This window comes from Thunnus maccoyii, chromosome 4, assembly GCF_910596095.1.
Source record: "Thunnus maccoyii chromosome 4, fThuMac1.1, whole genome shotgun sequence".
NCBI classification, from domain to species: domain Eukaryota; kingdom Metazoa; phylum Chordata; class Actinopteri; order Scombriformes; family Scombridae; genus Thunnus; species Thunnus maccoyii.
The window spans coordinates 26,262,169-26,324,260 of NC_056536.1; the positions used below are offsets into that span (position 1 = coordinate 26,262,169).

Consider the following 62,092-nt stretch of genomic DNA (forward strand, 5'->3'; position numbering starts at 1 on the left):
TACAATACAAAACACTGACCTCATTAAAAACTATTGTCACCAAAAGGATTCTGGGCTTGTAGCGGCTCTTTTCAACTGCATGACTAATTGCTGGAGTGAATTTTAATGAGAGACAGTTTGGCCATGAAATGAATAAGTTATCTTATGAAAGGGAGTAAAGTTTGTGTATGGTGATACATGTGTTTGCCATGATGAAATACTCAACAGCTACCTCAAATACAGGCCTACAGGTTTACGAGCTAAGAAGCAGTTAACCCTAATGCTCTGCTTGGGGTCCTAGAGACCTCGGGATCCTCTTTGACAGTTCAAAGTTAGCTTGATATTCATGATATTTCCTAATTTTATAAAAAAAATTGCTTGAGACATGATTGTGAACTGATGCATGTTTCAGAAGTCTTCTAAAGAAAATTTCTGTTGTAAAACATTAAATACAGAGGATTTTCATATCTCTATATTGGTGTTGACTGTACTTTTTAAGCAGCATTGCAACAGTGGTCACAAGTTAATCTAGCAGGGGTATTTTAAACCCCAAAAGTAATATGCAGTTGTCTTTGCTTTGAAATAGGCGTATGTGTTCGGGTGTATGAGTAGTCCTCAAAGCCACATGGCTCAGTGGTGTAGCACAATCATGGATGTATAAAGAGATCTGGATACAGTGTCGGAGGCGGGGCCCCATTCATTTCTATGAAAGTTGCTCAGTGGTGCACGAAGCCAAAAAAGTTCAACTTCTTCCGCATTGCTTCCACATCTGTGCGGCCCATAAAGCAAGCGCACTAGTGACTTTCGCTGGCCATGTCGGCTACTTCCAGTTTAGCCCTCCGGCTAACTTGAATAGGGATGAAACAACTCAATTGTGCGACTCTTCTGATAGTGAGACAAGTCATTACGCGGGGGTGTGACACTCAAAAAAATGTATCTGTTTATTTACAGACGTCTCGTTCACAATGTAAGTCTATGGGAAAAAGTCTTTTTGGGCCAGTGTGCGTCACATGACGTTGTAATTACATGGTTTGGCCGCTATGTCAAATTTGATTCAAAGCCCGGCGCTCTTCCTGTATCCAGTTCTCCTTATACATCCATGAGCACAGTGCACCGAAAGTTCTCCTTTAGGTTTAACACCTGGTATAGAAACCTGGGTGGGGAGTTTTTATTTTGAATAAAATACATCAAAATATGGTTAAGAATATTCCAAATTCCACAAACTATCAATAAGCTAAACTAATCAGATGGATAGCTAGTCTATGATATTGTGAGTAATATAAAATCACAATCAGGCATTTGCAAGGTCAGTTACGTTGCCTCTCCGTGACTGATCTGCTGTCGCCATGAGAAACGACATTTACAAACAAAGGTAACCAGTTAAGAGAAACACCAGTTGATTTGTAACACTGGTATGAACAGAAGGATTGATTACAGTGAAGAAAACCTCCTCAGTGTACATATGGGCACCTGACTGTTGTTTTAAGACAGACTTGAAAAGTTGTGAACCTATCCTTTAATATGACAGCACAGGCCAGTCAAATAAACAATTATGCTAAATGCTAGCAAAACAAATGCACGTTTTAAACAAGTTATTTGGCCCCTTGAATACGGTCCAATGTGTAGAATTTAGTGGCATCTAGCGGAACAGACATGGCAGAAATAGAATATAATATTCATAAGTATGTTTAAATTAAAGTATAATCACCTGAAAATAAGAATTGCTGTGTTTTCGTTACCTTAGAATGAGCCCTTTCTATCGACAATGCTAGCGGGTCCTCTTTCGCGGAGCCCGCCATGTTGACCCGCCATGTTTCTATAGTAGCCCAGAACGGACAAACTAAACATTGACTCTAGATGGCGCCCTTTCGCGTTTTTCGCGAGTTTCGCGGCCACCGTAGGTTCTCCTACACAAATGAAAGGGGAGGGAGGTGTATTCAGTTGGTTGCAATCTGCGACCTCACCGCTAGATGCCACTAAATCCTTCACACTGGTGCTTTAAATAGGCCAGAGAGGGCGTTCTGCACGTTTGATTGACAGCGCGGAAGACCAATGAAAACCTGCCGTCAAAGATACTACGCAATCGGCTAAACTGGCAACAAGGAAGTAAAGAATCACAGAACAACCCAAATTGGTAGTGAAATGTTTCGGTTGTGGTACGGCACTCTTTCCGCCCGTAGAAACCAGTCTTTTACAGTCTGTGGTAGAAACGTGTCCAAAATGTCCTCTCAGTGTAGCGCGGGGGACGTTAAAAGCAGCGACAACAGGTCGGTTCACTCGGACAGCATCGAGGAGGTTCATAACATCCCGATGAACATCATCGTCAGACCGATTCCTTCGGTTCTGGACGAGCAGAAAGTTCAGAGTCTGATGAACACGATAAAGGTAGTTATTGTTTGATTTGTTACTGACATGTTTTGTTTTGAAGCGATGACATTATGAGACTATAATCCCTGAACTACAACACTGCTGTGAATTAGCTAGTTTACTTACTCATTGTAAAAATCACTCTTTCATATTTAGGTTATTGTATTTTATAATCTACCCAGTGGTGGGAAGTAACTAAGTACATTTACGCAACCACTACGACTTCTTCGGTACAATTTTGAGGTACTTGTATTTAACTTGAGTATTTCCATTTGATGCTACTTTAATCTTCCACTCTACTACATTTCAGAGGGATATATTGTACTTTCTACTCCACTACATTTATTTGACAGCTTTAGTTACTTTTCAGATGAAGATTTGACACAATGGATAATATAACAAGCGTTTAAAATACACATGGTTAAAGATGAAATCAGTAGTTTGACTGAAGCATCATTGTGTAAGCAGCATGTTGCTGATGTAACTGCTGGAGGTGGAGCTAGTTTAATGTCATATATAATAATATATCAGTCAGAGAGACCAAACCACTACTTTTACTGCAATACTTTAAATACATTTTATTGATAATACTTATGTACTTTAATCTAAGTAGGATTTTTCATGCAGGACTTTTACTTGTAATGGAGTATTTTTATATTACTGTATTGGTACTTTTTCTTAAGGATCTGAATACTTCTTCCACCACTGATTCTTCCATCTAGTCCTTTTATACAGCATCTCCAAAAGATGATATAGTTGATAGCCTGTGTTGACCAGTAACTTTATTTCGAGAAACTGACTGAGTGGTGGAAGAAGTACTGAGATCTGTTATTTAGGGCTGCAAATAACTACTAACTAACTAATTATTTTCATTATCAATCAATCGATTATTTTCTCGATCAATTGATTAGTTGTTTGGTCAATAAAATGTCATAAAGTTGGTGAAAAATGTCAATCACTATTTCCCAAAGCCCAAAGTGATGTCCTCAAATATGTCTTCTTTTGTCCCAACCAACAGACACCAACTCAAAGATATTCAGTTTACTGTAATCGGAGAATAAATAAACCAGAAAATATTCACTTTTGAGAAGCTGGAATCAGAGAATTTGGATTTTTCTTGAAAAATTACTCCAAACAATTAATAAATTATCAAGATAGTTGGCAATGAATTCAGTAGTAGGCAGCTAATCGATAAATTGCTTAATTGTTGCAGCTTTACTGTTATTTGAATGATATGCAATAGCGTAGCACAAAAATCTGGGGCCTGCTGGGAATCAGTAAAATGCTGCAAATGACTGCTTGAAATGACTTTTAATAGCCACTTTATGAGCTCACCTTGTCTGACATCCTCAGTCACATGAGAATATGGTGATGTTGGACCTGCAGCTGATTCGCTCTCAGTGCTACTTCAGTTATCAGCAGGCGGCATTACATACCAATTTTAAACCATTCTGAAAACACTGCTCACAAGTTGAGTTTTTGACATTTTCTTTCACATTTTCTTTCTTTTCTCTTTTGGTTCCTTGATAGCCTATTACTTTTTTTTTTTTTTTTTTTTAAATGGCATAATAGCTTCAAAGTTTACCTGAACTCCTTTCATTAGCATCAGCGCAGCTAATAATGTAAAATTTCAATTTTGAAGTTAAAAACTAATGTTTAATTCCAGGGGTTTTTTTGGGGTCTTCCCCATGTTGGGCGACTGAGTAAATACTCCCACTTTTCAGTGTAAAAATACTCCATTGCAAGCAAGTCCCACATTCAAAATGTACTTAAAGTATCAAAAGTGAAAGTACTCGTTCTACAGGGCAAATGTCCCTTGTGAGTAATGTTTTATTATACATGATGTTATTGAATTGTTTATAATGAGACACCGATGTGTAAGTAGCATTTTACTGTTGTAGCTGGTCGAGGTGGAGCTAGTTTATAAAGTTGTAGTCTAGTAATAATCTAGGAATTAATATATAATACTACGTCTGAAAGAAATAATTCTGCACAAGTACTTTATGCAGATCTTACAATGTTCATTACTCACTCATACTGTAACATACTGTCACAGTATCTTCTGACTTTAGTGTATCATAGGTCTTTTTTTAGAGTTTCTGCAGTACTTGCATAATTTCTGCTCCACATCTGTTTTATAAACTAACACTGACAGTTTTGTCTCTTCTTCCAGGAGTCAGCAGACATCAGCGTTGTTCCTCCCATTGATGTGCTCTGGATCAAAGGTAGAGAAGGGGGAAATTACTACTACTCTTTTGGAGGTTGTCATAGGTTTGCTGCATATCAGAGGTTAAAGATGCCGACTATACCAGCCAAGATCTTCAAATCAAACGTCTCGGACCTCAGCACTTACTTGGGGGCTTCGACACCTGATCTGCGGTGATAGTAGGGTTTAAGAGAGACTTGTTGCTGCCACACGCCTGCGTTTGCGTCTCCTCTTTGTGTTTGGACTGACGACTCTGCTCTGTTGCAGCTGCCGACTGCAGTGCAAAGGGCTAACCAGCAGGGGGAAACGTAACTCTTCAGTTTAAACACATGACGTTTTTCCATTTGAAACCACTGAAGTTTAATTTACAGGGTGTGAGTTTGTAAATGTGTGTTTTTATAGGTTACACATTTTTACAAGTAAGTGTCTTTTATTTACTAGCTTTTCCCTTCAGAAACCACTTATAATTATGCATAAAATGTAATTTAAATGTTCAGTTTCCTGCAGTTCTTTTCTTATACATAAAACAGGATTAGACTCATAAATGCTTGAGCTAGCTTGGGTGCTTAACCTGATCTATTACTATTTATCTAAGGACATTTTTAAGCACTCTTAACCCTATTGGCAGACATCTTAAACTGTTTTAAGATGCACTTGCATATTGTCTACTCTGTGTTTGTCCGGTTATGTGTTGTGTATGCACTGACACTTTAACACAAATAAAGTTCCTAACAGATAAATAAGGTTATTTTGAATTGAATTTTGAATTCTGGGGTCATTATCCTGCTGCGGTATGAATCCTTCATCACAAAGATGCAAACCAGAGGGTAAAGCATGTCTCTGAAGAATGAAGTGGTACTTCTCACCATCATGTTTCACTGTGGGGTTTGATACTCAGCGGTATCATTCTCTCTCCTGTTGGTCTTCTTACATACGTCCTTCTGTTAATGTCATAAATCTCAAACTTGTATTGTGAAATGCTGTTATTTCTTAGCCCACCTCATGCGTTTGGCCTTGTTTCCCCTCCTGAGAAGAGGTTTAGAGACTGCTACTCGTCCTCTGAGACGACAACAAGACAAACTTCCTTTGACAGTACTTTTGCTGAGTCGTGCGTTCTTTATTTAGCAAATTCTGTATCTGTGATGAAGTTGCTTTTCCATCTCTCAGGCAACTAAGCTTGATGTATTGATCTTCTCATGGTGTGATCACTTTTGGTCTGCCTGATCGTGCTTTGGATACAACTTATCCATTTTCTGCAAAGCGTTGTAGAGTTCCACGCACTGCCCCCTTAGAAACCTTTAGTCTAGACATGATTTAACGCTGAGAAAGCCCCTCTTTGCTTGAATAACAATTTGACTTCTAACACTTTCACTTAGTTCTGATGCCACAATCACAATGCTACTTAGTGAGCAACGATCTGCTGGAAACTTGAGTCGCAGCCATATTTATAACATGTGAACGCTGGCTGCAAGTTGAGTAACTGTAAACGAGCCTCTGATGAATCGATCAAATCCACCTGAGTGTCATCTGCACGCTTCAATAGAAGAGACACAACTCAAGGAAATCTGAGCTTTTGTGCAAAGGAGTTAAGTCGGTCAACGCCACAAATTTGCTTAAATTTGATTGCTGACCTAGAAACAGTGCAGAGTCTTAAATCTTTCTTCTTCACTTTATGTGTCATAACATATTGTGTTTTAAAGTATTCCTGAATCCTCAAACTTTCTTATTATTTGCAGGTTTACATGAAAATATTCAAGATTTTTAACGTGTTATATTTAGCTAAGTGAAACTACACAACGTGGGTGGTTTCGGAATTACATTGAATGATATATTTTTCCTTTCCATCTTTTGAGCTCCTCCTACAGAGTTCGCAGGAAGGTTTGAATACAAGGTGACTCACATTCATGTTGTTTTGTTGGTTCATATCAAAAAGATCCTGCATGTCCTTTAAGTAGAATTAACACACAATAGTGTTAATTTTAGAAATCAAATGGAACAGAGCTGCTTCGCATTGCAGCAGCGGAATATGAGGAGGAACTACGGAAAATCTTTACATTTACCAAAAGGAAAATAGGCCTGTAACAGTAGGGCTGCACCAAATACTGCAACAAAGAACAGTATTTTGTCTTTTAACAAATATGAACTCTGAGTACTTCAGTTCACCACTTTGTTCACGCACAGTCAACTTTGATTGTGACGTCTCAGACGGCACAAGAAGATGAGCTAATGGAAACGAAAGGAGCCTATAGACCAGATGGTTTATAGAAAGAGTTAGGTGTTAGAAGAACATCAGGTTGACAATGTCTTGTGTCAAAATGTAAGAGGTTGTTGAGTCTCGCTGAGTCCGCCCCTTCCTCCCATCATCAGTTTTTCTTACTCATCTCTGAAAAGCATCTGTTTACTTACCATCCGGATTGTTTTTTTGCCGATGAAAGAGGAATGATAAGAAGCACAGTCATAACTTCTTACGAAAACACTCCTTAACCAAAGCCTTTCCACTCAGATATAAATCATATTACACATTGTTGTCAAAACAACCTGTTTAATGACGTCAAACTTCAGTCCGTGATGCACTTATTTATAGTGTAAATACATAGAAAGTAGCTATTTGCTCTCCTTAAATGATATGTTCACAATTTTTCAAATCTGTCCTAAAACAACAGTCAGGAGCCCAAATGAACATTGCTGTAAACATTCCTCCTGTTCATGCTGACCATTAGAAGATCCCTTCATAATGCACTTACAATGTAAGTGTTGGGATTAGAAAAATCCACCTTCTGTATAAAAATGTATTTCAAAGTTCATTTGAAGCTCCAGCTGTACAAATTAGTTAAATCAAGTCAATCTCTTTTAAAGTTTCTGTGTTTTTAGTGCCAAATTTCCTCTTTTTGTTACTATACTTCCACTGCAGCTGAACAGGAAAACACTGTCGAGACACAGAGGGATGTTTTTTTTACTAAAAAGTCTGTAACTATGAAAGATATCTTCTATCAATCTATCTTTATTTGGCAAACTCAGACAAACCTTTAAATACATTTTTGCACGGAAGGAGGCTTGCGGATTTTGCCCCCCATCATTTACGTTGTAAGTGCGTTATGAAAGGATCTTCTAACGGTCATTATGAACAGGAGGAATGATTACAGCAAGGAAAACATGTTTCAATGTTCATTCAAGGCTCCTGACTGTTGTTTTAAGAGACTTTGTGAGCCCGTCCTTCTTGTTGAATAATCTTAAGTAAATGCGTAACTGTAACACTGTGTTGTTGGCAGTGACCTTGAGACTGGCCCTGCTTACTAAATCAAGTCAGACAAAAGTTTCCATGCCTCTGTCTGAGAGGAAGGAACTGTACGTTTCCAGAATAATGCAGGTAAACTATACATCTCCAGGTCACTGCGCAGAGACGAGGCCTGTCCTACATCAGCGCCCTCACAATGAGAGCTCAGAGATGCTTCTTGGTCTCCCTTTGTGACCATCAAGGAAATGAAGGGAGACCCGGCGCAGCTTTTACCGACCGGCCCTAAAGGACTCTAAATTTCCCCTCCAAATCGTCGCGTGTGAGAAGATTTCCTGTGGCTCGCTCACTGTGTGGAAGTAACCATATCCTCAAAGGGTTTTTGACACGCAACACCGGTATGAAGAAATATAGTGCACCTGTTGCTTCGGGGAGCCGTTTCCATGGGTGGTTCTGTACACTTTATCTTTGAGGATTTAAGCAGATCAAGGGGATTTTGGGGCTAAGAAGAGGAAGTGTTTGTGGTCATTTTCAAAAATGGATTGTTTCCATGTCGATTCTCTATACTTTTTTTTTTTTTTCCCCCATTTTCTTTTCCATTACTCAGGGATTAACACGTTAGCTTACTGAGGCCACTTCATGTGTACAAACTGTTAAACGTGCAGCTCCCCTCCTAAAACAACAGTCCAAAAACAGATCATATTACATAAATAAATACCCGAGTCTGTTTTTATATAATGGCTGAAACGAAAGAACGACATGACTAATGATGGAAGAATACGCAACCAAGCTGACTGATATTGAAATAGATTGTTTTATGTGAAAAGAGTGAAGATTAAAAAGGTGTGAAATTACCACAAAAGGTTTTGCTCCTTTCGTCATTTTGCTAGATAGTGGTTAGATAGTTTGTGCATGATTGAGAAAACAAATTATATATAATTTTTTTATATTTGGACGTATTGGGTCCCTCTTCAAGTGCAAAATTGTTAAAGAAATTATAATAGTGTGATATTAAAATGGACAAATAGAGTCCATTTAAAGGTCAGTGTTTGAGGTTTCTTAAGACAAACATGAGAATTGAAACTTCCTCTCACAGTTTTATTATTATTATTATTTCAGTAACCATGAACTGAAGCTAAGAGACATGGCCGACCTTCAATGGACTTTTAAATGACTTTAAAGCATTGAGCAGGGATAAGACTGGTATATGCACCTCTTTCATCTGAAACATTAAACTATTTGTTTCAACAAACTAGTTTTATTAAATGACTGCTGAGGTTGTTTCAAACAAGGAATGAAACATAATTTATGTCAGTTAATCGCTGATAAAACTGAAATTCTAGCAAATGGCCTTTAGTGATGGTGGTGTAAGTAGCACATTTATGTACAAAAGCTAATCAGATCATCAACAGATTGATCAGTCTCTTAATCTGATTTGGATTGTTTGTGTTTCTTGGTCTTGTACGTGTCTGAAACATGTAATACTGTCCAAACTAGTCATTTTTTTCATTAACCAGTGTGAAATAAAGGGGATGTATTAAAATAGTCTGCTAGTTGTTTAAAATCTGTTTAAACCTTTACACGCCTACTTTACAATTCTAGTTTAATTATGGCAAAACTCACTCAGGTGTGTAATTGTCTTAAAGTAATGTGATTAATGTTCAGTCTCCTCATCACTGCTGGATCTATGATGTGAACCAGTAGCAAAAAATAAAACTAAAAGACCTTTACAAAGTTGATTCTGGCTCTCCTGCAGAGTCAGTATATACGTTTGAAATAAAGCTGAAAAATGATCTCTGGTTTGCTAGCTCACCCATTTGTTCCACTTGGGGAGGCATTACAACCAAATCCTCTTGAAAGAGTTTAGGTTTAGTTGTTTGAGTCGCTGATGATTTCTCACAGCTTCCTATCCGGAATTCCAGCCGACTGCTGGTGGCTGCAGGCGTGTAATTTGTGCCAGATTTGCAATGTCGTATCCACCCTGTGACCCCCACCGCTGCACAGAGACACATTGTGCATGAACCTCCATCTCTATGTAGCTTGATGAAAATATACATGTTATATATATATAACAGCAATAGGCTATATTTCACACAGGTTTCAAACCTGTAAAGTGACTTTGTTGGCTTAAACACGTCTCTAGTTTCCTCAGAACGGTGAAATTTGCAAAAGGGGTGAGTGATGCACCTACTTGTTAACACATGAACTTACAAGCGCTGCTCCTCTGCGTCTTAATGAGGCCCCAGCACCTTAAAAAACAAGTCTGTCACTAACAAGTCCTATTTATGTCCCAACACGGATCTGGAAAAAACTGACAAATTTATCACATAAAAGCTGATTAACATACAGCACCTGAGCCACGTTAGCACAGATGAGATATATGTGATGTGCTGTTATTGTGACTACGTCTGTTTTTTCTATTTATTTTTTCTTTAAACTTTAACTCAACGCAACTTTATACTCAAACCTGCAATACCTGCTTTTTTTTTTTTTTTTGGCCACTCGGCATCAGTGGAATCAAGCTGTGAACACAAAACTGACATTATTAACACTATTTAAGTTGATATTTTTATTTTCAGTTTTTCTTTTTTTTAAATTTCGAACATGCTGAAAGAAAAAACGAAATAAAAATATATAAGTAAGAAAACAAAACAAAACAAACAAAATCACCAGCAAACATATACATAAAAATCCCTGTAAACAATTCAAATAAGGCCTTCCATGTTCAAAAAGGAAGAAGTTAAATACTTTTTTAGTCTTAAAAAATAGTTTTATGATTAATATGAAAACTCAACTATCTGCCACCAGAGTCCATGATACTCATCTCTATCAAATCAAACAAAAACCAAAATTCTAACAAAACAAGGAAACAGTCAGAATAATTACAAACACTCAAACAACACAAGAAAAACAAAACAAACAAACAAATCTATCAGATTTCAATATATTATTTTTAAAGTCTTTTAAATTAGATTAGTTTTCCACATGTGTTCATTTCTTCACTGCAGTTGTTCTATACATTAACTTTGCTTGTGACACAATGATATTTTGCATTTTTCCTTACTAAATATGGGGAACTTATTAACACTGTTGCCTGTTTACATCCAGCTGAGCATTGATTTAACGTGTGTCCACCTGCTGAATGTAAGTCCAGCATTCATTCTCCTTTAACTCTTGTTTGGTCTCCACTTAGCTACTAAATGCTTCACTTTCTTCACCAGCTAGTTGCTGATGTTGTCTTTCTGTGACATTTGGTGCTCGGCAGGTCGTGTACAATGTTTTAGAGCTTTTTGGCTGACAACAGCTGCTTGCTATGAGTTACACTGAAACAGTTAAGTTAACTCACGGCAGGATTTTTCATTTTTTAATTTCCTAAAACAGCTGAGCGGTGTAGTTTTTTATCAAACGCTGCTCAAACAGAACTACCTTAGTATTTGTGGGAAATTTCAGCCACCGATTTGCAGCTCAGAGTATTTTTGGAGTTGGTCGGTTTGACCAAAAATAAACTTCAGTGGCCTTGTTCATTATCATAAAGAAACCCAGTGCAATGACGTGGCTCATTAATGTGTTTTTAATGGATTTTGGGAAACAATGGAGCTCTACGGCACAGAGGAATAAGCTATATAGGCCTTTGGATGCACAGACAATAACAGTTGGAGCAATTCATTGTTGTTTTTCCAGCTTTTCGTGGGTTTTGTTGACAGTAAGAAAAATATAGAAATATCACCAGACTTCTCCTTTAAGTAGGCATGAACCAACTCTCTATTTCCAGTGTTGGTGACTCAATGAAGACAACACCCATCAGTTGATCCGCTCCTCTAGCAGGGTTAAAGAAAAGTGAACGAGGAGCAGAGTGGCTGTTGTGTAAGTAAATAGGTTTTCTCTGATTGACTGAGCATGTAAATGCAAATTTTAGTGCACTAGGAAAACTAGATCATACCTCAAACAAAGCCAATTAACCATGTGAGCTAGAACTTATTGCTATTATGCCATATTTATATTTTTACAATGTTTTTTTTTTTCTAATGGTGTAATTTCTAGTAAGAGACATGAGAACATTTCATCTCTCAAAAATTCTCTCAGAAGTTTCCTCTGATACTTTTATTCACTAACAGTTCAGCTGGATTTTATTTGTAAAATGTGAGAGCACAGACATGGAAAACCTTCCCCTTTCTGCTCTGCGGCTCAGACAGATCTGCTGTTCTCAGAGATCTCTGAAGCACAACACAGAGGACTCAGTGGGTGGCAAACCCAACATGCTTTCGCCTCATCACTATGGATAAATGGATCCACTTCTTCCGGACGAGCTCAAGAGCATTTCACAATTCCATGAAATGAGAGAGTTGTTCCAAGAAAGCTTCATCTTCAGCGTTTGGTCTCGAGTCAACATGTTAACACACACACACACATACAGTATATATATATGTTTAAACTCTCGTACGGCTTCAAGCGTATGTCGGCTCACGCCTCACAAAGACACGCAATAAATTCAGAGTGACACTTCATGAGTCGTGGTTAATGTAGTTAACCGCACAGTAAAGCAACAGAAAGTGTCTGAGACTTGCAACATAATTTCTTGGCTCAGCGTTGCATTTGTTGACCTTTTAATGTGTTTTTTACCGGATCGTCAGATATCACAACAAATTAAAAATCAGTTTGTGTATCTCATGCAGCTCGCAATATTTTTTTTTAATTAGCTCATACGAAGTGAAGTCTCTGGAGAGACGGCGTTATTTCTGCAGATTTCTGAGTTTGGTTTGTGTCCTCTGTGAGCCCCAGTGCTCCTTCAGCAGACAGTTTGGTTGTCTGATGTGTGACTGTTGATGCAGCTGAGGCGCATTGAAGTGGTTGAACGTGTTGTCGGCTGTGGCCGGAGGAGCAGACATGGGTGTCTACTGATGTGGCTCGGAGGGACTAAATCATCCATTTGCCACCAGCTTTGTTTTTTTGAACTCAGGGCAGCAAACAAATAAATACTTTCCATTCCAGGATCATCTGCTCACTGTTTATTTACTCACACTTAACTTTCTCCTGCTGCCTGACCTGTGCTCCTCAGTGTGAGGCAGAGGCAGCTTTAATAACGGGGACATAATTAGCTCTGGATTGTGTATTAACTCTTCAACAGATTAGTCTGAGCCTGCTTGTGTCTGTGCAACAGTGATACAAGTGGAGCTTCCCTAAAAAAGATATTCAAATTAAAGAACTTCTTACATTTGACTCGCCGATTTCCATTGGAAATCTGAGACAAACAGAATTTACATACACAAGTTCTCCAAACACCTGCACCATTCTGTTTAGATGTTGAGCGAGCTGCTTTTAGTTTTATGGAGATATTAAGTCTATTTTGGGTCTTGACTGTGCCGGTGTGGTTTACCAGCTAACAAAAACAAACCTCAGCGGGTGGCAGCATCATAAACATGTCAGATTAACACAAGAAAACAAACTGTAAAATAGCAGAAAAGCAACCTGCACTCCCTTTGTGCCATTAAAAAAAAACTTTATAACCTACATTTGAATTTTGCAAGTTTATAATAATGTACTGGCCCACAAACATGAATTTTATAACCGATGAGAGTTCCCTGCATCCTTTACACACAGGTACTTACTGCTATAATATGTCTTGCAATACTACAGTCTATAAAATCTATAATTGCATTGAAATTGTGGTAAATAACAACTAAATTGCAAAAAAAAACCATACCAATGCTTTAACATTTCTGTGTGTTTGTGTGAGTTTCAGTGATAAAAAGCATCACTATCACTTTATCTTTTAATGTTTTATTGTAATATTCTTGTAAAATGATTTGTGATGTTGTTACAACAATCTGGCATTTTGTATATTTGCATTGAGAGGCTACTGTAACACTGTGCTGCTTGCAGCTCCTCCCATCCAGCTATAAGAGCCCAGCTGACCAGGTAGTCAGGGTCCATCCCTAAAATAGGCCAAAGCAAACTGATGAAAAGTCGGTCAGCTTTATTTGACACGTATTTTCTCCTCAGGTGGTTATATGCAGCTTTCCTGCTATATTGAGATGTAGCGTCCGTCCTTGAGTTGGTTTTCGGGCTGATCTTCCAGAGGATTTGGAGCTGGGACTGCTAAGTTTTAATGATGACTTTTGCCATGCTGCGGCCTGTGGCGACGCATTTGATCTATTCAGACTTCAATATCACATCCGAGGACGATGAAAACCGCAGTGAAAGCGACGACAGCTCGGAGCAATCTTACTGTAGCGCCGAAAAACGAAGAAGGATTTCAGGCAACCTGGAAAGAGACACCACGTCGGTGATAAAACAGAGGAGCGCGGCTAACGCCAGGGAGAGAGGTAGGACCCAAAGTGTCAACACCGCATTCACAGCTCTCCGGACTCTCATACCCACCGAACCGGTGGACAGAAAGCTCTCCAAGATTGAAACTCTTCGCCTGGCGTCCAGCTACATTTCCCATCTGGCCAACGTGCTTCTTCTCGGAGACGGCGGCGCGGATGGTCAGCCATGCCTCGGCGCGGTCCATGCGCAAGGAGAGAGCGGGGCGAAGCAGCCTCGGACCATCTGCACCTTCTGTCTGAGCAACCAGAGAAAAGGGGTAAATGCTGTTTTATATCTCCATAATCAAACAGGCTTTAATTCCAGTCCAGTTTAAATACAACTGATGCGTTAAATGTGCGGAAAATATCACAGAACATGAAACAAGCTCTTGAGCTCTGAGCCCAGACACGATTTGTTGATCTTGATCAAGTTTTATAAGAAAGCTGTGTTTGCTGCAGCATCTGTTTATCTACTAATCATGGCCATTTTTATGTAACTTTAATATTTTTTTACTGGAGTAGTGTGCGTAAAAGCGCTTTTACGCACAGCATCTTGACACTGGCAGTAAATTACTCACACAAACACACATAGATGGTTCATTTTTACTGTAAGACTTTCACTGTGGTGCAAATATAATGTGATATACAACATATTTTTAAGCTTAATCTTGCATTTGCAAATTAATTGGACAGGAAATGTTGCTGTTATTAATTGGTTGTTGATTAGAAGAAAATAAAAAGTTTATTGCCGTAGAAAAAATAATAAAAAGACGTCTTGGGTAGATACATTAAATCTTGTTCAATCTGTGTATGACTGAAGCATTTCTTTCTTTCCAGATAAAGGATGGAAAAGACTGTTTAAAAATGCGAGGGCTGGGTCCGCTGCGAATGAGACGCTGACTGAAGACCAGTGAATGATTAGCAACCTGAAAATCCTCAAAGACTTTCTCAGGGAAGAGTCAAAGCTGGTGTTACATAGACAGACAGACACAAACACACACACACACATGCACATGATGTACATGCTGGATCAAACGATGGAACCAAACAGACTATTTATACGTGACTGAGAAATTTAAGCATAAGTCTTTCAAAGATGCAGCGCATTTGTTTGAAACTTATGAGTGTTTGTCCTTTTTTTTTTTTTTTTTAAATAAAATATATTTTATCAAAATATTTCTTGATTCCTAATTTTGATGATTAGGTGTATCTCAACAAGAAACACAGCTGTGACATAAAAAAAAAGCTTTCACACAAAAACAATGTTAGTTTGTTGTATTTGTATACAGTGTATGAGGATAAAATGAAGAAAAAATTGAAAATGTTTATGCATCTTTCTGGGACCAACAATCTTTTGAGACCTCCTCTGTCTCTAGTTGGGTGGTGTTTGAGAAACATATTATTATATAAGAAATAGTTCATTTGCAGTTTGGAAAATGACTGCTCTCAACTCAAATTTTTAGCTATAATTTATTTTTATTACTATATTTAGCATATTTTTTGGCAATACTAGATGCTCAAGGAACATACTGTATTTGTTTTAGCTGTATCTTTGGCTCCATTTAAAACCATATATCTTCTTAAGCTCCAACTCTAAGATAAAAAGTCTGAGATAACACACACACACACACAGTCCATTGTTTCCAGTAGTGTTGCCAAAATGTTGTTTATGAAGCCGACGGAGTCACAGCAAAGGTTTCAAGGTTTCTGGTGTCATTGCCCGGCATATTTTTTCCAAATGCTTTGAAGTCTGTTATCGATTAGTCACGGCAAATAGTAGCCCACACTCTGCTCGGAGCCCCCGACACAGCTGTTGGTATGTCAGAGGGATAAATCACTGCTGTGGGCCCAATGGACAGGGAGAGATGGGACCAGAGGTCAGAGGTCAGAGTGGAGCCCAGAAGTGAAACCCTGTTGACGTGTAATCATGGCAAATGATGCAAATATAATCGTGTTGTTGACCTAGAAGATGCTTTTCTATCTGTGATTTCATTTCTTATTAGTTCACATGTCAGCAGAGGTTGATGAATCACCCTGAATCTGACAGATCATTACTCTTATTTTTGACTCCAGGAGTTGATCAGTTTTCCCTCGTAGATGTCACGTTCTCTTGCAACATGCTCTCCGTTGCACAGAGCCAATCGAGGCCACTTGCACTTGGAAATATTTCATAACTGCTGAGAAATCAGGCTGCGAAGCAAAAGAAGTCCAGTCCCTGTGGGCTTCTTCTCTGTCTCCTCCAATCTGAAAAAGTCACTCGAGTGATCGGTCTAACAGGCGGATTGCAGCTCAGACACACAGACAGCTGAGCCCAAGTTCCTGTCTGGCATCGCTTTGAATCAGACTACAAACTCAGTCCTCAGAATGACAGAGGAAAGCTCCCCGGTGACACAGGAGGCTGTATGGAAAGTGAATTTTAAGGCAGTTAAAGGTGCATGCTGGGGGTCCAAGCTCCCCTCTTCCCCCTCCATCCCCTTCCCCCACCTGCCCTGTCAGGCTAATTGGAATTTGCTGTGCGAAGTCCTCCATGCTCGGGGTCCAGCAGGCCTCCTCAAATGGCTCCCAGAGGCTCCCACCGGCAGGAAGATGTCACGGAGGCACAGGAAGGGAAAACAACGCAGCCGACCTGTCGGAGGAACTCTCTGTGCGGCGGGCTTTGGGTCAGCGCCAGTCTTGACATCATCCGGCGCTGGGACCCAGATGTACAGCTCTCTGGTGGAAGTTGTCAGAGCGAGTGAACCAAATAGTGAGTTTTCAAGAAATTCGGAAAGGAGACTTTTTTTTTTCCCTCCAAGATGACAGGTAACAAATTGATGGCAGAATAAACCGGGGAGAAAAGCAAAGGCAGCAAATAAGGTCAGTGTGGATCTGTTTAACATGTCTGACAGGCGAGGATGTGGACCCACCTGGGGACCCCTGCAAAGGTTTGTACTTTACTTTGGTGAGTTTTTCTCTTCCTCGGACACTCGCATCTCTTAATCCCAAAAGAGATTTTGAGCAGGAGGAAATTCAGTGAGGATTAAATGAAGCTAGACAGCAGTTCCAACCCCTTCTGCCAGTTTTTTGACCTGAAAGGAAAAATGACCTAGATAGTTGTTGTTTTTTTTGAGAAAGTTAGAAACAGAAAACAAGAAAAAAAACATGTTTCTTCTCTTTATTATCTTATATTTCTGCTATATGAAGTTTTTTCTTTGAGGGGCAAAACCTTGTAACTTTATGTAAATAAATATAGCTGAACAGAGACAGAGGAAAAGAGATGTTCTGTCCCACCTTCTTCTCTGAGACTCAAGGCTTAAAATAAACCAAAATAAATAAACTTAATGACAATTTTCAGAAGATATGGGTGCAGGATTTGGATGCAAGATGGCTGCAGTATTGCAGCGTACGCCTAAAACAATATCATTAGTGTAAAAATGTGTCTTTTTTTATTTTGCCCATTGAGCAGCTCAATGTTATATCGTACATGACAGATTGCAGTTTGTGGTTCTTGTTTCCACTTTTGGGGGAGATTTATTCATGTATACTGACACAATGTAACATCTTAAGCTGCTCATGTTGAATGACAACAAATACTTTTTACATGATCAAGCGTACAGGAGAGGAAACAATCACATTCAGGAAGCACAATTGAAAACATCTTTACAGATTAGACACAAATCACAGCTCTGACAGCACTGACTGCTCAAACAACCTCCCAAAAGAAGAAGAAGAAAAAAAAAAAAGGTGAAATAGATGATCCAGAAACGGGAAGGATGTAACACATTTTTTTCAACTTCATCTGGGAGCGCAGTCCTGATTCCCAGGTGGGTGCTTACCTTCAGCATTTTGTAGTCTTGCCAGAGAGCTCTTGTTAGAAACAAACCTGCACATGGTAATATTTTAATAGCTTTTGCTTGAAGCAGAGGCTGTTTCAACATGTTTCAAACACTCACTGGCTGGTGAGATGGCCCCTTGCTCAACCTGGATGTCAAGGATATTAATGGTTCTGAGTCACTTTGTGGCTCGGGACTCAGATACCTCGCTTCCGATTTTTACTGAACATGATTTTTCCAGAGGGGGAGGAGGAGGAGGAGGAGGAGGAGGAGGAAGTCTGCCTGACCGTCAGCTGAGCTTCTGTGGGGGGGGAAAAGTCTGTCTGAGGAGCTGGTTGTGTCTCCTGAAACATACAAGAACAATTGTTTTCATGTGCCAGAGCGTTTGGCAAGGCCTTCAGACAGAGGGAGGATGATGGAGGGCTGTGCAGTGAATAGGGCCGGTGGGTGTGGGGAGTTGGTAGAAGGAAATCCCAGAGAAGAAATTACTGAACAATTACAGACCATCAGCTCTGTTCTGCTGCAGGCTCAGACAATCAACCCCGCAGCATTCAGCAGCCTGTCAAAGGTGAGAATCCAGCAATACAGACTTAAAGGGGCTTTTGCTTCCTTAAGTAAACAATTGAACAGTCAGTGTGATGCAGCTCTGCAGCCTCAAGCCGCTCACAAAGACAGGATGATTTCAGCGTTACCTTGATCAAAGAGAAGAAAAAAAATACACTGAGTTACTATAAAAGTGCTGCATATGTTTATTATTATGAAATGTATGTGTTAGATATAGGTCAATGAAACCCGCAATAAATGACTTTTGGGTCACTTTGAGGCAGCGGAAACAAGCTGTAAAGACAACGTTGACATATCATCAACTTATGAAGTTGATATGGTAAACTTGTTAGTTCATTATCATCCAGGAGATACAGCGCGATGTTATCATTTATATTTGCGTGTTTCTGGCCACCTGATGAATATTATATATTATAAATAGGCTAACAATAATCAGTACAGACATTCATGGTCCGCAGAGGATGAATCCTTCTGACTTTGTTGATCCCCTGAGGTCTCCTCTAGCACCACCGCGAGGTTGATATTTGTGGCTTTGAGTAAAATGTCTCGACAACTATCAGATGGATTGTTATGTTCTGTTTATCTGAATGAACTGTAATAATGATGATAATGACAATAATGATCTCCTGATTTTTCATCTAGTACCATTATCAGGTCAAAATTTTATTTTGTCCAACGTTATGGACACATTATGACAAAAAAACCTGCAAAACTAACAATATTCTCATTAGCCTCAGCTGTAGCAAATGTTAGCAAGCCAACAACAATACACATCCCTGCAGATGTCAAAATCACATCATGAAGAGATGTTTTTTTTATTAAATTAGATGGTGATTACATGGTAAAAAATCACCTGCTAAACATCAGCATGTTAGAATGCTGACATTAGTGTTTAGCTCAAAGCACAGCTGTGCAGTGTACAACCTCATAGATCCGCTAGTGTGGCTGTAGACTCTAGTCATCTTAGAGCTTTTTGCAGAAAACAGCTGCCTGCCTGTTAAAACCAAAACAATGAGCTGAAAGTTGCTGAGAAGGTAGCACTGAGGTGAACTGCAGAATTGGGTGATTCATCTGTGGCTTCTTCACTATGATAGTTGGCATGAAAATACTGAGGCTCCTCACTGAGATCCCAGCTGTATAGCAGTATATAGGCTGCAGCTTTCTTGTGCTTTATTTCTGACATCTCACCACAGACCTGGCACAACATACGCACACACACAGACACACAGACACACAGACACAGGCACAGACACAGACACAGACACAGACACACATCACTTGTTCCCCAGCTGTATTACCATACAGGGGCTTTCTCATGCTTTCACACATCTCACAGAACACCTGGCACAGCGTGCACAGTTCACACAGACTCACACACACGCACACAAACACACACCTTACTGGAGATGACACTTGTTGTGTGACTGATCAAAATAAAATGCTGTTTTTTCTCTTTTTTGCATAGGAAAGTATATGCGGTAAATTTTGACCCATGACAGATGTTACAATAATCACTCGTTTTAATGTAGAAGAAAATATAAACAAGGTATTACGGGAATTATTTTGTCTATCAGATCATCTCATGGTCTTATTTGCCTGTTTTGTTCATCATAAGAAGTAAATGTCATTATCAGTTAAATGTGGTCTAAGGTACATAAAATATCAAAGTTAGTATATATATATTATGGTTATGGATGAATGATAAGTAACTTAGCATATAAAACATTTTACTGGATGATAATTCGTGTTTTTTTTCAGTGCAAACACTAACAGTGTAAACCCTTTTCTAACACAATAGGTGGGTTGATTATTGATGCTCGCTACATACTGTAACCTTTTTATTAAATGATTTTTCATTTAATGTTTTCCAGAGTTTCTTTTACCTTTGCCATTCTGCCCTAAAGAGCTACTAACTAACTAACTAACTAACTAACTAACTAACTAACTAACTAACTTGCTGTCTTGGTACAAGAAACTGAGCCTTGATGTGCACACTGAGGCAATATGCAAGAATTAACAGAAAAGACTGTAATTCCTGCAGAGGTTAAATGTGTTTAATGTTGACAGGAGGGTGATGGGGTCATTTTACAGATCAATCATACTGTAGAATCAGTCCTGACCTACTTTGTTAGTTTGGGAATTTAAAAGAATCAAGTGGCGACTAAAATATTTTTATGGAGTTTTACATCCTTCCTTCTGGTCAGAGATACAGGTTTAAAATTTGATGCATCAGCTTTTTATTTCTAATCCAACACAAACTGTCTCTTGGTTCCCTTTGTCTTAAGTTTTTTTTTTCTTTTATCTCATGAGCATTTCATTGTGTGTACAATACCGGCACTTTTAATGTCTTCAGTTGTCTTTGTTGTGTTCATGATTTATGTTTTCATGCTGCCTTGCTGCAAAAAGAACTTCCTCTTGTGGGACAATAAAGATTTGAACTGGACTGAAGTAAGATTGGATTTGTTTTCATTTTAGTTGAGAGTTTAATTGCCATTTTAAGGGATCTTCCCCCTGACAAAATAGACAAAATAATCTTAGAGTATCATCTTTTGGCCTCTGCAGCCTTAAAATGTTGGTACTGGTATGGTACATCAAAGAGCTATATATCTGTCAAGCCCCAGTAAACATGCACAGTCTTCATGGGAAAGTCTCAGTGCACAGGACCTGTGGGAGAGACGGCGGAACCATTGGGACGTTTCATTTCAGAAAACAGAGCAAACAGTCAGAGGATTTCCTCAATCAGAGGCTAAAGAGTGTGCAGTGAACAACCTCGCTGACAGAAACATGGAGGCCAACACTAGCAGCTGGGCGTGCTAACAACCTCTGGGATTTACTGTGGCGTGCAACACCCTTTAACCACAGCTACAGCCAGAATCAAACACATACAAACACACATCACACGTGCACTCACTCACATTTACACCGACAATTAAACCTTTAGAGAATCACAACTTTGATAAGTCGCACAAGCTTCAGCAGTTTTTGTCACTGACCTTTATTTTTTCTGCGTGTAACACATAGTTTGAAAAATTCCCCAGAGCTTGATTAAGATGGTTTACTAAAAGTTGCACTGGAAAACCAGAACATCTGCGCTGACCAACAACCGAGAGATATTTCAAAAGTCTAAAAAATGTGGAGTATCATGCTTTTGTATTTATTGCTCATACTGAGATTACTCCTTGTCATAAATCTCAAACAAGCTCACAGCTGCAGTTACTTGCTTGCAGTGGGAAGTGGCCAAAAAATCCTCATTTCCACTGATGTTCTGTTGTAACATCAGTAAATTTCTGCGTCCCTGCGCCCGTTGTGCCAGCTGCTGCTGAATGAGGTATTGTTTAATGCAGATGGTGGAATCCAAAGACCTCACTCTTCTTCCCTTCTCCAGAAAGCCAGCCCGCTATTAATAACCATATATCGACCTCCTTTGTCAACAAGAGCGACACATACAAATAATATGGTTGAAGGGGGACAATGGGGAGTTCCCTGGGATGAAAACAACAGGATGAGCCAGCCTCGTGTGTGTGTGTGTGTGTGGGTGTGTGTGTGTGTGTGTGTGTGTGTGTGTGTGTGTGTGTGTGTGTGTGTGTGTGGGTGTGTGTGTGTGTGTGTGTGTGTGTGTGTGTGTGTGTTTTATGTGAGCCTCCTGAACTTGAGACAGTCAATCTCATAGATATCTGGGAGGAACAGCCTACTGAGCAACAGCAGAATTTATCTTAGCATCTCTAGCTCTCTTCAAAGCAGCGACAATGGATATTTTTCATAATAGCAATGTATCTAATGACAATGTGTCAAAGGTGTGGCTTGTAGTGATGAACCTACAGAGAATTATCACCCAATTGCAGCTTTATAACAAGTTTCAGCTCATTGTTTAGCTGTCCGGCTTCAGCTTTACTGTTTTGGTTCACCGTCAGCGCTCTCAAAACGTAGTTTTTGGCTGCAGCAGGCAGCTGCTTTCAGATAAAAAAGCTGTAAAAACCCACCGCACACTCCCTGCTCAGCACCAAACAGCAAACAGACACAATTACCAATTAGCTGGAGTTGTTAGAGAGCAATAACAGAGCAAAAAGAGAGTGAATATTAGACTTATATTCACCAAGACAGAAACACGACTCCAAATGAATGATAATGTTGCTGCATAACTGCTGGATGTGCGAATAAGCAACGGTTTGCTAACAAGCTCAATATATTAACTTAAAAGGTGATGATATGTTGATGTTGTGTTCACAACTTGTTTTCGCTGCCCCCAAGTGGCCAAAAAATCAGTTAATGAAGGTTTAAAGCAGCTAATCAATATGTGTATGTTAACAGTGGATCATTACTTGTATTTCACCATGTTTGTTGCTCATAATGACAAACCCACAGAGAATTATCACCCGTCTGCAGTTCCCCTCAACTCTATGAAGCATTTTAGCTTCTTTCAGCTCATTGTTTTGGTTTTACAGACTACAACATCGCTGTTTAGGTTCACTCTCGCTGCTCTCAGAGTGAACATTTGGCTTCAGTTAGCCAGAAACATATCTCCAAGTAAATGCTGATATTGATCTGTGTCTGCTAGATGTAAAAATAAGCAGCTGTTTACTAACAGCAACACATTTTTAATCTATTCCATGTGCAAGAAACATAATTCAAATATGAACTACTTCTAAGTTATTCTCTATTCTACTATATCCTTATTTCTGATTGCTGTAGTCTTTTATCATGGACCTTTTTTGTCATTTGTATTGTGTCTTTGTGTTTGGTAGTGAAACATTTTAATGTCTCTTGACGTATTGCAATGAATTTCCCATTAATGCTGCTTTTCCGCAGAACTTCCTCTTTGAGACAACAAAAGATATGAACTGAAGTGACTGCAAGCATTAAGGAAGTGATCTAAATCTATGTTTGTGTTTCCTACTAAAGACAATATGAGCTACAGTAGTAACACGGTAATGATGCACTGCTCCTTAAACACCACATGGTGTCCTCGGATGCTCTTAATAAAACCTTATTGAGTTCAGATGGTGCCCCTTCACAGGAAACTGCGCCTCCATTTCAAGTGAAGTGAGAGTGAAAACACCACTTGTTGCAGCACACTCAGTGACAGATGAAATGTAAAAGATGTTCCAGACAGTGCTGCTCATTAAGGTGAGTTAAAGCTGACTTTTATATAATTATTACAATTCAAGCTTTTAATATAACAATATTTTACTGATAATTTAATCCAATATGAACAAAAGCAGTTGCGTGTGTTGGTAATCTGTACACTGATAAAGTATTTCATCCTGTCTGGTTTGATTGTATCAGCTGCTGTTGGTGCATTACACAACCCAGAGTCAGACATATTATCATGCAGACTGCAATACCGATGTGTCACTGAAGTGTTCAGATAACATTGGCATGAATTTCATCTCAATTGCATGGTACAAGGTCAGTTATATTCACCCATTTCAGGCTTTCAGACATAAATTCAAGCTACATTATGTTAAATACTAACAAAAATACTTTTCGTTTCATCTTGTATGCCTCTGACTTTCATTTAATTTGAGGTGGAGATCTGACAACTCTGTTTTTGGTTGTTACTTCTAACAGTTCATCAACAAGAAAAAATGTGGCATCATCAGGAGAGGGCCAGGTGAAAACTCCACACAGCGCTACGACTTCACTCGTCCCACCGAGTTTGGAGAGAGTTTCGGGAGTCTGTTTCTACCCAGTGTGACACCTGAAGATTCGGGGATCTACGAGTGTGCCATCAGCGCAAACATAGGGGGTCAAAATCTGAATCACGAAATCAATCTGACGGTTCATGGTAAGCCTTGAATTTAATTTCCACCACCCTGATGCTTTCACTGGCTTGATCTGAACTGAACTACACAAATATCTGTAGAATATGGGGACATTTTCTTTCATCTCATCTCTAAACTCTGGATTTATAAAGCAGTGACACAATGTTAATGTTTATTTTCCTTCATATGTGACAGTTAAAGATCACAGGATACAATATCTCTTTTAACAGTTGCATACATACAATTATATAGTAATTATTAGTAGCATGTCATCAAATTGTCCAGTTACCCTATGAGTTCTGTGTCTTTTGAACTGTAAATAATCTAATGAACAGTTACAAGATTGAGATTAAATTAATTTACTTGTTGAACAGCTAGACATTTAACCATATGCATATTGTGTGGTCGTTCATGTGAAAATACGTTGACAGGAAAAGATGATTAAGTACATGACTAATGCAGCATTCCTGAAACCAAGAGTGAGACTAAACTGAATAACTTTATCAAAATAATCTGAATTTATCCAAATAATCTGACAGACAAAGCAACATATGTAAGCAACTTCATCTGGTAAAAAAAAACTTCATGATCCAGACTTTTCCATTTTAACCCAATTTTTCTGCCTCTGCAAAAACATGTGGCGCCACATCAAAAAGCAGGAAACACACTTTAAGATGATCCATCTCCTCAAGCACACATAACATTTTCCTTTCCACTGTGACATGTTTTTGCATTTTCCATATATACATATTCTCCATGCATTCAAGATAAAATATATTCCAACAGAAAATGTCTTAAGAACGTGGAATTTCATCATAGAAATTTTGTGAAATTGTCCGCTAAGCTTTTTTTAAGATCAAAACTGTAATCTTAAACGAGATATACGTGTAAAACAATGACTTCTGTAATAGATTTACACCATTTTGTTTCTCATTTTCACACTGATGACCTATATTTTTGTGTTTCATTTTGTCTAAATACAGCATGTATGACCCAGCCTAACCTGACAACAAGGACAAATGCATTGAACGCGACTCAGGAACCTGACCCGCCCTGCCCTCGAAACGATAAGGACCTGCCAGTTATGTGGTGCATTTTTGGCTATGTGGCAGTCGGCTTCACCAAAATTATTTTATCACTAATCAGCATTTGGGTAAATAAACTCTATTTATCTGCACACACTTTATGGATTTGGTACAGGTTATAAAACAAACATGGTCATGTGAAGTCAATTCATTTATAGAATACATAACCAAAGAGTTTACAGGTAGATTATTAAAATGAAAATAAATAGAAATTTAGGATGAAAAGGAGTAATCAGTCAAAAGATTCTGAGATCTCAGTCCGGAGGTGAAGGAGAAATTCTTTTTTCTTTTTTAGGATTATTTTTTTCAGCCTTTGAATTAATTTGATAGTTTAAAGTGGAGAAAGACAGGAAACAGGGGTAGAGAGGTGGGTATGACATGCATCAAAGGTCCGTTGTGAGAATCGAATCGCGCACGCCGCAGCCACATAGCATGTGTCAAAACCAGTTGGCCACTCGGGCACCCGCAAATCAAATCTTGAATAATGTGATAATGTGGCGTTCGATCATTGGCAGAGCAGATGGTCACACTGAGCCTGACCGCATCCTGTTACACAACACAAGAGCCACAGACACAATGGCTTTCCTGCTAGAGACTCCTTCTTATCCAACTTATGAACCCAAGTCTTGTCCTGCACCTTAGCTTGTTGAATGAGCCACCAAACAAACATTCACAAAGGAAAAGTGCACAACTAAAGTCAGTTAGCTGGCTAGATAGCCAATTAGCTGCCCAGCTGCAGCACGTTAAACAGCACGTAAATGTAAACGATGCAAATGTCACTTTGGACCCGTTAGATGCTGGTTTGGTCATTGCCCTTCAAAATCTCAAATGAGTCGTAGCTACAGCACTGGTCTTGGTTCAAACAACAAGGAGAATTTTTTTTTTTTTTGTATTTTTACTTTTTGTTTTTATTCTAACAATACAAAACTATTAACAATACATTCTACATAACAATTAGTTCTATGTTTTACTGGAAACCAGTCATCTAGTAAAGGGGAAATGTGGTCTCTTTTCTTAGTAGTGACAAGCGTTGCTTCTGCATTTTGGTGAGCTGCAGGCGAGGAAAAGAATACTGACTCCTGCACAAAGAGAGTTGCAGTAATCAAAGCATGAAGAGATAAAAGCATATAAATTAGTTTCAAGGTCCCCCGAAGAGAGAAAAGATCTGAGTACAACTGAAGAGGAAAACGGAGAGGAAAAAAGTTTTTTTGTTTGCCTAATGTTAAGGCATAATCAAAAGTGACAGAGAGATTTCTTGCATGTATGAACATTTGAAGACCAGCGAATGGTGCTTAAACCACTGCTTAAACCACTATGTCTTGCTCTTGTTTAGCTGGAGAAAGTTTTGTCCATTCAGCATTTAACAAAAAAAACCCTGTATGTCATCTAGTTTTAAGATGAAGTACAGCTGCATATGAGTAGCGTTTTATAAAAGCAGACCTCAGTGGAAGCATGTATAATAAAAATAAAGTAGGACCTAGAATAAATCCTTGAGGAGCACCACAAGAGACAGGTGCAGTGGAAACAAAAAGTTATTATTCCTAACTGAGACTGATTTATACTACTGATGAGAATCAAGTCATTCCAAAAATGTATTGCCTTTATTTACCAACCACATGTTTGAGAAAGTTGAGAGAAGGATCAATCATTTCGAAAGCAGCAGATGTATGGAAGTGAATCAATGACAAAAGACTAGAGTGAGCAAAAAACCCTCCAAAAAACAGATTTGAGCGCTGTTCAAGTCAACATTTGAGAGCATGCAGGCACAGGTTTAGAAGAGCAGAATTAGATTTGTGGCCAAGTGAAGAAAGGATCTTGAGTATAGTGGATGTTTTACCCTGCAGGGAGGAATAGTGTAACAGAACTTCTCTTGGTCAAAAATATGAAAGCTACTCGCTCTTACTTTCAGTTTGATTTGACCTGGAAGTGAATTGTCATCCTGTTACACCTCTTCACAATTTTAAAAATTAAAATGTGTTGCTCAGTCACTAAAATGAGATTACATTTGTTGGAAAATGTGCTTGTTTGTGCTTGTTGTTCATGCTTTTTTGTGATTTTCTGTTATTTTTGTACAGTTATGATGTAGGATGTCTATGTTAAATATTATGAAAGAGGTGAAAAAGACAGGAGCTAAAATGGTTTCAGACAGAGGCTGAACTGAGGGGTTGCATAAAGAGCCAGTATAAGATAAACAGTTTTTTGTTGTTGTTGTTTTTTTGTTGTTGTTTTTTTAAGTGTAAATCAAGCAAAGATATTCCAGTAGAGCCCCAGAATATAAATATAAAATTGGAAATTAGCATGGCACCTCCCCTGTAAGCCACCATGGAAAAGTTAAATTTATTTAAAACAAATTCATTAAAGAAATTCTTACTTGATTTTTAACATTTTTTCCCCCCCATTTTCATGTCTGTTTGAAAATGACAAATCAAAACTAGTTTTCAATCGCCCTCCTGCGATCAGAATTTGCCAAAACAGCTGGAGAAAACATGACAGGGAATCTGCACTAATCTGCACACCCAACACTCTCAAAATGTCGATTCGCAGACTGAATAGTGATCACATTTGTTTTATGCTTGCCTTGTTCTTTTGTCATCTATTTGCTTCCATACAGAGAGGTCTAACAGGATCAAAACAGCACGATTCACTGTGGTTGCTGTGGCGTGTACTGAAACGTGACTGGAATTTGTCAGAAATGCTGTTGAAGTCTAAAATGCTAACACGCTGTGAAAAGACAGCTTATACCTGACTTGACAATTATTATCACAAATCCAAGAATGACAATATTTATATTGGCCAACAGTTATATTATTGCTACATTTATTTTATTTTATTTTATTTTTTATTAGTTTTTCATGTTTTATCATACAGTACCTGGTGTGAAAACCTTGCATGCTGTACATGAGTAATGCAGTTTGCCTCAGTGTGGAAATATGACACCTCTTACAATCTGATAGTTGTTGTTCTCTTATATTTGGGAGAATGTAGGCGGGCTCACTCTGAGGTACCATTTCCTCTCACTACAGTCTCTCTCCACATTTAGGTTTTTTTTTTTCCTCTATACAAAGTGGGTGGGCTTATTTCCAGTTGAACACTGTATTGATTTGTTGTTTTGTCTCTTTCTGTTATTGTTCAGGTTATTCAAGCCATTCGTGTCAGATCCTCAAGACGAGACCTGTTTAAGTGGTGAAGTTTACTGTCCAAGGGATCCTGTAAATACAAAAACAACTCCTTAAAATCAGCATTTAGATACACATTTACTTTTTCATACTTTATTTATTGTCTTTAACTTGTTTTCAGAGAGATTGACGTGTGTTTGTGGTAAAACTGATACTCAGGATGTAAAAATATGCCATGTTTGCAAAACCAGACTGCCACAAAAGAGGTCAACTCAACCAACAAAGGGTCTAGAGTTTGTCATAACTTAACAGAAACAGCAATAAGAAGATGTATTGCTTCTGGAGGAACACAGGTAGCCGTACACACCATGGACACACTGCCCCACATGTACACAGCATCTATTGTAATATATCATAACTGAATTCTAATACATTACATATGATTTATAACTAGTTTACTTGTTCAACACTGGACTCTCATCTAAACAGACTTCTGATGTTTTAATGCAACTGTGATACATTTAAATTGTTCAGCTATAAAATATTCTTTGTTTAATTGTGTTGTTGTTAAATGTAAAATGATTCATTTGCTTTTTATGACAAAATTAAAAAAAAAAAAAAAGCTATAAAGGCTCAAGCTTGTGGTTTTCACCCACCGCACATTATCTTTAAGTTCCTACCATAAATCAAGTTTTCAAAGTATCACCCTTACAAGAGTGACACCACAGATACCGATAAACATTCTTTCATAGAGTTAAGATATATCATCACATCACACTTTCTTTGTTATATGTTGAGGTCATATCTTGAGGTCAGTCTAGTTCCTGGTTAACAAGTGAAGTGAAACCAAAGCTCAGCGTGACAGACGTTGCATAGGTACTTTCCCTGTTGGGGGGTAAACAAATCCAGCAGCTTCAGATACTTTCCTGCAGCCACCTAGAGTAAAACCCTCCAGTCATCGCAAAGGATTGAACCTCCACCACTGAGCTCACCTCTGGTTTCAAAGTCAGACTAATACAGGAAATACATGAAACGGATCACAGCCTTTTGTAAATATCGATTTGGGATCATACACTGAGCGAGGCGTCTCACTGAGAGGAGCTCAGCAGGCAGCCTTTGGAAAATAATGTGCACAGATCACCACCTACTGGCAAATCCTCAGACAACAACCACCACCACCACAGTCAACTGAATCATCAGGATTTATGAATGCTGCCATTTTAAAACTGTGTTTAAAGAATTTAAATCTTTCGGATTTGCTCTAGGAAAATGATGGAGCCTGAAGTGTGTCAGTGGAATAATTATAAGCTTTTACAGTGTTTAAAAAGCAATTATAAACTGATTATTTAAATGTACTGTTAAATTAAAGCTGCAAGCAGCGTTGAACGGGCCTTCACACCCTTGTGCACGTCAGGGCGCGGTGCAGTCCAAGGGCTTCTGTCACGGGCATGTGGATGTCTCCGGACCTGGGCTGACAGGTCTGACTTTACAAACATGTAAAGTTTGGTGTGACTGGAGCATGTACAATAAAGTTATAGCAATTTTCTCTGTCATGGTGAAACATCAAATCTCAACGGTGTGAGGATGACAATTTTCTGCAGGGTCATGTCTGTCCTCCTCACACCTGTGTCATCAAAATTATGCAAGTTTTGGGCCCTTTCACTGTGATTTCAATTAATAATTTGAAAACTCTTGATGAGTTTGTGTGTAAAAGAAATTCACCTCCTAATTTTCATCAAGTCTATTTTTAGAAAAGGAAAGACTTTTAACGCACATGACCTGGTCAAAGTTTGATTGAAATGTGTACTGTCAGGTGTGGAGAGACAATAAGTAACTGCAGCTGGACACAGAAAAGCAATTATAAACTGATTATTTAAATGTACTGTTAAATTATGCATTAATAACTAATTTACAAAAGCAAAGTAAAATAAATACATTAAAAAAAGTCATTAAATGTTCTCATTCTGTCTTTTGAATAAATAATTTAATTTCAAAAAGGAATCACAAGGTTAGTCTTGAAAAGGATTTTAAATTTTACCTCAACATCAATTTATTTCCAACCTTATTTAAAGAAACAGGTTATAAACAATAACAGAGACCATGGGCTGGAAATGTGGAGTGAATTAAAGTTGAATAAACCTTTTTTTCATGAAAACATTTTGACCTTTCAAACACAGATGTAACTAATAACAGAATTAATTGCTGCATTTCATTAAAATAATTGCCAGACCAGAGTCATTGTTAATGTTATGATTTCCACCTGTGCTAGTGCTGCTATGACAAGTCAAAATATCTGCTGTTAAAAAAGGTCAATGAATCTGATTCATTTGGGAATGATAAAGCTACAAGAGTGCTCCGATGCCAACAAAGCTGTCAAGTTTCAGGTTATTTATTCCGAGAAAAATGGTACGTGAAGACTTTTGACAGTGAAGAAAAGAATAACCGGTGATGCTCTGCAAGAAAACACATCAGTCAAAGTCCTGCTCTCGAGTTCAGCGTAGTGAGAGAACCTTTTGTCTTTTGTGTGTAAAAACTGTCACAGTTTGGGAAAAGTTTAACTTGCATTTCCTATCAGCACCAACAGGCATGAATTAGAAACACACGGAAACAAGTCACTCATATTCTTGATAATGCTATTTCAGTAAAACTCTTCTTGGCTCCAAATGTTGTTACAAGTTGATAAATAATGCTGCAAATGTTTATGTCGAGGAAGGGCTTGAATTTTTTCCAGTTTCCAAATGGGGTTACAAGAGAAAAGTTTGTGAACTACTGAGTTTAGATGTTCCTGTGGATCTGTGCCATGTGACTCGATGTACTGACAACTGAGAAAACAGAGAGATAAGAGGAGCATGTATCCTGAGTCGAGGATGTGACAGCATCTGTCAAGATGATGTAATGTAAGAACCTGATCGCAACCTACCGAGGAACTTATGGTTTCTTGATTCCTTACAGGACTTGGAGATTTTGTTTAGAACTTCAACCCCCCTCTTCTTCATCATCTGCTGCTGTTCGGCTCTTTACAGCTACAGTATGTCTGTTTTTTTCTTATATTTTTAGTTGAAATATGCTCCACAATATATCTTAATATGGAGAGGAGATAGCAAAGGCTTCTGTGATCCAGGCTCATTGAACAGACTTGCAGCAGTACCTACCGGGATATTCCCTTCTCAAGTTTTTAAGCAGGCCTCGCTCTTTTAACCAATCAGAGAAGGTCAAATTAAGTCAGGGGTGGGAGCTCACGGCTGTCAATCAATATGTGAACATATTTCTGACTTACTATTCCTCCTGTACCGATGCTCCAAACTAGCACCAGCCAATGTAATACATTACTATAGCTTACTAACAGGCATTAGTCGAATTGAAGAACTCTGTGACTTCCAGTGCCTGGAGAGAAATCAATACATCTGGAGTATCAGGAGTATTTTTTTTTTATCTATCTCTATCCGCTGTAATCAGCAGAATGACTTAATTTGCCTGTGCTTTCCAAAACCGTTAGAAATCACTGTTAAAAGATAATTATGTTTTATGATGTGACAACGCTGTGTTTAAGGTCTGGTTCGGTTTAGGCACTAAAACCACTTGGTTAGGTTTAAGGAAAGATCATGGTTTGGATTAAAATGATCATTATGTTTAAGTTGTGATGTGGGTTAAAGTTACCACTTTCTTAAAATTAGGTGACCACCGTCACTATGGCTACAATAATAACCACAGGGTAAAGATTAGGGGATGATGGTAGTTACGGTTTTTAAAAACTGTCCCAATTCATTGTTGGAAATAGGAAATGAACAGCGGTCTCTTGTTGCAGAGTCCACTGTTGGATTAATGCCTCCATCCACCCAGCCCATCACCTCCAAATGAGGAAATTTGTAAACATATACGTCATCTTAACTGCGCCACAGCTCCGGGTCATAATTACTGCTGCTAGGTGGCATCTGTTACTCAAAGCTAACTATAGGTCATTTTTGGGCAATTGACAGTAGAAACTACAGTCTTGAGAAATGGGCTTCCTCAACTCAGGCTGAAAATTGGTATTGATTGCCCAGTTGCCACACCTGAGCAAGTGTTTACATCGTTCTTGTAATTCAGAGTCAGATAAAGACACTCCGGGGGTCAAGGAAAGCCAAGTCAGCATGGCGGATACAATGAATCATGAAGTAACTACGGAGGCTCTTTGTGATTGTTTCCATGACCTTCTTATGGACCCCTACAGGCATCTGTTTACATCTGTTAAACTTTAAACACTTGCCTTTTCACCAATCCGTCATCCTCCTTTTCCTGTTGCTTTTCCCCATGAAATTGATGCCTTGAATTAAAGCTCATAATCCTCCTGTTGTTCCAAAAGTTTTTTTTCCCCACAGAACAAAGGCCTGAACTGACCCAAATCTTGCCATGTTCTTACTGTAAGTGTATCATGAGGTATCAGAGCCACCATGTGCAGGCACAGGAAGTTATTCACACCTTGTGGACGTTGTGACCTCAAAGATAAGAAGGAATGGCTGGTGCAGTTAATAATGTCTCATATCTTTTTAAAGCCTTTTAGGATCCTCGACCTTTGACAAACACTACAGCTTTCAAGTTGTCCTGACCTGTACAGGTCCTCATGATTAGGGCATTTATAGAGTCTGGTCCAACCTTCCAAAGGACCCAAATATGTTCAAAGACTAGAAGTTTCTCTCCAACAGTGGAAAGCATTTGTGTTGAGGATCCTGGCTTTCATGCTTCAACATATTCATCCTAAAAGAGACAAGCATTTGGTTTGACAGGGTTGTGAAGAGGCCACAAAATATTGGCCAGTGGACACTTCAAGAAGTATTTGCTGAACTGAACAATAATAGTGCTTTGCTCCTGGGATGAGTTTTTCTTGGTTGCATGGATTTAGACAGAACAATGTGCACTTCATTAAACTGTTTTGCAATGCTTTTTTCTGAATCAAATGCTGCATACCATACAAATGACTGCAAGTTTTCTGTTTTATCTGTCAGATCTTTCTTTATACACATCGTATTTCCCAAGAATATTAAGCTCTAACAAATTTCCAGGATCATCTCTCTCTCTGTACCTTTTTTTTATGGGAATGTATTTACTTTTTTGAAAGAATATCAGAATATTTTTCTACATTCAAATGTATTATTAAAATGCATTGATGACACTTACATTTTGTAATATATTTTATTTAAAGTAGTTTGAATGTCCGTACTGTACTAAGGATGTAATCATTAGAATATAAGTGTTGGTAACACTTTATTTTACAGGTCCCACACTTATCTGGTAATTTTCTGGGTAATTTCCTGATGTGTAGCTGTTAATTCAAGGGACATTTCACAGAAAGGACAATGTAATTTGGTTTAGTTTGTTAATACCCAGTCATTGTATTTGGGTTTATAAACAAAAAAGAGATTTACAAAATAACATTTATTTGACTGACTTGAGGTCCACTTAGTAATCAGGTTAACCAAATGCTAATAACTGTAGCATATTTGGTGTTTTCTAAAAACTCTATCATAAGTGAGTACCAAATGTACCACCTGATTATTTTCCCATATACAACCAAATGAGATTTTCCAGGAAATGTCTTAAGAAGTAATTTTATGACATTTTGTTGTTGTTAGCCATGTTAGCTAGGTGCTCTATGGACGGTAATGTCCGTCACTTCACCTCCTGTTCAACTATTGGATAGATTGCCATGAAATTTGATGCAAAGATTCATGGTCCCCTGAGGATGACGCCTACTGACTTTGGTGATCCTCTAACTTTTCCTGTAGTGGCACCATGAGGTTTTGTGGGGATTGTCTCAACAACTATTTGATTGATTGCCATGAAATTTGGTACAGACCTTCACGTCCCCAATTTAATAACTTTTCATCTAGCACCATTATGAGGTCAAAATTTAAATTTTAAATAAACTTTGGTTTATGACCAAATATGTGCAAAAACTTTGACATCCCATCAGCCTCAGCTGTACTTTCAGTTTAGTACCAATTAGCAAATGTTAGCATGTTAACATGCTAAACTAAGATGGTGAACAAGGTTAACTTTATCTGCTATATTATCATTGTCATTTCAAGCGAGCATGTTACCATGCTGACTTTAGTATTTAGCTCAAAGCAGCAGAGTACTTAAATACAGCCTCACACAGTCGCCTTTATTTATTTAGACCAAGCAGCAACCTCCGAGGCTGAAAAATGAGGCCAATGCACAAGTGCCAAAATCTGCAATTCCTCGAATGGCCACTTGAGGCTGGCTCCAAAAGTCAGTCAATCCCCATAGACCCCGATGTTAAAGGGCCCAACTTTACAGTAGAAATAAACATGTTTACAGCCTGGTCCAAACATGGTTTTGGTCTCTATAGCTAATTTCCCCTGTCATGACACCTGTACATGGGGTGAATTTTTATATAACTCACCCATGTAAATTTTATTAGGGCTTGAGGTTATGCATAATTAAGGGCATGGCTGCTTTGAGTGACAGACGGGTCTGTGGAGTCGCTACTGTGTCAACGTTGGTTAGGTACCGAAACCAACAACGTTGGTAAAGTTTATTTGTAGCATTTTTTTAGATTGCCTAAAAAAGTCTTGTTCAGCATTTGGTTTCACTAAAAGACCCTCTGAGAGTCAGATCTTCAGTGTTTTCCACTAAGTACATTTTGTTTTAATGGTTTTAAGTCTGTATTTTGCTAGTAAAAATTAGAATTAGCATTAGCATTATCACAGTTAACCATTGACTGTAAATCCACCGCGCTAACCAAGCTAGCAGCAAGCATCTAGCAGCTAATGTTAGGGTCAGCTCCACCCTCTCGTCCAAATATGGCCACTTCTGGCTCCAAAAATCAAAGATGGTGAAGGTCAAAATGCAAACTCAAGGCTTCAAAACGGGAAGTTTGTCACGGTGGCTACATCCATTATATTTTACAGTCTATGATTTAGACTTATTTATTTTATTTATTTAACTTATTTACATTTAGTCTTGTTATATGAGCATCAGTAAATTTCTTATTAGTAGATTTCTTATTTATTTATTCATATTTTTAATAATATTTAATGTTTATGCTAGGTTATATGCTACACGTTTCTTGAGTTTTACTCACATTCTTGTCCATAAAATGAAATGTGTGATTAAAATTGTCTTTTATTTAAGAAAAAGCAGGTTTTTTTTAAAGTTCACATTTACTGTGCATGGACTTTAGCTGAAAAACAGTTTGTCAGCTGAAAAAAATGAGATTTTTGTCAAATTTCCCCAAATAAATAAATCAATAAATTGTTCATTGTTTTTTCTGGGGCTGACCATTAAAGGGTTAAGCTCCACTGAGAAATCAGGGTGCAAAAAATGTGGAGAACCACCGACCAAAAACAGCAACCCAATAAACCCAATAAACATGACAGAGAGACCAGCAGTCTGTCAGTATGTGTTCGAGCTTTGCAGATGCTCTTTGCCTCTAAAGATGCACCACTCCTCTTGTCTGTGTGGGAGAGGCCTACTGGTGGGAAACTTGACAGAAAGCTGACTATCCCGCTTAACTATTTGACACCACCGTATGAGGAGTTAACCTGTAGCAAAGCGTGTAGTTAATCTTCTCTACACACTGCCAGAGGCTTCAAAGTGCAGCCCAACAGGCTCCTCTCAGTCAGTCTAGAGCTTTTTCCCCTAAACGGAGCAAACTTCACTCTGGAGATGAAAATATCAGTTGTATCTAAGAAGCTGTGGTGCACCCACAAACAGCTGATCCTCGTGCTTACTCCACTTATTTTTCTGCCTATACCTTTTACTCTACCGGAAAAGGTGAGTGATTTTTTTACTCTATATGATTTCACGTGTGTATTTTCCATGAATAAATGAATTTCTTTGATTCATCACACAAAGGCTAAAACTGTTCTCCCTATTAAGAACATATTACAAGGGCACAGGCAAGAGATTTGTGTATTTATTTATTTCTCAGTTACTTTAACCATGACTTTATTTGTTTTCATTCATCAAGAACAGCTCACTAATCAGCTTTAATTAAGCCTCAGGGTGCCAGAGTTTTCCAAGACTGACTAAACAAAATTAAAATGTTTTTTGTTTGATTACATTCTACCATTAGACTGAGAAACTGAAGGAATGTCGGTCTAAAAGATTAAATATTAAGCGACTATTTGCCATTATATTTATGCCACACAGTGCACTGATCACATGGCTGCTTTCTCTTTCTCTTTGACGCACACACACAGAAATTTTATTTTTGAATGGCTGCTGTATCACTAATCCACCACCTGTGAAACACAATTCTGTAATTTGATTGCTTTCTGCGTGTGACATCTTCCTCCTGATGTTGAAGTCAGCTAATATTAATTAACAACCGTACTGTTTCTCTTTTAGGAAGGGAAATGTCTTTATGTGGTGGTGGTGATGGCGATGTACTGGTGCACAGAGGCCCTTCCTCTGGCTGTCACCGCCATGCTTCCAGTCTGCCTCTTTCCAACACTGGGAATTCTTCCGTCCAAAAAAGTCTGCCCTCAGTACTTCCTTGAAACCAACTTTCTCTTCCTCAGCGGTCTTGTGATGGCGTCATCCATTGAGGAGTGGGGACTCCATCGCAGAATAGCCCTAAAGGTCCTCACTATTGTCGGAGTAAAACCAGCCTGGTGAGAAAATATCTTTACTGGATGGGCATTTAAAGGATGAGTCTATATTTTTTTGCTGTTATTGACCATGAAAAGCTCATAACCAACAATCTTATGATCAACAATCCTCATATATCTTATTCCTCTGTGCCATAGAGCTCCATTGTTGCCCAAAGAAATTAAAAAAACACATCAATGAGCCATATCGTTGCATTGGGTGACATTTTCCTTCATTACCATCGCCCTCCTTTTGCTATCCTGTTTTCCATACTGTAATTTTGTTATCTTTGTCTATTCTGTACACACAATAATGCACATCTGTCTGTCCTGGAAGAAGAATCCCTCCTCTGATACTCTTCCTGGAGTTTCTTCCATTTTTTTCTGTGTTAAAGTTTTTTGGGGGGAGTTTTTCCTTAATCAAAGGGGCTAGACTTGCACACAAATGAAAATAGTCCCGAACAAAGGCACTATTGACTCCTGTTAGAGTCAAGTTTGCTGAAAACTATTGATGTATATATTTGTGACTCTCTTTAAAAAGTGTACATCTTTAGTCTTCATGGGCCAAGGGCTTAAAGGAGTTCACAACTTTTCAAGTCTGTCTTAAAACAATAGTTAGGTGTCCATATGAACACTGAAAGAGGTTTTCCTCACTGTAATCATTCCTCCTGTTCATACTGGCTATTAAAAGATCCCTTTCAAATGCGCTTTTAATGTAAGTGATGGAGCCCAAAATCCACAGTGTGTCCAAAAATGCGTTTAAAAGTTGATCTGACACTAATATGAGGCTTCAGCAGTCTGAGTTAGTCATATCAAGTGGATATCTGCCACATTTACAGTCTTTTTGGCATCAAATTCCCTCTTTGTGTTTCCCTGTTCAGCTGCAGTGGAAGTATAATAACAAAAAGAGGAACTTTGGCACTAAAAAGACTGTAACGTTGAAAGATATCTACTTGATTTGATTAACTTGGACAGCTGAAGCTTCATATTAGCTTCAGATAAACTTTTAAATACATTTTTGCACAGAAGGACTGTGGGTTTTGGCCCCCATCACCTCCATTGTTCATTTGGGCTCCTGACTGTTGTTTTAAGACAGACTTAAAAAATTGGAAGGGGAAGTCAGAAATATTTAGAAAAAGACTAATACATTGCTGATTTTAGTCTTTTCACAGGATCTGTTGACAATTGTTGAAGATACAGAATAACATCAGCCTTATCATTGTGAGAATGTTCCTTATTCCAAAAAGACTTTCTTCCAAGTCAGCAGCCATGATTCAGATTATTGTTACTGACTTGAGATTGTGGATTGAATTATTTTTTCCAGGCTCATACTGGGAATGATGATGACCTCGTCCTTCCTGTCCATGTGGCTCAGCAACACAGCGACAACAGCCATGATGCTCCCTATTGCCAACGCCATCTTGGAGAGTCTGTTTGGAGATCTGGAGACCCTGAAACAAAATTGCAAGGCCACAGAGAACTCTGAGAGTGATATTGTTAATGGTATGTTGCATATTCTTATGCTTTTACTGACAACTGATCAGTATTGAACTATTTCATGTATAATGTGAAAGGTGTCACCTGTTGCACCCGGCTCTACAGAGCATTTTAGCATCTTTCAGCTCACTTAACTGTAACTGTCACCACTCTCATCGCAGCGGGTGGCTGTTTTCACCAAAAGATCTCAAATAAACCCACTGTACGCTACCTGTCCACCACTGAACAGCGGACAGACAAAGTTAGCGACCATCTGGGAAACATAGTGGAGCATTTAGCTGCAAAACAGCCAGATATTCCCCCTCAGGAGATGGTGGAGACCAAAACAGAGCTAAAAGGAGAGTGAATACTGGGCTAATATTCATCAAGTGTCCAGAAACAAAACTCCAAATGAACAATAATGTTGCTCCATATCTGCTGGATGTGGAAATAAGCAACTGATTGCAAACAACTTCATTGTCGGTGTTGTGGTACAGTTTGTTCTGCTGCCCCCAAGTGACCAAAAAATCAATTAATATGGGTTTAGGTTTACTGTCAAATGTGTCCACAGACAGTGAAGATGGTTGTTATATTTTTCTGACCTTGTCTGCGTGAGCTTTTAATATGTAATCTAAGATACGAACTTTGTACAGTTTTTACTCCGAGTTCTCAGACACAAAGTTAGTCAATATTTATGTAGTAATTGATTAAGGATTCTGGATTGACTGGATTACCGTTTTCTAGTTTATCAACTCTTTGCTTCTCATCAATCTATTTCAGGTCAGTCTACTGTCAAGTTGCATTCACTGCCCTCAGTGCCCACGGAAAAACAAATACTGTCAATAGACGGGTAAGAAGAACAGTGCGATCTTTTGACACCATACTTTACATCCTTCAGCATCTAACTCTTTCCAGCCCAGAGTTAGATAAGAAGGTAAATATCACTCTCATATTTGACCAGTAAATATAAGACTACAGCAAGTAGACCGTTTTGCATAAAGACTGGCAACAGGGGGAAACAGCTAACCCGGGTCTGTCTGAAGCTACCAAAATCCAAGAAATAATCTGGCACATAAACCCCCATAAAACTTGTCATTTTAACACTTTGTTTTTGTTAAGGATTAAACAAACAAGATATAATGTGGTAATTAGTGAGCTTTAGAGGTGTTTTTGGGCACATTTTGTTACCTTGCGACAGAGCCGGGCTAGCTGTTCTCCCCTGTTTCCAGTCTTTGTGCTAAGCTAAGCCTGTTGGCAGTAGTTTCATATTTTAAGGACAGACATGAGTGTGGTATCAGTCTTCTTGTCTAACTCTCAGCAAGAATGTGAATATTGTAACTGTATTTCCTAAAGTGAAACTATCATATTGGTTTTTGGCTTACACAATCCCATGTTTATCTCCTCCAAACGCTGGTGTGGTTTATGTAATAATCCTCTGTTCATATAAAATAACGATAAGTCTCTTAAAAACTCTAAAGGGTGGATGGGATGGAGCAGGGTGACGTGAGGACAGCTGAGGAGATCCGATCTGAGTCGCAGTATCAGCTGAAGGTGTGGAAAGGATTTTTGATCTGTATTCCTTACGCAGCCAGTATTGGAGGGACCGCCACGCTGACGGGCACGGCGCCTAACCTCATCCTGATTGGACAGCTGAAAAGGTAACTTTTTTATTTTTGTGCTTAGCATTCAAACAGAACACTGAGTCTTTCTCACACAAAAAAAAAACAATCCTTTTCAGCTGTTTAAAATCAACTCTTTTGTTTCATAGCTATTTTCCAGACTGTGACCTCATCAATTTTGGCTCCTGGTTTGCATTCGCTTTCCCGCTCATGCTTCTCTTCCTGTTTTTGGGATGGATATGGATCTCGTTTCTCTTCGGGGGATTGAATACACGGTATTGTCGTGTCATTTGCTTATTACAGAGAGTATTACATTTTAGTCACTCATGTTAAATTGATACGTCTATTGATATTACTGCCATGAAAAGCTTCGCCACCCTGCAAACACAGCTTTTAAAAACCAAAACGTCATGATTGTGGTTTTAATTGAATTGGAGCGACATTTTATTGTCTTTTGTTTTTCTTTAGAGATATGGACTAATACTCTTCTTTCAGTTCTTAAAATCCATGTCACACAGTTTCCAAACTATCTTACTCTTTCTATTTCTATCTTTTTTTTTTAAATTTTATGCAGATTGTGCTTCAAGAAACATGACCGACGAGCCCAGGCAGAGGCCAGAGCCAAGGCTCTCATAGAGGAAGATTACAGAAAACTAGGGCCCATAAAGTGAGGACTCGTGTATGTCTTCAAATCTCATGCGAAAGTGGGTGAATTAGTACATTTCTTTGGCAGATCGTTTGACTTTAACTGTACATGCTCAATTTCAGTTTTGCAGAGGGATCCATCGCTTTCTTTTTTATACTGTTTGCCGTTCTCCTGTTCACGAGGGATCCCAAATTTGTCACTGGATGGTCTGTGTTTTTTAAAAAAGGGTAAGAAAACATGCCATTGTTTGCTTGTGATAATAACTTTTCTGTTTGGAAATGATCACAGAATCTACCCATTTAGATGCCTGTTAATGATCTTTTTTTTTTTGTTCATTATCATCACCTCTTGTTGTCCTGCAGGTACGTGTCAGACGCAGTCACAGGTGTGATCATCGTGTCTATATTGTTCTTCTTCCCCTCACAGAAACCCTCTCTTAGCTGGTGGTTCGACCCTCAAGGTCAGTGAGCTCTTAAACAACCAACCTGTAAAGGAATGCATTTAGTTTCCAAGAAATAATACTCACTCTGATTAACATTTGAATCTATAAATCGAAAATGTATGATTGGTAGTATACTGACACCATGAATAAACAAGAATGATAAGATTTGTCACATGTAAAGTTCCATAAAAAGGAACAATGTGAGCATATCATCCATCAAAGAGACAGTTAGCAGCTTTTTTATGGAGGTTGCATCAAGTCAAAAGTTAATATCGATGACCAAGTATTTGAGAAATAATTAATGATATTTATGTCTTTCTCTGCACAGCATTTGCAAAATACTGGAAATAAGCTGAGGAATGTTAATATTGTAGATTAGGGAGTCTGAGTAAATTTCCCGTCTGGATGTGAGACTATAGTTTCTCTGTTTCTGTGATTAGAATAATCTCTGGAAACTATGTCACCACACTTTGGGGTTTTTGTTTGTGCGTATGTGTGTGTGTGTGTGTGTGTGTGTGTGTGTGTGTGTGTGTGTGTGTGTGGGCATGCTCACGACTGTATGCACGTGTTTTGAGTGTGTTGGAGACACGTGTGTGAGATTGTGTATATTATGTTCAGCTGGTCAAATAAACCACTGGACACAAGCAAAAACAAAAAAAAAAGCAAATCATGGGGTTCACTTGTCCCTCTCAATGTAGGTGAATTTTAGATTTTCTATTTTTGTGTTGTAACTCATATTTATGTTGTTCTGTTGAGAATTAAATTAGCTATTGATTAAAGATTACCTAAACTGTAAAATGCATCTACTGTATGTGCAGGAAGTAAAAGAGACATTGTTTATAAGGTTAAAGTTTAACTGATAACATTCTTCGAACATTATCTGCAGTCACTTTTGATGTTGTGGGAAACATTGTGCTTGTAAAACATATCCAAAGATTTTTAAATGTCCAATTGCCACAACATCACAGCTTTATCTGAAATTATATTTTACCACATATTATATCAAATTATTCAATTAAAACCTAGTTCTTTATTGTTTCTTCCCATATTTTTCCTCAGCTTCAAATACTCCGTACGTCCCTCTCTTATCATGGAAGAAAGCTCAGGACTCTGTTCCCTGGAATATCATCCTGTTGCTCGGAGGTGGCTTCGCTATGGCCAAAGCTTGTGAGGTAAAGATGCTGGTCATAAACCTGTGTGCGTAACGACGTCAGGGTCGTTGGGTTTACATGTGCTCTCATGTTTCTTAAAGTCCCCCTTCACTCAAAAATGTGTTTTGCTTATTGTTACATCACATGTTTGAGCTTCACTGTGCAGAGTAACGTATGTGCAGTTTGACACTTAAAAGGCTCTTTTTATGTTTATCTGCTAAAGGGAGAAAGTTTCTCTGTGCTCAATTTAAATCTGCGTTTAACAGGTGTTTTTTAGGAGATGATTTTGTGAAATCATAATTAGTTTGGAGACATCTTATATCCAGCGGTTAAACTTTTGAAATGAACAATATCAGCATATTCATAGATACTGGATTTTATTGAAGATTTTTTTTTTAGCAGTTTAACGGAACAGTTTTATGGGAAAACCATGTCAGACACACATTATTATTTAAAGCAGAGTATTTTATATGTTTTAAAGCATGTTTGGAGGGGATTTTCAAAGTTTAGTTTGTTCGTAGTTTGTTAAATTGCTCATAGGTGTAAAGGTTTACATGTCATTAGTCTGTGTAATAAATCATGTCTTCCCTCTCTCCTGTTTGCTCAGTGCTGCTCTGCTCTGCTCCGCTCAGTGTGGTTCTGCCCTCCACTTTGCTTTATTATGTTGTGATTTGATCTTTGACCTCGATCTTGTGGCGTTTGGCAGGAATCTGGACTCGCCTCCTGGATCGGAGGCCACCTCCAGCCTTTGGCCGAAGTCCCTCCTGCTGCAGCTGTGATTTTGATCACAGCCTTCTTGGCCTGTTTCACTGAATTCGCCAGCAACACTGCCACCATTATCATATTTTTACCCGTCATTGCTGAACTGGTAAGACTGGTGTTCAAGATAATATAGCTGTAATGAAGCTGCTGATGAAGATGACAGTCAGGTAGACCAAAAAAAAGTTATAAGATGAAGCACTGGAAACTCGTGAACTGGACAGGGAACATGATTTGTCGCTGACCTCCACCTTAATGTTAGTGAAAGGCTTAGTAGGCTTGTTAAACTCTTGCAATAGATGCTGTTACGTTTCCAGCTTGTTGGACATTAACTGCTATTGTCAGTAATCATTATCTGGAATTTTTGTACTTTGCAATTGTGCTTATACTGCAAAGTACTCAGTCAGAGAATCGTTTACAGGATGTATAGGGAGGTTTGGTGACTCTCGTTCAAAACTTTAAACGCATTGAACTACAAACACTCATGATTTCTCTTAAAGAGTTACAGAATTACAGAAGAACATATTTTTTCACTTATGTGTAGTGGTATTACATATCATTACATATTGTATATAGCCATGCAGGTTTTGGTTTCAAAGGTTCATATTTGAACTACTCTCAACCGCAGAAATAGTCTCTATGAAAACCATTGACTGTGTTTCATGTGTAGTTACGGAGTCATATCTGAAAGGAGATTTTTATTTTTCTAAATTTCTGAATGTCTTTTTCTAATGCCATGAGCACTATCAAAGAAATAAAAGCTCCTCCACTGTATTGGAGTGAAGGAAGAAATCTCAGAGATGGATCTGGACAGATTAAACCAATCTGTTGCAATCTGTTGGTTCACCACTTTGGTCCAGACTGAAATATCTCTACAGTTCTTGGATAGATTGTCATGAGACATTCGTGGTCCCCAGAGGATGAGGTCCAATGACTGTAGTGATCATCTGACTTTTCATGTAGGGCCACCATGAGGTTGACATCTGTGGTTTTAAGTGAAATATCTCAACAACTCTTGGATAAATTACCATAATGTTTGGTATAAACATCTATTTCACCCTCAGGATGAATTGTAATAACTTTGGTGATCCCCTTCCATCTAGTGCCATCATCAGCTCAATTCTTTTTTTTCCCAAAAACTTTGGTTTATGACCAAATAACTGTAAAACTAATGACATTCTCTTCAGCCTCAGCTTTAAAGGCAAGGCAAGGCAAGTTTATTTGTATAGCACATTTCAACAATGAGGCACTTCAAAGTGCTTTACATAGAGCATAAAAGGCATTAAAACAGAATATAAAAACAACACAAGTAAAAAGACATATAAAAACAATTAAAAAGTGTTAAGTTTGGAAATAAAAAGAAGCTAAAAAGGGAATAAGACAGATAAAACAAGAGAATGAAAGTAACAGTGCAGTGTAAAATATTAACCCTCAATGTGGTTTAATGAAAGGCAGCCGCAAACAGGAAAGTCTTCAGCTGCGATTGGAAAGAACTGAGAGTTGCACCAGATCTACTATCTAGTTTTCGGTTTGTAGATTGTTCCAGATATGTGGAGCATAAAAACTGAACGCTGCTTCACCATGTTTAGTTTTTACTCTGGGGACAGAAAGCAGACCTGTCCCAGACAACCTGAGAGGTCTAGATGGTTCATAATGTAGCAGCAGATCAGAAATGTATTTAAACCATTCAGTGCTTTATAAACCAACAGCAATATCTTAAAGTCAATTCTTTGACAGACAGGAAACCAGTGTAAAGATCTGAGAACTGGAGTTATATGATCCACTTTCTTTGTCTTAATGAGGACTCGAGCAGCAGTGCTCTGAATCAGCTGTAGCTGTCTGATCGATTTTTTTAGAGAGACCTGTGAAGACAGCGTTACAATAGTCAAGTCTACTGAAAATAAATGCAGGACAAGTTTTTCCAAAACCTGCTGAGACATAAGTCCTTTAATCCTTGATATATTCTTCAGGTGATAGTAGGCTGACTTTGTAATTGTCTTAATGTGGCTGTTGAAATTCAGGTCTATGTCCATGATTACACCAAGATTTCTGGCTCGGTTTGTAGTTTTTAACATTATTGATTGAAGCTGAGTGCTGACTTTTAAACGTTCTTCCTTGGCTCCAAAAAACAATTACTTCAGTTTCGTCTTTGTTTAACTGAAGAAAATTCTGGCACATCCAATCATTGATTTGTTCAATGCACTTACTAAGTGCTTGTATTGGACCATAGTCTCTTGGTGATACTGTTATGTAAAAGAGAGGAAAGAGTACTCCACCGATTTAGCATTGTACACTCTCACCCACTCCGTCATGCACAAGAGCGCCTTCAGTAACAGACCGATACCACCTCAGTGCAGCAAGGAACACCACAGGAAATCTTTCCTGCTGGTGGCCATTAATCTTCGTAACTCATCTACCTCCCGCTGATAGACTGATGGCAGTGACCTTGGTTTCTTAGTGATTGGATTACCATTACCATGATGTGGGATTATACTCCGTTCTGGGACTAGTCATTGGACACTTTACTTTCACCATGGAACTTTCTGATATATACAGTAGTTTTTATTATATTAAATTTTAGTTTAGTCAATTTATTTACTTATGGACCTGACCACTGCACAGATTGCACATTTGCTATTGTTATTGATATTGTAGTTGATTGTTCTCTACTTTGTTTGATACTGATAAATATTTTTTCTTTTTCTCTACCTAATACTTTGCAACCTTGCAACTGTTGCACACTAATTTCCCTTATCTAACTTCCCGTTACCTCACCTTACCTCACACCTACAGCTTTGATGGACTCACAATGGGCGGTTTTTTAAAAGAAAATATCAAAATTGATCTTTTTTATTCCATGCATTTTCATTTTTAGACAGTTTAGTCTGAGAAAAATGGGGTCTGTGGTGCTAGTAGCTGCTAATATAACACTGAGCTACTAGCCTCTAGCAGAGATGAGGATCAGGCTACAGAGGTCTGGTAACCACACTTTTCTCTGATTCCACACCCACAAATGTTTCTCATTTCCAAACTTGCAGTCTTCAGCCGCAACTGAAACTGACTCAACTGAGATCATTTGAGGCAGTTTATCAGATTTCACAAAGCTTTCTCTGCAGACACAAAAGGCTTTATACGACTGTTTCACATGTGTAATAGCAGCACTCCCCAACACTTGTAAACAGACTTTGATTTGTAAAATCACCCTTTTTCTTTGTGTTTAGTGCTAGTAAACTAAGATGGTGAACATGGAAAATATTGTGTCTACTAATGTCAGCATTGTGACTGTGAACATGTTAGTGTGTTGACGTTAGCATTTAGCTCAAAGCACCACTGTGCACAAGTACAGCCTCACAGAGCTGCTAGCATGGCGGCAGACTCTTAGTCTTGTTACAATACACAACCTATTATTTTCACGGTGGCACCGTTACGTCAAACCACACATAAGATCAATATTTCCCCTGTGGCTGAGCCCATCATATTTAGTATCTTTGGAGATCTTAAGGTCTTGACTAGAATATAAAGTTTGTCTGTTTAAACAACACTTGTCCATATACAGTAACATTTGTAGTAATGGCCCCAACAAAAGTGGTTTTAAAAAGTCTGTTACCAGTGCAACTGGAATATTTATGTTCTATCCTGACATTTTTTTGGTCTTTATGTTTGTTTCTGTAGGCTATTCATATCTCAGTGAACCCTCTGTACTTCATGATACCTGCAACTGTAGGATGTTCGTACGCCTTCATGCTGCCAGTCTCTACACCACCCAACTCCATTGCCTTTGCATCCGGGCATCTCATGGTCAAAGACATGGTAAGATCTTTTCATCAGCACTTAAAGCATATTATGCATAAATTACAGTTCGTCACCCATCGTTGTTTGTTTTTGTTTTCTAACCCTGTCCCCTCAGGTGAAGACTGGCTGTGTCATGAATGTCCTGGGCATCCTATCAGTCTCTCTGGCGATGAACACGTGGGGCGTCGCCATGTTTAACTTGAACACGTATCCAGAATGGGCTCAACCCTTCAACAAGTCGGCTGTTGTTACTGATGTGCATCTCTCATCTGTTCAGTCGCTCAACGCTACTCTCTGATCACTCTCCGAATGAGCACAGAGGAAGTTTCAGGAGATTGTATAAAGATTTAACACTAAACAGGGACAAAAGTCTGTCTGTAGACGTCTACTCTGTGTCACTAAAATGTCAGAGCACTCTGGGAGCCTCAGCTGTTACCCGATTAATGATTAATTTAAGTGTCTTTTTAGGCTCTTGAGTGTCAATATTTCATGCTGTGAGCTATTAATTTTGACACACTTCAAGTTTTAAGTTACAAGTTGCATTTTGTTACTCTCTGCCTTCTTAAAACTGGTCAGGTGAGACATTTAACCTCAACAACAACAGCAACTGCAACAGCTCGAGCTCTGCAAAGTTTTGTTTTTTTTAATATATATATTGAGAAACTGCTGTCAGACTGCAGCATGTGCTGTTTGTGTTGATGCTACTAGGCTGACCTCTGCTGGAAGAATGAAAGAGACCTCGGTGAATAATCCTTTAAAAAAATATATTTTTGGTTGAAATCAATAAGAGATCATGTTACTTGTTTATGTATGATATGGCGCATGTTTAGTGGCCAAAGCTTTGACACATGAACAGTATTTTAAATCTTTTCTATATTAGAGTATGAATCTTGACTAATGAATGTGTAAATTTTTGTTACAAAGTGATTTGCATTCATATAGCTGCTGTTACACCTCAAATAAATTGTTTGAGTTTGTATTATGATAATTTAGTTGCATGTAGTTTCCATATTCGCTTCTAATGAGCGCACAAAGCAGGTTTATTGTTAAGAGAAGGACTTTTTTTTGCATCAGAATCTATAAAAACAGCTAAATCGTGTTTTTGATTTTAATAGAAACAACCAAATTCAACCCTCAGTCCTCAGGTTGTGATTAGCTGCTGCAGGTTTAACACACATTTTAACACATTTTGTCTCCTGCACACACAAAGAGTACATAGGTCATAAAGTCCTTACAATGTTTGTTTGGTGTTGTAAACTGTCTGAAGTCACAAGGCCGACAACAATGGTTAACTTGTGCAAGGCTGCGGTGGTTACTCAGTGTTAGCAGGGTCATTGCAAATCATCCTGTAGCATTTTAATGCCAAACTATAAAACTGAGAACTCAACCAAAACCCACAGACTGTGACAGGATGTAGCGAGCTGTGTGCACAACACAAACACCTTTGAAAACTACAATTTGAACCAAAGCTGATTTATATTTTTGCTTTTTGAGAATCTAGACAGATTAAAAATATTTATTATTCAGATATTTGGCATATGCATTTTTGTATTAATCAGAACTGAAACTTAATTTTCTCTCTGGTGACACATGAGATTTTTTTTTTATTCACATATCTTTTACCACTACACATGACTTGTAGAGATATAGTGTGGTGTGTTGTGTTGAGAGAGTGTCTAAGAAATGTTTGATATTCTGTGAGGCTCTAACATTGATTTATGTTTGTTTTGTTAATTTCTATCCTGATACAACAACAACAAATCTCTTTTTTCAGCTTGTTAATTGTTTGAAAAAAGTGCAGCAGTCATTTTTATATTCTTGTGTCGAAACATAGAACAGAAACAGTTCAGTAATGAGCCTGAATGCAGGCGAACATCAGTGATGTGTGAAGGTGTCCTTTCATTTTCATGCTGTACAATTCAATAAACTGAGTGTGATCACACTGGCATATACATCATCACAGTTTCATTGCTGACTGAAACAAAGACCACAAATCACGCCACACTTCAATATCCTACTGGTACTCCAAAACCGCACTTGGGTTGGTGTGACCTGTGTCACATTATGAGTGTGTGCCTGTGTCATTCCTCTACATATGATCTTGTGTCATGTATGGTTGATAGAAGAGTCTTTCCCACGAGGGAGCTTGTAGGCGAGCCACAAACTTCAACATGACAGTGACTGTTCAAGGAAGTTCCTCTTTTAATTTGCACAGTCCTCACTTCACTTCCCAAACCTGTTTATCCTAAAGATCATAATTTCATAGACACAATGAAGTTCATCACAGAGAAGGTTATTATCCCTCTCAGGTAAGAGTTGTAATTATCTTTAGTTTTCTGCATTTTTAATTGAACCAAAATGATCCAGTGACTTCCTAAAGGATGTTATAAATTAAAACTGATTATCTGTCTTCATATCCTATAATTATAATCCTATAATTATTTAACTTAATGTGTTTTATATACATAAAGTATTTTACTTGTAAATTTATCCAGAATAGGCCTACATCATTGAAAATTGCTGTATTATTCTGTAAAATTACACTTAACAGTACAGACTTAAAAGAGATGTTAAGTTAAAAATCTGTTGCACTTTATTATTGTGGCTGACAGTAGTCAGATGATCTTTTGGAAAACTGATCCTCTATTGAGTTTTTCATTTTGAGAGGTTAAAGGAATTGTTCAACATTTTGGGAAATACATTTATTCTCTGTCTTGATGAGAGTGAATTAATAAAAATAACCATTTGTAGTTTCACTGGGATTTGTGCACTGTAACTTGTCAAACAATGGCGAAACTACACAGAAGTGATGGGCGGAAATCTGATGTTTGTTAAGAAAAAGTTACAGCATGTAACTGTCCTCAAAACCCCCAATTATCATTCATACATTTCGCTTTGTGCTTGAATTAAACACACAATGTTTTAATTAGTAAGATTTAGAGAAGATAGTAGGCTAGCTGTTTCCCACTGAGTGCAGATTTTATGCTAGGCTAAGCTAATCACCTCCTGGCTCTATCTTCACACTTAAAGTGGCATAACCGATATTTTTAATAATAACAATGTATCAAATGACAATGTGTAATGTGACAGAGAATTATCAGAGACTCTGCAGCTCCCCTTGGCTTTATGGAGCAAATTTCATCACAATGTTTAGCTCTGCAAATGTACTGTTTTGGTTCACTCTCATTGCCCTCACAGTGTCATTTTTGGACTCAGCAGGCAGCTATTTTAAGAAAAAAAGAGCTCTAAAAATCCACTGCACACTACCTGCTCAGCACTAAGCAGAGAGCAGACATGACTAGCTGGTGAACATAGTGGCGCGTTTAGCAGCTAAAGAGCCAGATATTTCTCTCAGGAGTCAGTAGAGACCAAAAACTGAGCTAAAACAAAATGAATATTAGACTTACATTCACCAGGTGGACAGAAAAGGGAACAGTTTGAAATTTAGGGAAATTTGCTTAATATTTCTTGCAGAGAGTTAAATAAGAAGATCAATGCCACTCTGTTTGTCGTTAAATATTAAATTGAAGCCAGAACGATTAGCTTAGCTTAGCATAAAGACTGGCAGAAGGTACCAGCTAGCCTGGCTCTGTCCAAAGGAAACAAAATCTGCCTACCAGCACTGCTCACTGATTAACACGTTACAGTTTGTTTGCTCAATTGTACAAAGAAATGTAAAAACAACAAGTTGTGTTGTTATGGGAGTTTATGTGTTGAAATATTTCTTAGCAAAGAGTGGTGACTTCCTGGGGTCTCGTTGTCAGTGAAATTGCCAGGCAACCAGTGGAGACTTTCAGACCATAGACTGTATATTATATACAGACCATATTATTATTATATACAGTATATGATTCAGAACAAGGTCTCAGGAAGAGTGCCAGAAGTGAAGCCAAATTGGCATAGTCGCCAAACCGTGTAATTTCAACTTTCAGGTCTGTTATGTGATGAACACTGGCCTCAAAAGCATCCACACACAATCATTGGAAAAGGGGCAGCTGTAAAATGGCGAACACATTTTTTTAGCATCATATCCCCTGCAAAATGGCTTGTTTTATTATCAGAATTTGATCCATTTGAGCCGCACAATTTAATTATTTTATCCCATTCAAGTGAGCAAGGAGCCAACAGGAAGTTAGCCAATTCGGCCAAGCGGAAGTCTCTAGTGAGCATGCTCAACAAACCGAGCCCAACAAACAGGAAGCGTGAGCAACATCATAATTTCATAACATAATTTCTTTACAGCCAATTTTTTGGCTTCATGTGCCACTGAGCAACTTTCATTGAAATGAACGGGACGCCATCTTTGGATCCAGTATCCAAAGATGGATACTGAGTGGTGCGAATTGACACAAGGATATGTCTGCGCGAGTTGAAAATGTTCCAATTTCAGTGAAAAATTCATCCGTATCGTGGAGGACTTTGAATTAACCTCATAAATATACAGGGACGAAAGGGAAAAGATCAGAGTCTGGAGGGAAGTTATGTTATGTTAGCATTGTCAAACAAACAGACACAGTCTGTTGCTAGCTTGTTTACAGTTGATAAACTAGCTAGTTATTTGGTAATTGGCCGATTGTGGCAAATACACACAAACGGTCCAGCGGTTACACTTGAGCAAATGACACAAGGTGCAAATTTACTCTGTCTGAACACATCATTAGAGGTGTAGGTAGGCAGATTTTGGGATCTTTGGACAAAGCCAGGCTCCCTGATTCCAGCCTTAATCCTAAAATAAGCTAATTGGCTGCTTACTGTAGCTTCATATTTAGCGTGCAGACGTAAGAATGGTATCGATCTTCTCATCTAATTCTCAGCAAGAAAGCGAATATAACTCAAACTCTTCCTTTAATTTTGTTTTTTTTCTCCTCAGGAACAGACAGGTACTAAAATCCATCCTGCCTTACCTTTGGGATGTTTACTCTGCACCTTCACCAGCCGGCAGAGACGTCCTGACTCTGCTGTCTCTGTGTTTCACGCTCACCATTGTTACTGGAGGCCTGCTTCACCACTGGCTGTCCAAGACACTGAGATACGACCATGATGCATCTATCCAGACCGCCTGCATCTACAGCGTGGCCATGTTTCTGGTCTCGTTCCTGTGTCACCCCCTGCGCTGTGTGCTGACCATGATTCTGCCCACAGTCTGTACCAGACAGGGGCGTAAGCTCATCATCTCAGCCTCTGTTATGATTTTACTGTTGAACGTTATTCCTAATATTACTGTTAACGTAGGGGCGGTTGTACGCATCCTGAAGTGCACCGCTGAGGGTTTTACAAAGACTTTATTGAACTCATCTGAACCTTTGAACAAAGCAAAGCGAGACCTTTTTGAAGAAACCATCAAAGTGAGACAGGACATTGTTACTAAATTAGAGAAGTTGCATCATTTCACAGATGTTGAGTCAGAAGTGTCAAAAGTCAAAAGCACATTTATGAGGTTGATTGGGCAGATAGAAGTCAACTTCTCACATGCCAGGAACCTGCTAAAAGACTACAAACTGCTATCAAACCGAATTCTTGCTGCCATTTTTGTTGCCTTACTAATCTTTGAGTCTGCACGCTACTTGAAATCGTATCTGACATCAGTCCAGTTTGATAATGGCTACGTCCCTAAAGAGCTCCTGCAAAAAACAACTCATGATGGCAACAAAAGGCGAGCTAAAAATAAAACTTGTCCCACAAACTGTAAAATAACCACTCAGGAATGTACTTCTTGTTTCATATCACTGGTTGTGGTAACATTATACTTCATTGCAATAACTGTAATAGTTGCTCTGGATCATGTTGTGTATCATATAGTTCAGATGATTTTGCCGTGGCTTCGAGACTTTCCATCTACATCTGCCAGCATAAATGTCAGTTATAAGGTAAGACAGCACAGCACCGTACCTACAGTATTTGCTACCTCGCTGTTAGGGTTTTCATGTGTTCATTCTCCTTTTTATCTCCTTATAGGTTCAGATGTTTCCGCCTGCATTTTGTATTATCCCACAATCCTGCGTCACACACGAGCTGACAAACTTCCACAAAGAGTACAGGTGGACCTTCAGCCCCGAGCCTTCGCTCTGTGATGTGACAACTTCAGCTCCAAACCTGGGAGTGACACTCCTGCTGGGATGTCTGTGGCTGATGAGCTACTCTCTGGTGTTCCTTGAGGTCTACGCCAGACGGCTGCGCAGGAAAATCTCTGCATCCTTTTTCAAAAAGCAGGAGGAGAGGAGAACGGCTTACTTGATGAGGAAAATAGAAGCAAAGCAGAATAGAGAAGAGCAAGAAGGGACTGTGCCTGTTGAGGTTGCCTGTCAGTGAGCTTCACTTTACAGTGCAGTTTGTCTGATTTTTCTGGTAATGTTTTTAGCCACATGTGTGCCTCTAAGAGGTGGCAATGTTGGTCTGTAGGCCAGTCAGTCCAGGCTACAACATCTCAACAAATATTCGATCCATTGCCATTAAAAACATCTATAGACATGTTTGTCCCCAGACGAAGAGTCCTTGTGACCTTACAAGTAGGACCACCAACAGGTCAAAGATTTCACTGATTTAGAGAAAGACGTATCTCAACATTTACTTGAAAATTTTGTACAGACATTCATGATTTCCAGATGATGAATCCTAATGACTTTGGTGATCCCGTGACTTCTCCTGTAGCGCCCTGTAGCGTACTTACAATATAAGTGATAGGGGCCAAAGTGTCCAAACAGAAATGCATTTAAAAGTTTATCTGAAGCTTATATGAGGCTTCAGCAGTCATATTTTAGTCATAGTTAGTCATATTAAGTTGATATCTGCCATATTTACAGTCTTTTGAGCTGCAGTGGAAGTACAATAACAAAAAAGGGACTTTGACACTAAAAAAGATGGTAACGTTGACAGATATCTACTTGACTGTTCATTTGGACACCTGTCTGTTGTTTTAAGACAGACCTTGAAACAACAGACGGGGGAGGAAGTGGGAGCGTTTGACCTTTATTTGACGGTTGATGATGGGGGGAGACACAGAAAAGGAAGACAGAGAGAGGTGTATGACATGCAACCATTTGGCTATCAGAGCGCCACAGTCTTTGCTTATTTCTAATAATAACCACATCTGAAGGACAGGCGAGAGATTGCCTTACATGTTGAGATGGAACAAGAGCAGTAGGCCAAAACAACAACATTTTTTTTTTTTGTCTTTTTTTAGAGGAGTAAGGAAGCCATTCAGGATGACAACAGAAACTCAAAGAAGTTGAACCTTTTCTAAGGAACTGAATTAAATTTAGCAAGTCAAATCAAATCATCAAATCTGACAACTGGCTCTTGGTTCTTCTTTCAGGTTAATGTCTCATCATTCAGGGCTTTTATGCTGAGTTTCAATTTTGATAAAACATAATCTGAAGCCAGAGCATCCTGTGTGTGAGTCACTGTCATAACACCTTTCTTCTGCGAGCATGCCACCACTCGACTGCCTATCTCCAAGGCGCTCACACTTAGACATGTTGTGGTTTATGTAGATGCTCAACCACGTCTGCTCGCATTGCATCCACCTTATTTGTCATAAACTCACTTGGTGACTTTTTTTTTCCCCCACAAAGGTCACAGAGCACTTATTTACAGTATGTGTCTCTGTATTGTGTGTGCGGTTTTGTTTTTCCTCCTATTGTTTCTTGTTTTTTTTTTTACCCCTCAGCCCCACTAGATGCCACTATGGCGCTTTGGAGAGACAAGGACAGAGATCACAGAGTATTTTTTTAAATACTATAATGGCCTAGATAACTTTAATAGATTAAATGAATCTGTTTCATGCACACATCTAATATTTCACCAGCCTATTTAAGTCAGTGGCCCTTACAAAAAAGAATCACATCCTTCTTCACTTCCTCCTGAGAAAGTCCTTTGCATTTCGTCAGAAAGCTCCTGCTTAAAATTCCCATGAGGTTTTGAGAGTTTATTTTAAGACCTAATGCCGGAATAATAATAGAATATCTATTTGTCATCTATTTTTGATCCTGACTTTTTGTCCACTTGATGGCTGTCTCAAAACTCAGCAGCCTGTGTGAAGATGACACACTGTTGTTGGTCCAGAAATGATAAATTATTCATATATTTTTTTGTTACTATGAATTCTCACATCAGTGTTTTGCATACTGTGTGTGTGACAGCTCTGTAATTGACTCAGTGAAAATGCGCTGAACAGGATGATTGTTTTCAAAGTGTAAATAAAAATGAAGACATACAAGATAAAAAGTTCTGCTAATTTTTTCTGCACAGACTTTTTTTCTACACAGCGGCAGCTTTTTTTTGGCCAAACTCAGATTCAGACAGCATGAAATAATACAAGTGTGGGACAGACTTCTTAGCATGCAGCGGTTCAATCAGACAATTATTTGAAGAAAAACTATTCTGCATTCTGCTGTGAAGCTATTATCTGTTCATTAGAGGACGCCTCGGTGGACTGAATGTTCTGCGACTGAGAAATATTCTTCTATTAAAATGGAAGCATCTGTCGTGCATTAGCATTCATACTGACAGTCCTGTCCACAGATAGAGAACAAAACAGCTTTCTAAACTCTAAATTGTTTTTTTAGAAAATATTTTCTTAGTTCTGAGAAACAGATTTTGTGGACGATCAGTTTGACTAGAGGCTTAGACGGGGGAGTACAAGGCTGTAACGGCATCGAAATCTACCACACAGTCAGATTACCATGAGCTGTGAAAGCTTTCCCAGACATGCCTCACAGGAATAGCAAGAATCTTATCATGTGTTCCTCTTTTTCCCTCAGGAGACAGAAAAAAATTCTAATTCGACACTCTTGAGTCTGTGCAAAACCACAGAATCCAAAGCTGCTAATTTGCCCTTTCCCATAAGATGAAGTGTTAACTAAATTATGTCTGCTGGTGGCAAAAAAAAAAAAGTTTACTTCATAATTAGTGTCATTTCAATTCAATAGCCAATCACTGCAGTGGATGTGTTGAATTGCCGGCTACCGCCTCTGCTCTTTCAATAATTGCAGGGTTTATGGTTACAGCCATGGTCACAGTGCCTTGACATGACATTCTGAGCCTGGATTGGGGAGGTGGAATTGATTTTTAAGTTGGTGGCTGCATGAGGAGGTGTGTTGCACTGTGGATGTAATGGTGTGTGATGTGAGAGGGAGGGTTGCACTGGGAAAAATAGAGAGGGAGAGCGAGAGAGAGACAGATGTGGATGGCTACAGCAGCACTGGAGGAGGACTAAGCAGTCATCTGTGTTTCTTGGTTGATTGCACCTGAGCACTGCTACCATGTCAGAGTGAGCGCTGCCTTTGCAAACGATGGTAAGCTGCCCGTTTCCTTCTCTTCAAAATATCTATTTAGTCTCCCACACTTCTATTTTTATTGATTTGAATCAACTGTAAATGTTTAATGTTTAATTTATTTCCGCTTAGTCTTTGTCACAGGCCACATGTAAAATACTTTGACTAAGGGGTTGTACAAAAAATGATTAGGGGAGGAGGTCAGAAAAGGGGGAGGGTGATGTGGTTTTTCCTCTTTTCTGAAGGGAAGATAGTTTGACCATTTTTGGAAGACCAGGGGATTGTCTTTAATTTCCACTCACCCTAAATTTATATTTCACCCTTTCCTTGCAACATAAAAAAAATTGAAAGTCAAATGAGGGCTTTGGTGTGTGCATTTGGTCCTTAAGGTGCACTTTTTGCAGAGGGCAATAAACAGGGTTTTATTCCCACCACAGTGAACTGATACAACCAATATGTCAGCTATGAGAAACACAGAGTACACTGTATGTGGATCTTTATGGATATTAATGATTAAATTTGATCTCTTCTGGCAGTCATTCCCCCCCCCTCACTTTAGTCTGCATCATTACAGAAAGAAAGAAAGAAAAAGTTATGCATCATATAAAGTTGGCCTATTTTATCATTCAAGTTGAGCCTTTTTATTTAGTATCTCTTTATTCTAAAACATAGAGTTGTTGGAATATACTGTGCTTCTGCTGTCAGGGCTCTGAGGCTCTGGAACAACTTGCCTGAGGAGATCAGGCTCGCTGAGTCTCTTTCAAATGTCTTTTTGAAACACACTTATCATTCAGCATGATCCTGGTTTTAGCTGATGTCTCCATGATGCAGGATTTTTTTTTTTTGTCTGTTTCTGTTTCTGCGTGTACCAGATTTCACTTTATAGTCTTTTAATGCTCAAGAGATGCTTTACTGTTAAAGCACTTTGTAATATTGTGATTTTTAAAGCTGCTACATAAATGAAGTTATTATTTATAATTTGCTAATTTCACTTCTAATGTGCATATTGGTGTCTATTGTGAAAATTATTATCTCATTAATATATTAAGTTTTACATTCGATTACATCTCAAATTCTTTATGCTTGGCCTTTTTCAGTTATTAATAGTGAAACTAGTTGTATGAACTACTGTAGGGGAAGGGTGTTGCTTTTTCAAAAAGTGAAATATAAGATTCAGACACCCTCCACACCCCAATTACAGTACAGTACCCAACTATTGTTTCCCTCTATTTCTGTCTCTAGGATTCATGTTTGTGCCCCTGAAGATCAACTGAATTGTGGCCACTGGACTTTAGCACAATGGAGAACAACACAACCATCTTTCAGGATGTCACTAAGCTTGTAAATCTGACACAAATACCTTTGAACCCTCTTGAAGAGCAGGTCATAACAATATTTTTGACCATGCTCATCTGTGGAGTTGGGATTGCTGGGAATATCATGGTGGTGCTGGTTGTGCTGCGCACTAAACACATGGTGACCCCGACTAACTGCTACCTCGTTAGCCTGGCTGTCGCAGACCTCATTGTGCTCCTGGCTGCGGGGCTGCCTAATATCTCTGATGTTGTCGCCTTCTGGATTTACGGCTACACAGGATGCTTGTGTATAACTTACCTTCAGTACCTGGGCATCAATGTGTCGTCCTGCTCCATCACAGCGTTCACCATCGAACGATACATCGCTATTTGTCACTCCATAAAGGCACAGTTCATATGTACCGTTTCCCGCGCCAAGAGGATCATAGCTGGAGTCTGGGTGTTCACCTCGCTCTACTGCATCATGTGGTTCTTTTTAGTGGACACAGATGAAACCGTCTATACCAATGGAGTGGTGGTTACCTGTGGCTACCGTGTCTCCAGGAGCCTTTACATGCCAATCTACTTCCTGGACTTCACTTTGTTCTATGTGATCCCGCTCGTTGTGGCAACTGTGCTGTACGGGCTCATCGCCAGGATTTTGTTCATGAGCCCTCTGCCCTCTCATCTCAACGACAGAGACGGAGGAGGGTCGGTTCACCAGGGTCACTCCAACAGTACTAACAAGGCCAATAAGGGTGCAGTCTCTGCAAGGAAACAGGTACAACACTGGAAAACAAACATCTTATTTTAGGCACACAGCTGTGTAGATGGTACAATCGGTCAGTTGGTCCGCCACTTTGGTCCAGAGTGAAAAATCTCGACGACCATTAGATGGATTGATATGACATTTGTAGACATTCATGGTGCCCAGAGGATGGATCCTACTGATTTTGGTGATCCCCTGACGTTTCCTCCAGAGCCACCATGAGGTTGACATTTATGGTTTTGAGTAACAACTATTAAATGTAAATGGATTGCCATGAAATTTGGTTCTGACAGTCATGTTCCCCCCAGGATGAACTGTAATAACTTCCTTCCACTTTTCCATCTAGTGCCATCATCAAGTCAAAGTTACTTGTCCAAAACGTTGGTTTAAGACCAAAAAATAACATTCCTGTAGGAAGTTTAGTACTAATTAGCAAATGAAATGCATGCTAACACACTCACACACAACCAGAGCTGCAACAATTAGTCAATTGACAGAAAATGTATCTTCAACTATTATATACTATGATACTCAAATACTCATTTTAGTATTCGCTTAAATGTTCAGTGGTTGCAGCTTCTGAAGTGTGATAATTTGAAGCTTTTCTGAGCCAAACATGATAGTAAACTGAATATCTTTGGATTTCGCACTTTTGCCAGTTTACAAGACATTTGCAGCCGTCGCCTTGAGCTTTAAGAAACTATAACGGGCATTATTCAAGAAATTGATTGGCAGATAAACTGACAATTGAAAGAATCGTTAGTTGCCGCCCTATTAAACCTGCTTAACATCAGCATATTAGCATTGTCATTGTGAGCATGCTGACGTTAGCATTTAGCTCAAAGCACTGCTGTTTCTAAGTATAGACTGCGAGTATACTTAGAAATATACTTAGAAATATACTTAGAAACATGACCGTGAACTTAGTCATGTTATTACAACATCTATTACACTGACAATGAGTCACGGCATGCAGCATGTGTGTTAACTTAACGATAATTGTACAGTTCCTCATTATTGTCACATAATTACATTCTGTTCCTCATTCCCTTGCTCCTCGATCTTTTTTTCTGTGGTGCAACAACAGATAACTAAGATGCTGGCTGTGGTGGTCGTCCTTTTCGCCTTGCTGTGGATGCCTTACCGAACACTGGTGGTGGTCAACTCCTTCATCGACCCTCCTTACCACAACACATGGTTCCTGCTCTTCTGCCGGATGTGCATCTACACCAACAGTGCCATCAACCCTATCATCTACAACCTCATGTCGCAGAAGTTTCGCGTCGCGTTCAAAAAGCTCTGCAAGTGCAACTACCAACACAAAGAGAAAGCGGCCGAGTACCGTGTGCCGATGTATTACAGCGTGATGAAGGATTCATCTCATGAGAGCAACGAGCTGGTTACAGACCAGGAGGAAGTGAGCAGCAAGGTCAACAGGAGGTTAAATGTGATGGATGATGATACAAGCACATTCAGCATTTCTTAAAAATGAGTCTCATTTAGGAAATTATCTGTAAAAGTCCCTAAGATTGTTGTTATTTCTGCCAGTTAGAGTTATTTATTAAGGCTGAGATCATTGTTCTCTGTGACGGGGGTTTTGTTTGTGGTGTAGTAGTTGTCATACTTTTGCATCAGTATTGTAACTGTGTTGTAAATACTGGCTTTAGTGTACTTAAGACTGCTAGTGGGACATTATAGTGGCATTGTAATGTATGTCATCACTACAGAAAAATGAGTGAGTTCTTTGAAATGCTTTTGGAAATATTTAAATAACCATTTTTAGTGCTCATAAACAAAAAATTAAGTAAGAACGACTGTGAAAGATGGACATATTATTATATATTATACATGTGTTACTGATGCTTTGATTATATATTTTGAATTAGATGTTAGAACTGATGTTTGAATAGACGATGCCAGTATGAACTCAACAACAATGATCTAATCTTCAGCATAATGTATCTCTGTGTCTCTTGATAACAAATGCACTTGTGCTTTTCAGGTGCTCAGGCTGCGGGTACACGTGTTACTGGAGTGGAGCACACTCAGATGAATCACACTCTTCAACAGCACTAACACACAGAACCCTGTTTCATCTAACACTTATTTATACATTTATTCCAATTCAACAAGAAAACATTAACAGGACAGACAACAACAACAACAACAACAAACAGGGGGAAAAAAAGGAGAGTAAGTGTAACACATCCTGTTCATACAGAACAAACCCATCATGTTGTGTCGACTAGAGGTCTGGTTTAATGTTTCTAACTAAAGCCATTTAATGCATCACATCATGTAACTGTACCAAACTGTGGCTCACATAGTTGTAGGTATTTATTTAATTGAACAGTCTCGTTGATGAACCTCGACAACAAGAAGCGAGAGAACCACATTTGCTAACACAAGCAAATTGTCAAAAATATGAAAATTGAGATTAAATGCCTTTTTAACCCTTTTAGATGACATCCCCGGTCATATCGTGCACCAATTTAACAATATATGCCAAAAAAATCAATTTCTTTGTATTCTTATATTAAAATCCAATTATGTTTTCTTCCTGTAAAACAAAATATGAAGTTTGCTTACATAGATTTCAACCAATAATATCATGACGTCCACCCATCAATCAATCTTCAACTTTTAGTTGCACAGAGCTAAGACTCATTATGTCACACCCTCTTCTCAATGTTCAAATCAAATCCCACCTGTCTATCCTGTTTAACTCGGAAATATATCACGATACGGAAGTTAAATACTCTTGAAATGCTGTTTCATCTGGACTTGAATAAATAATAAACAGTATTATATAAGATCATTACAATTGTGAAATATATACAGTAAATCTCAGCAGGATAGCGAACCAGCTTCTAAAGACAGCTGTAGGTTAGCATGGTTACATTAGCAGCTAGGCTAACATCCTAAACTACATAATTTAAAGCCCCTACACACCCATGATTCACCTACACAGGTGTTTTTTTTACTTATGTTGCCTGATTATAGCTCGTCTCAAGACTGTTTCGGGTGCTTTGACATGCGGATGAGTGGGAGAATTTGAAATGCTCAATATGTGCACAAATACACGCACTAAATGGCATGAAGAACACAGAAAAGGCTCGGATCTTGGACTGTTAAAGTACAGTCGGAACAGATTATGGCTCCCTATTAATTTCTACAGAAGACTTTCAGTCGTGAATTGACCCCTGGTTCTTTTCCTTTGCACAGTGTTCAATCTGACTGACCTGTGAAATCATGAGACTCTGAAACAGGCAGTTTGAGAGAGGAGTCGGGATTGACCTCTCATTTTGGAAATATTGTTGTGTATCTTCTTGTTTTATAACTGCAGGGCGAAATAATACGAGCAGCAGAGAAGGAGGGAAGCAGCTTGGCTGTAAATGCAATAAGGGTGACAGAATAATAACAGTGAAGTGTTTATAATTATAATTTACAACTTTGTGGAATGATGTTGTTAGCCTGATAGCCATGTTAGCTTCCACAGTTTATGTTTACAAACCTACTCACACTATTTCCTGTCCCGCCTGCTTTTTTTTTTTAACGCATCATGTGAGTAAATTTCACCTGGTAGGACTGCAGCTTTAGTTTGTGACTATTTACACTGTTATCATTGTTTCTAGTTCATGTTTGGTGATATCATGTAATTCACAGTGTAGCTCCACCAATTTCAACCTGACTAGAGGTCTAATTAGCCAGAATAATTGAAAACAACTCTGCAGTTCTGCAGGGGCTTTAATATTAAACGTTTTAGTAGCACAAATGTTTGTCTTTGTAACACCAACTACCTCCTCTTATACTCCTTGAGTCTGTCACTGGATTTACTTCCTAACTAAA

At 38.7% G+C, this 62,092-nt stretch overlaps 7 protein-coding genes across 13 annotated transcripts in view; 6 read left to right on the plus strand and 1 right to left on the minus strand.

The window, feature by feature from the left end:
* LOC121895163 (kelch-like protein 12) overlaps positions 1-1,833 on the minus strand; it is a 125,052-nt gene extending 123,219 nt beyond the window's left edge. For 3 of the 5 annotated variants that reach the window (XM_042408066.1, XM_042408063.1, XM_042408064.1), the window contains exon 1: positions 1,688-1,833. The gene's annotated coding sequence lies outside the window, so the exon portion shown is untranslated. The remainder of the gene's footprint in view (positions 1-1,687) is intronic. The other 2 variants (XM_042408065.1, XM_042408068.1) reach the window with 2 other exon arrangements.
* A 165-nt stretch (positions 1,834-1,998) lies between these two features.
* srxn1 (sulfiredoxin 1 homolog (S. cerevisiae)) lies at positions 1,999-5,296 on the plus strand. The gene is made up of 2 exons (XM_042409539.1): positions 1,999-2,364; positions 4,520-5,296. Exons 1-2 carry the CDS (start codon positions 2,122-2,124, stop codon positions 4,727-4,729), a joined length of 453 nt encoding a protein of 150 aa, XP_042265473.1. The 5' UTR covers positions 1,999-2,121; the 3' UTR covers positions 4,730-5,296.
* Positions 5,297-11,859: 6,563 nt separating this feature from the next.
* On the plus strand, positions 11,860-15,214 carry tcf15 (transcription factor 15). Of its 2 annotated transcripts, XM_042409535.1 has the most exons (3): positions 11,860-13,700; positions 13,785-14,367; positions 14,927-15,214. In XM_042409535.1, the coding sequence occupies exons 2-3, from the start codon at positions 13,891-13,893 to the stop codon at positions 14,987-14,989; spliced, it is 540 nt and encodes a 179-aa protein (XP_042265469.1). In that variant the 5' UTR covers positions 11,860-13,700; positions 13,785-13,890; the 3' UTR covers positions 14,990-15,214. The 2 variants fall into 2 exon arrangements, with proteins under 2 accessions (XP_042265469.1, XP_042265468.1); XM_042409534.1 differs by having other exon boundaries at positions 11,860-14,367.
* An 8,005-nt stretch (positions 15,215-23,219) lies between these two features.
* Positions 23,220-28,973, plus strand: LOC121895916. The gene is made up of 5 exons (XM_042409459.1): positions 23,220-23,589; positions 23,749-23,871; positions 24,034-24,250; positions 25,211-25,380; positions 28,446-28,973. The coding sequence occupies exons 1-5, from the start codon at positions 23,563-23,565 to the stop codon at positions 28,497-28,499; spliced, it is 591 nt and encodes a 196-aa protein (XP_042265393.1). The 5' UTR covers positions 23,220-23,562; the 3' UTR covers positions 28,500-28,973.
* A 7,380-nt stretch (positions 28,974-36,353) lies between these two features.
* On the plus strand, positions 36,354-47,895 carry slc13a3 (solute carrier family 13 member 3). Its single transcript, XM_042409911.1, has 12 exons — positions 36,354-37,046; positions 38,347-38,525; positions 39,279-39,348; positions 39,977-40,156; positions 40,267-40,392; positions 40,692-40,784; positions 40,886-40,990; positions 41,126-41,223; positions 42,265-42,377; positions 43,063-43,224; positions 46,788-46,925; positions 47,023-47,895. Exons 1-12 carry the CDS (start codon positions 36,811-36,813, stop codon positions 47,203-47,205), a joined length of 1,683 nt encoding a protein of 560 aa, XP_042265845.1. The 5' UTR covers positions 36,354-36,810; the 3' UTR covers positions 47,206-47,895.
* Positions 47,896-49,178: 1,283 nt separating this feature from the next.
* Positions 49,179-53,758, plus strand: LOC121895724 (osteoclast stimulatory transmembrane protein). Its single transcript, XM_042409146.1, has 4 exons — positions 49,179-49,216; positions 51,026-51,109; positions 51,778-52,774; positions 52,863-53,758. The coding sequence occupies exons 1-4, from the start codon at positions 49,179-49,181 to the stop codon at positions 53,214-53,216; spliced, it is 1,473 nt and encodes a 490-aa protein (XP_042265080.1). The 3' UTR covers positions 53,217-53,758.
* Positions 53,759-57,478: 3,720 nt separating this feature from the next.
* On the plus strand, positions 57,479-60,384 carry LOC121896182 (thyrotropin-releasing hormone receptor). 2 transcript variants are annotated; one of them, XM_042409914.1, is made up of 3 exons: positions 57,479-58,255; positions 59,331-59,672; positions 60,246-60,384. In XM_042409914.1, exons 1-3 carry the CDS (start codon positions 57,479-57,481, stop codon positions 60,294-60,296), a joined length of 1,170 nt encoding a protein of 389 aa, XP_042265848.1. In that variant the 3' UTR covers positions 60,297-60,384. The 2 variants fall into 2 exon arrangements, with proteins under 2 accessions (XP_042265848.1, XP_042265846.1); XM_042409912.1 differs by lacking the exon at positions 60,246-60,384 and having other exon boundaries at positions 59,331-60,078.
* The last annotated feature ends 1,708 nt before the right edge of the window (positions 60,385-62,092 follow it).

What these genes read in the sequence shown, in the direction of transcription:
- srxn1 (XM_042409539.1), top strand. Translation starts at nt 2,122, where the DNA reads ATGTTTCGGTTGTGGTACGGCACTCTTTCCGCCCGTAGAAACCAGTCT. An exon ending in GTCTGATGAACACGATAAAG is followed by an intron (nt 2,365 to 4,519) that starts GTAGTTATTGTT and finishes CTCTTCTTCCAG; the next exon opens with GAGTCAGCAGACATCAGCGT.
- tcf15 (XM_042409534.1), top strand. Translation starts at nt 13,891, where the DNA reads ATGATGACTTTTGCCATGCTGCGGCCTGTGGCGACGCATTTGATCTAT. An exon ending in TGAGCAACCAGAGAAAAGGG is followed by an intron (nt 14,368 to 14,926) that starts GTAAATGCTGTT and finishes CTTTCTTTCCAG; the next exon opens with ATAAAGGATGGAAAAGACTG.
- LOC121895916 (XM_042409459.1), top strand. Translation starts at nt 23,563, where the DNA reads ATGTTCCAGACAGTGCTGCTCATTAAG. An exon ending in AGACAGTGCTGCTCATTAAG is followed by an intron (nt 23,590 to 23,748) that starts GTGAGTTAAAGC and finishes TGATTGTATCAG; the next exon opens with CTGCTGTTGGTGCATTACAC. An exon ending in AATCAATCTGACGGTTCATG is followed by an intron (nt 24,251 to 25,210) that starts GTAAGCCTTGAA and finishes GTCTAAATACAG; the next exon opens with CATGTATGACCCAGCCTAAC.
- slc13a3 (XM_042409911.1), top strand. Translation starts at nt 36,811, where the DNA reads ATGGCGATGTACTGGTGCACAGAGGCCCTTCCTCTGGCTGTCACCGCC. An exon ending in CTGGTGGTTCGACCCTCAAG is followed by an intron (nt 41,224 to 42,264) that starts GTCAGTGAGCTC and finishes ATTTTTCCTCAG; the next exon opens with CTTCAAATACTCCGTACGTC. An exon ending in TACCCGTCATTGCTGAACTG is followed by an intron (nt 43,225 to 46,787) that starts GTAAGACTGGTG and finishes TTGTTTCTGTAG; the next exon opens with GCTATTCATATCTCAGTGAA.
- LOC121895724 (XM_042409146.1), top strand. Translation starts at nt 49,179, where the DNA reads ATGAAGTTCATCACAGAGAAGGTTATTATCCCTCTCAG. An exon ending in AAGGTTATTATCCCTCTCAG is followed by an intron (nt 49,217 to 51,025) that starts GTAAGAGTTGTA and finishes CAAGTGAGCAAG; the next exon opens with GAGCCAACAGGAAGTTAGCC. An exon ending in GCATAAATGTCAGTTATAAG is followed by an intron (nt 52,775 to 52,862) that starts GTAAGACAGCAC and finishes ATCTCCTTATAG; the next exon opens with GTTCAGATGTTTCCGCCTGC.
- LOC121896182 (XM_042409912.1), top strand. Translation starts at nt 57,479, where the DNA reads ATGGAGAACAACACAACCATCTTTCAGGATGTCACTAAGCTTGTAAAT. An exon ending in CAGTCTCTGCAAGGAAACAG is followed by an intron (nt 58,256 to 59,330) that starts GTACAACACTGG and finishes GTGCAACAACAG; the next exon opens with ATAACTAAGATGCTGGCTGT.